Source organism: Blennius ocellaris, assembly GCF_963422515.1.
Source record: "Blennius ocellaris genome assembly, chromosome: 5".
Lineage (NCBI taxonomy): Eukaryota > Metazoa > Chordata > Actinopteri > Blenniiformes > Blenniidae > Blennius > Blennius ocellaris.
In genome coordinates, this window is record NC_137654.1 from 374,264 (window position 1) to 446,352 (window position 72,089).

Below are 72,089 nucleotides of genomic sequence, written 5' to 3' on the forward strand. Positions count from 1 at the left end.
CATTTCGGCCACTCCTAATGAAATGAAAATAGCAGTTACTCCACTAAATATAAATGGTTGAAAGTACTTGCAACTGCTAAGTCCATCATGTTTAAACTTGAATTGAGAAAGTACTAGTTTGTTCTAATGAAATAAAAACTTTATTCCAAAATCACTCTATATCCCGTGAGGAGCATCATTTCGGCCACTACTGATGAAATGAAAATAGCAGTTACTCCACTAAATAAAACTGGTTGAAACTGCTTGAACCTGATAAACACATCATTTAACATTGAATTGAGAAAGTACTAGTTTGTTCTAATGAAATAAAAACTTTATTCCAAAATCACTCTATATCCCGTGAGGAGCATCATTTCGGCCACTACTGATGAAATGAAAATAGCAGTTACTCTACTAAATAAAACTGGTTGAAACTGCTTGAACCTGATAAACACTTCATGTTTAAACTTGAATTGAAAAGTACCAGTTTGCTCTAAGGAAATAAAAACTTTATTCCAAAATTACACTATATCCCGTGTGGAGCATCATTTCGGCCACTCCTGATGAAATGAAAATAGCAGTTACTCCACTAAATAAAACTGGTTGAAACTGCTTGAACCTGATAAACACATAATTTAAACTTGAATTGAGAAAGTACGAGTTTGTCCTAATGTAATAAAAACTTTATTCCAAAATCACTCTATACCCCGTGTGGAGCATCATTTCGGCCAGTCCTGATGAAATGAAAATAGCAGTTACTCCACTAAATAAAACTGGTTGAAACTGCTTGAACCTGATAAACACATCATTTTAACTTGAATTGAGAAAGTACTAGTTTGTTCTAATGAAATAAAAACATTCTTCCAAAATCACTCTATATCCCGTGAGGAGCATCATTTCGGCCACTACTGATGAAATGAAAATAGCAGTTACTCCACTAAATAAAACTGGTTGAAACTGCTTGAACCTGATAAACACATCATTTTAACTTGAATTGAGAAAGTACGAGTTTGTCCTAATGCAATAAAAACTTTATTCCAAAATTACTCTATACCCCGTGTGGAGCATCATTTCGGCCACTCCTAATGAAATGAAAATAGCAGTTACTCCACTAAATAAAACTGGTTGAAACTGCTTGAACCTGATAAACACATCATTTTAACTTGAATTGAGAAAGTACTAGTTTGTTCTAAGGAAATAAAAACTTTATTCCAAAATCACTCTATATCCCGTGAGGAGCATCATTTCGGCCACTACTGATGAAATGAAAATAGCAGTTACTCCACTAAATAAAACTGGTTGAAACTGCTTGAACCTGATAAACACATCATTTAACCTTGAATTGAGAAAGTACTAGTTTGTTCTAATGAAATAAAAACTTTCTTCCAAAATCACTCTATATCTCGTGTGGAGCATCATTTCGGCCACTCCTGATGAAATGAAAATAGCAGTTACTCCACTAAATAAAACTGGTTGAAACTGCTTGAACCTGATAAACACATCATTTTAACTTGAATTGAGAAAGTACTAGTTTGTTCTAAGGAAATAAAAACTTTATTCCAAAATCACTCCATATCCCGTGAGGAGCATCATTTCGGCCTCTACTGATGAAATGAAAATAGCAATTACTCCACTAAATATAATTGGTTGAAAGTACTTGCAACTGCTAAGTCCATCATGTTTAAACTTGAATTGAGAAAGTACTAGTTTGTTCTAATGAAATAAAAACTTTATTCCAAAATCACTCTATATCTCGTGTGGAGCATAATTTCGGCCACTCCTGATGAAATGACAATAGCAGTCAAATCCAGCATAATAAAACAGGTTGAAACTGCTTAAAGCTGATAAACACTTCATGTTTAAACTTGAATAGTGAAAGTACGACTATGTTCTAGTAAAATACAAACTTTATTCTAAAAACCAACTCTCAAGCTCCTCATCCTATCTGTAAGGGTGCGCTCAGCCACCCTACGCAGGAAGCTCACTTCAACCGCTTGTATCCGGGATCTCGTTCTTTCGGTCATGACCCATGGTTCATGGCTGTGGTGGAGGCAATAACTCGGGTCTGGGAGGAGTTTGGAGAGGCCATGGAAGAGGACTTTCGGTCTGCCCCGAGGAAATTCTGGCAAACCGTCTCCATGCTCCGGGAGCATGGAGTCCGGTGCACTTCATCCCTGCAACATCGCGTGACGCGGGGACGGTACCTCTGGACAGGCAGAATGGGGTGGTGGTCCCTCTCTTCAAGGACGGGGATCGGAGGGTGTGTTCCAACTACAGAGGGATCACACTCCTCAGCCTCCCCAGGAAAGTCTATTCCAGTGTACTGGAGTGGAGGGTCCGGCCGTTAGTCAAACCTTGGATCCAAGAGGAATAATGCGGTTTTCGTTCTGGTCGTGGAACACTGGACCAGCTCTATACCCTCCACCAGCTGCTCGAGGGTTCATGGGAGTTTGCCCAACTAGTCCACATGTGTTTTCTGGATCTGGAGAAGGCGTTCGACCGCGTCCCCCGAGACATCCTGTGGGGGGTGCTCCGGGAGCATGTAGTCCGGGGCCCTTTGTTAAGGGCTGTTCGGTCTTTGTATTCCCGGAAAGGAGTTTTGTTTGCATTGGCGGCAATAAGTCGGACCTGTTCGCAGTGGTTTCATCTGATCCGCCAGTGGCAGACAGAAAAAAGCATTAGCCAAATCTATACAAGAGAAAAATCTATGTTCAGGTGAGAGATGTGACAACGCAGTTTTGAGATGTTTTGAGATGTCTGAGATGTCTGGCACAGGTTGCCGGGACCGGCAGCCAGGGGGGACTCGGCTGAGAAGGTGAGAAGCTCTCCCAAAGGGGGGAGTTGAAAACTGCGCGGATGGAGGGCTCGGCCAGATGTTCCCAGCAGACCCTCATAACACGTTTGGGCCTGTCGAGTCTATCCGGCTTCCTCCCGGTCCAGCGCATCCAACTCACCACCAGGTGGTGATCAGTTGACAGCTCTGCCCTTCTCTTTACCCTAGTGTCAAAGACACATGGCCAGAGATCAGATGAAACGACCACAAAGTCTATCATTGACCTAGGGTGTCCTGGTGCCACGTGCACTTATGGACACCCCTGTGCTCGAACATGGTGTTCGTTATGGACAAGCTGTGACTGGCACAGAAGTCCAATAACAGAACACCTCTCGGGTTCAGATCGGGGAGGCCGTTCCTCCCAATCACCCCCTTCCAGGTCTCACTGTCATTGGCCACGTGCGCGTTGAAGTCCCCCAGGAGAACAATGGAGTCCCCAGTTGGGGCACTATCCAGCACCCCTCCCAGGGACTCCAAGAAGGTTAGGTACTCTGAGCTGCTGTTCGGTGCATTGGCCGAGACAACAGTCAGAGACCTGTCCCCTACTCGAAGGCGTAGGCACGCAACCCTCTCGTTCACTGGGGTGAACTCCAACACATGACGGCTGAGCTGCGGGGCAATCAGCAAGCCCACTCCAGCCCGCCGCCTTACACTGCGGGCAACTCCAGAGCAGTGGAGTATCCAGCCCCTGTCGAGGAGCTGGGTTCCAGAGTCCAAGCTGTGAGTGGAGGCGAGCCCGACTATATCTAGACGGTATCTCTCAGCCTCCCTCACAAGCTCGGGCTCCTTCCCCCTCAGCGAGGTCACAATCCATGTCCCAATAGCCAGATTCTGTGGCCGGGGATCGGGTCGTCGAGGCCCCTGCCGTCGACTACCCCCCAATCCACAATGCACCCGACCCCTACGGCAGCCTCTGTAGGTGGTGGACCCACAGGAGGGGCAAGTCCCCTGACAACATAGCATAGTTGGTTGCGAAGGGTCATTCGGGTGCTCAAACTCCCCCACCACGACAAGGTTGCAGTTCAAGGGGGAGTCACCACCGTTTAAAAGTTTTGTATGTTGCTATTTGAGGATATGATTGTTGATTTTGCTAACATATGACCTCTATTATACGAAGAGTGCCTCATACTGTATTGACACTAATTATTGACCTCTGGGGTCAGAGGTCAAAAGGAGAATTGAAGGAATATAGTGGTTAAACATTTGTTTTCTGTGTGACAACTGGACATATTGTATTCAGTTGTGTTTCTACACTACTGGGGTTTCTCCCACTGCCCAAGTTGGGAAAACACAGCTATAAATCCATGTTCAGGGACATTCCAAGTTGGTTGGCGATGTCTCCTCAGTGCTCTACTTGCAAAAACATGGTCAAGGTAAGATTGGATCAACAGATAAGAGGTCAGAGGTCACTTTGTCCCCTCTCAAGCTCTGAGAAGAACCAGTTTGAAGCAGTTTTGGGAACAAAGGAATAGCAAATTCACCATAGCAACGCATATATCACGAGAAACCGACCAATGTGAGGTTGAAGTGGTGTATGCAAATGTATAAATATGAACCACGTGTTGCAGTTGTGCCCTTCTTCATTGTAAACCTGGCCTGCACACTTGGGTCTGCAAGGAAGAACGGTCTGAGCTCGTATTATGTAATCTGATATATGTATTTTTATAATCTCTTGTTTGTGTGATTATTAAATTCACTATTGAAGAAATTAACTCTGTTCCTGCCTCTCCCGGATCAAACGAACAAGCAGGAATTCAGGGGAACACAGGAACGAATTCCAACACTAAGCATCTCTACATAAAGTCAGTAACACGATTTCTCTAGATTAAACCAGTCTGAGATGCTATATCTAAAGACAGTAACGTGATTTTCTAAATCAAACCAGCCTGATCAGCTCTATCTACAGGCAGCAACACGATTTTTCGAGATTAAACCAGCCTGAGCAGCACGTGATTTTCTAGATTAAACCAGCAAGATCAGCTCTATATAAAGACAGTAACACGATTTGTCTAGATTAAACCAGCCTGAGCAGCTCTATCTTAAGAAAATAACATGATTTTTTTCCCAATTAAACCAGCCTGAGCAGCTCTATCTTAAAGGTGTACAGTAGGATTTTCCCGAATTTTAGGAAAGAACCGCCCTCTCCACCTTTTGAAAAATGCACATGCGCAAAGCTCTACCTGCTCCCGAGATGGAACGCCTACTAAAACGTGTGCGAGAGACATGAACGAGCCCAGTTCTCCTCGTGCACGCCCTGTTTACAAGTCACAAGTCGGCATCGCTTACACAAGCTCACTTTACAAGAAGATTTGAACTTTTCCCACTAATCAACCCTGGAAAGTTACAATATAGACATAGATAACTTTTACTGGAAGTGATTTGAAATGGATTTCTCCAAATAGAATGCCAAACTTTACCTGTCGAGTAGAAACTTCGCAACTGAAGCATCAGTGGGAAGCCCAACCTGGGCTTTCAGCGCACGCCATCGTGTGAAAGAATCTCCCAAAAACACTCTGGTCTTGTTTCTCTCTTCCGAAGCCTTTCTCTTCTTCTCATACACTTCGAAGACACTTTTTCTCTTTTGCGACCCTCTGCCATTTTCAAAGTACCCGGTGAGAACTGCGAGCTCGCTGAAGGCGTAGCTCACCATATACACCTGAAAGCGCGCATGCGCAGAAAGTGAAAACTAATAGATCCACGCTACCTGGGGACGAGCACGTACGACGGCCTTACGTAATATATCACCAGAATGATTGACAGTTGGGAGTACCAATAGTCTTGATGATCCACCCGGAAAAAGAAAATCCTCCTGTACACCTTTAAGACAGTAACATGATTTTACTTGATTAAACCAGCCTGAGAAGCTCTATCTTAAAAAAGTACACTCAAAAATGAAATGACAGAATTGTTTTTTCAGTGTGACATGATTTTCCTCGATTAAACCATGGTCCAAGTGGAGGAACGTGGGAGCAGCGCTTCAAAGGGTTGAGTGGAAATCTCCACCAACGGCTGATCCCACGTTTCATCGGGCTCATCCATCCCTCCGGACAGGGCCTCACAGCCAGAGACAGGTGAGCCGTTTAGGGACTATTCAGTAACAAGAACTTAGAGCTGTGATTTCACTTGTATATAAGTTAAAGATGTAAAGCAAAGTTGGACTCTTCAGGTGATGAAACATACATTAAATGTCCACCAATGACTGTTGAGATGGTTGATCATTTAGTTTTAAACGTAGTAAACATAGAAAATACTTTGGCTGGTTATTGTGATTAAATTAAATTACATCTCACAACAAAACATGCTTTTAAAATAACAAAGACATTTGATCCAAATTACATTGAATTTAATACAAGAGACCCATTCTACAAAACAAACCTTTCCTCCTGCAATTAGCCTTTCAATACCACCTCACTCCGTGTGTGTTGTCCTCACAATCAATCAAAGTGATCTGGTGTCTCCTGGTGTTGATCTTAAGAGTCTCTCAACTTGTGGAACCTGTGCATTTAACACTTTTCTTTTGTCTACAGTGTGTTGTGGGAATCTCCCAGAACCTGTATCTCGCCCACCTTGCTGCTCCTCCTGTCACCTGCAGTACAAGGTGATTTCGTCTGTCCACTTCTGGCTCTAAAGACTCTTCTGGCTGTTTGTACCTAGATGAACATCATTACATGCAGCTTGTTTACCAGAGCTTTACTTCAAGTCATTGCACAGCTAGAAAACTTTAGTTTATTAAGTCTCAGTAAGGTCTGAGTGTGTATCACATGTTTACGTGCAACCAGGATTGGGTAGTAATGGAATACATGTAACAGTGTTACATAATTAGGATACAAAAAACATATAACTGTAATCTGCTACAGTACATAAAAAAATGTGTAATCTCGTTACAGGTATATTCGATAAAAACTGGGATTACTGAGCAGGATTACAGTAGAAATCAGATGGAATAAACTAGAAATGCAGCTGTCACATGCGCCATGCACTGGCATTGCGACACTTCCCGACGCTTTCAGGCTGACAATCCATGCTTTGCCATGGATTCTGCAGACAGTTGCTTTCATCACTATGTTTTAAAGTCGGAGAAATCTCTGAACCTCTCTTTACAATGCAAACTATGTCTCCCAGCCGTGAAAGTGCTGTGAACGTCCAGGAACTGGACATCTCACCTAAAGAAACATAGAAACATAAAACCCGCTCACTTTCACTGATACACACATGGACTCTGTTTACTAGTTTTATTAGCTCGTAACATGCTTCCTACCTGTTCTCAATACGTTTAGAGGCTCTTGTGTTTTAGGGATTAATTGGGGCGACACGTGCCATCACTTTTTTCTTTTTACTCAATGAGTGATTCATGCTGCTAGATACAGCCTCTCATCAAACATTCACATTTATTCCGGAAAAAAAACAACATTAAAACTAATGAGGAAACGGGGCGGGCGAGAGAGAGAGAGAGAGAGAGAGTTTTAGAAAAGATGGGCACATTTTCTTGAATAGAAATTGAAAGCTTTATTTGTATTGTGGTTTTGATTCTCTAAAAAAAAAAAATCAATGTTAGACACCTGATTGGTTACTGAGTTTTGATAGTTCAAAACTTGTTAAGTGCAATTTGTGTCTGCTGTGTATAAGATGTGTCAATACACTGAGCAGATGACACTTTCTATTCTTTCTTGTCATTTTTTTATGTTTTATTATGGCCAGGCAAGAGTAGAGGCACGGCTTTTCAGAGGTTGATGGACTCTGTGCTGCGCGACCTCGCTTTCGTTTCTGTTTACCTGGACGACATCTTGGTGGCTAGTTCTTCAGTTGAGGAGCATTTTTCACACCAAAAGCAAGTTTTTCAGCGCTTTGAGAAGGGGTGGGCAATTATTTTTCCGAAAGGGCCAAATGAGAAGCAGAAAATATTGTGGAGGGCCGGGCCAAAAGTTTAAACTCTATTCTGCATATGAATTTTATTTCTACATTGAAAGCAGTAAATGGCATTGTTTACACATGCTGGTAAGTGTCTGTGTTATTATTAGGTAAAGAGAAAGTGAGGGTTATTTTAACAAAAAATGTTTTTATTCAGTGCAGTTATTCAAAACAATTGTAAACATGAAACATTTGTAACTCTTTTTTTAATTACATTAACCAAAAAGACTTTTTTCTATTAAGACATCACAATGTCTTTGTATGCCAAATATCATTAACAAGATATGTCACATTATGATTGTCAAACTGCCAAGCTGTGCAGACAAAAAGTAATAGTGAACACACATTTGTGTATTTTCTTGTTCAGTGAGAGAAATCTAGCCTTTGCTGCCCTTTAACGAGTGCATCAAAGTCAGGTTGAATGTCTGAGGTGGAGATGCGAAGCACAGATGACAGATGATCATCAGTAAGAGAGGATCTGAACCTGGATTTGGTAAACTTCATTACTGAGAATGTTTGTTCACATATGTAGGTAGATCCAAACAGAACCAACATCTTCTGAGCATGTCTCCTCATGTTTGGAAAGTTCTCCTCCTTAAGAGATGAGTAGAACTCCAGCAGTGATGCTGACTTAAAGTGCTCTGCCAGTACTGTGTCAGACTGCAGGTCAATGAGCTCCAGCTGAACATCACTGGGTGCATCATCTACTCTGCAGGCAAAGGGAGAGGAAACCAGGTGCATTTCATCCTCAATGTTTTTACAATCATCAAATCGCCTTAAAAACTCACCATGCAAATCTCCTAACATGGATGAGTACCTGCAGAGATGATTAGCTGATGGTCTGACTTCTTTAAGGGTTTGCATGTGAGTGAGAGTGTTGTTCTGTAGTTGACTTGAAAGAAACAGCAACTTTCTCATAAAAGCCTTCACCAGGTTAATGCATGTCATGAACGAAAAGGCCCTTGCCTTGCAGTTTAGTGCTCAGTTCATTCATCAGTGCCGTCACATCAACAGCAAATGCAAAATCTGCCATCCAGTTCATATCTGAAAGCTCGGGGATGTTTTTGCCTTTCATCTCACAAAACTCTTGAATCTCTGTTTTCAGGTCCCAAAATCTTTTGAGCACTTTGCCCAGACTGAGCCATCTGACAGCTGTGTGGTACATGATGTCACCATGTTCATTCTCATGCTCCTCTAAAAGTGCAACAAACTGCCTGTGATTTAATGCTCGTGCCCTGATAAAGTTAACCGTTTTTGTTACAACATCAATAACATGGTTAAGTTTTAGCACAGACCTGCACAGTACATGCTGATGTATAATACAATGTATCAACACTAAATGATGCTCTGTGCCGAGTTCAGTCACTTTATCTTGGATCTGTTTCAAAAGTCCGACATGTTTTCCTGTCATATTCGGACAACCATCAGTAGTGACGCCTACCAGTTTGTCCCATTTCAGTCCAAGCTTGACCATGCATGCATCGACCTCCTTGAACAGATCGCTTCCCGTTGTCGTTCCTTTTATTGACCTCAATGCTGCCAGCTCCTCCGTAATCTTGAAGTCCTGCCTTGTTCCCCGGAGAAACACCAGTAACTGGGCAGTGTCACGGACATCACAGCTCTCATCCAAAGCCAAAGAGAAAAAGTCAAAACTTTCAACTCCACTTTTGAGCTGACATTCGAGATTCTCCGCGATTCCTTCCACCCTTCTGGTGACGGTTCGCCTGGACAGCGGGACTTTTTCAAATGCTTCTTTATTCTCAGGGCATATTAGCGCGGCAGAGTCCACCAAGCACTCTTTCACAAACTCGCCATCCGAGAACGGCTTGCTGTTTTTAGCGATTTTGTGGGATATGACGAAGCTGGTCTTGGTCGCTGCATCCCGGGCTGTGTGTAGTTTGCTAAAACAGCCTTGTTGTTTTGGTAGCTTTGCTAGCAAGTCTTATGATATTCGCGCTCTCTCAGCCTCCGCCAAGTGTCTGTATTTCTCCGCGTGTTTTGTCTCATAATGCCGACTCACATTATACTCCTTAAACACGGCGACGTGCTCTCCACAAACTAAACAGACGGGTTTACCACCGACTTCAGTAAACAAATATTTAGTGCTCCAAATCTTCTTGAAATTTCGGCCTTCAGCATCCAACTTTCTTTTCTTGACGTGCCCGTACATCATTGAGGGGCGACAATGACCGCTAATCACATGCACTGATTGACTTGTTTTACGGGTCACGTATACGACGTACGTAGGTTACGTACACTGTACATAAATTAACAGGCTTCAAAGCAAAAGCATTTCCGTTTTAGTTTATACAGCCGATGGTTTTAGTCCACGCATTAAAATTCGAAAGAAGCTTTTGTTTTCTTAATTCTAAGCAACCTTTCGCGGGCCGGTCAGAATCAGGTCACGGGCCGTATTTGGCCCGCGGGCCTTAAAATGCCCAGGTCTGGCCTTGAGGAACATGGCCTAATTGTCAACCCTGCTAAGTGCCAGTTTGGTCTGCCTGTGATTGACTTTTTGGGTCATCGTATTTCAACTCAGGGTGCCATTCCATTGCCTTCTAAGGTGCAAGCGGTGACAGATTTCCCTCGTCCAGCCTCGGTTAAGGCCCTGCAGGAGTTTTTGGGCATGATTAATTTCTACAACCTTTCATATTGAGATTACAACTATATACCAAATAAATGTTTTATCAGCTCTATCAATTACAATGGTCAAATTGTCTCAATGGCTACATACAGAAAATCGTGGGTTTAAATCCACCTGGAGGTGTTTGTGGAATTAACTTGTGTGTGCATGTGTTTCCTCAGGGTTCTCTGGTTTTCTTCCACAGTCCAATTAAATGCATGCTAATGGTAATACTAAACTGACTCTCTGTGTATGTCCCGTGGTAGACTGATGACGTGTTCTGTTTCTTTTGAAACGTATTTTCAGCGACGTCCAGACAAGACGTCAATATAATGTTCAAGAAAGACGTCTCAAAAAACTTTCATTCAGGCTCTTCTGAGGAAGTCTTCTGGATGTCTAGAGACATCGTCTTTAGTTGTGTTCTGGACCTACATGTTGACACAAAGAACAGTGGCTGTGTAAAACACTTGGTTACTGTGGAACTGTGCTGTGTATTCATCAACAACATCTCACATGTTGGAAGATAAACAAGAGCACGGAGCAACATTTTATCAAAAATAATTTATTTATGAAAAAGTATTAATTAGAATAAATTGGTTATTTATCAAATAATAATGACATTGGGCCACCACCAGCTAAACTGGAAATAGTTAATGCCAAAAAAAAGTGTTATTTAAATTGATTAATGTTTCTCTTTAGATATAACAATCTTGGATAACAGGGAAGGTGTGAGATTCGAGCGCAGGCTGTTTCAAACCAGTGAATTCAGGCCCAGGACCGCTTGACCCCGTCAGCTAGAAAGGGTATGTACTGGGTTTCAGAAGATGGCAGTGCCTCGAGGTCAGTGGGGACTGGGTGGATGTCTGTGACTCCCCCCCCCCCTTTTGTGCGAGTCCCTTGCGAAGATCGTGTGATAATCGCGGGAGACCTCCTCATACAAATGCATCTCCTTGTTTCTGTTGTGGTAAAGCGCGAGCCTCAGCAGAGCGTTGCTCGGTCTTTGACTCGAAGCCTGAATAAGGTTCTTCTGGTACAGACATGGTCTGTTTACCTGAAATGTCTGTATTCTCTGGTTGAGTCATTGGAGCGTGCACAACCATGTCACCTTCGGTGCTCGGTTTTGTACCCTGAAGAACCTGTTCAAGGTTAACATGGTGAGCGCTGGTGATGGTTTTGGTTGTGGAAATGAGGAGAGTTGTGTCATGCGTGTCGTCGCTGGTGAGGGACGAAGGCAGATTGTCAATGAGATGACAATTAGTTCAAGATTGTGGAATGAACTGTCAGTTAACATCTCTAAAGGTGGAAAGGCGGTCACTTTAATCTGACCAGGTGTCAGAATTTGGACCCGTGGGTTGGCTGAACGATTGCTGTTAGAAGCTGGGTGGCCTAGTTCTTAGCCAATGGGAGTCAGGCTGACGACTTGGGACCAAAGGCGCCGTTTGGTGGCAGCGAGTCGGTTTAGGATGTCCTGACCAATAAGCAGTTCTTCTGTGTCCAGATCAGTGATGTGGATGGGATGCGTCGCTGACATGTCCTAGAAAGCTGTTGACCCAGACACATTGAGTGATGTGGTGAAGTGCTGAGTGAAGCCTCGGATGTTTATGCTACACTCTTCCACCTGAAGTGGCTTTCCTTAAGTGGCATGCGCAAGCTTGGTTCTAGCAACCCGTGCGAAGGTGTCTGAACACATGAGGGGGATTTCTGACCCAGTACCAAGCAGTGAGAGAGTGTCAACAACCCCTACCACCACTGAAGTGTATCTGTGGTTGGCATAGCCAAGATTACCCAAGAATGTCAAATGGGCCTCTTTCACCTCCTGGATCTCCTCCTACTGCCAAAATGAACTTTGTGTGCGGAGGGGAGGGGCCAAGTCATGCGGTCAGGGGGAGCCAGGTCCCTTCTTACCAGGCGGGTTCAGGTGCTGCTTCACCTCTCTGGTGCAGGTTTTAATCCACTGTGGGACATCTGCATCCCCACACCATCTGCGCATGTTTGCGGAGGTCTTTCATGGTGGGGTTTTTGGTCCTGCAGAAAAGGGCGACATCGATCCGCACACTGTTGTGGAGGTTGTTAACGAAGAGGGACTTAAAAGTCTGGTCTTTGTCCAATCCTGGTGCATTGTGGCCTTGGAAGTAGGCAGCCCTTAGGCACTTATAAATACTATCTGGGAGTCTACGCCCCCTTTTGAGTGATTGTAAATGCACCAAAGTTTGCAGAGGCAGGATTTGGTGCATTTGATCCTGCAGATGATCCTGCTTCCCTAAGTGCATGACAGAGGGCTGAGTAATGGTCTCTGATGGCAGATGGGAGGGACTCTATGTATACATGGACACTCCTGGATGTCATCTTCCAGAGAAGCGTAAGCTTCTCTCGGAACGAAGGATGAGGCAGGTTGAAGAGGCAGCGTTCAATCTCCACCAGGTTGTCCGCTACACGAATCTCCGGGTTGTTTGGTTCGAACTGCTCTATGTCCTCTGCAAGGGACTCAAGCTGGCTGGTCCAAAGACCAGGAACCCTTGGGATATCGGAATGGTCAGAGTCATCTGAGCTAGAACATCCTGGTTCTCTCCAGTGGAGAGAGTGAGGGAGCTGATAGCACTGTGAGGTGCTGGAAAATGACAATGTTCCTTCTCCTGAAAAGGAGTGAAAGAGCTGCGAGACCACGTGGTGGTGCGGCTGAGAGCACTGATGGATGTGTGTCATAGCAACTCGCTGTTGAGGTTTCTTCTCTCCTCTGTAGACAGGCATAGAAGACCGGCGACAACAGTCTTCAACTGGGTCATGTAGCTCCCGAGGTATCTTTGCTCTGAGCACGCAGTGTCTCTGACGACTCATGAGAGGAGTCACGCAAAAGCTGTGTTTCGAAAAGTGCGAAAATGTTGTTAATGCACAGGTGATGGTTACACCTGTGGCTTTCACTTCTGTAGTCTATACAAATTGTAACCTCGCAACTGCAACACAGTGTTTTTAGCACCTTGGGTGAGCAATAGTTGTGTTAGTGTACATTTTTCTGGGTAGATACTTGAATAGTGAAAGTACGAGTTTGTCCTAATGAAATTAAAACTTTATTCTAAAAACATACTCAGTAGAAGATTACAGATAGACTGAAGCATCTTTTCGGCCACAACTGATGAAAAGACCATAACAGTCAAATCCAGCATAATAAAAGAGGTTGAAACTGCTTGAACCTGATAAACACATCATTTAAACTTGAATTGAGAAAGTACGAGTTTGTCCTAATGTAATAAAAACTTTATTCCAAAATTACTCTATACCCCGTGTGGAGCATCATTTCGGCCACTCCTAATGAAATGAAAATAGCAGTTACTCCACTAAATAAAACTGGTTGAAACTGCTTGAACCTGATAAACACATCATTTAAACTTGAATTGAGAAAGTACGAGTTTGTCCTAATGTAATAAAAACTTTATTCCAAAATTACTCTATACCCCGTGTGGAGCATCATTTCGGCCACTCCTGATGAAATGAAAATAGCAGTTACTCCACTAAATAAAACTGGTTGAAACTGCTTGAACCTGATAAACACATCATTTTAACTTGAATTGAGAAAGTACTAGTTTGTTCTAAGGAAATAAAAACTTTATTCCAAAATTACTCTATATCCCGTGTGGAGCATCATTTCGGCCACTCCTAATGAAATGAAAATAGCAGTTACTCCACTAAATATAATTGGTTGAAAGTACTTGCAACTGCTAAGTCCACCATGTTTAAACTTGAATTGAGAAAGTACTAGTTTGTTCTAATGAAATAAAAACTTTATTCCAAAATCACTCTTTATCCCGTGAGGAGCATCATTTCGGCCACTACTGATGAAATGAAAATAGCAGTTACTCCACTAAATAAAACTGGTTGAAACTGCTTGAACCTGATAAACACATCATTTAACCTTGAATTGAGAAAGTACTAGTTTGTTCTAATGAAATAAAAACTTTCTTCCAAAATCACTCTATATCTCGTGTGGAGCATCATTTCGGCCACTCCTAATGAAATGAAAATAGCAGTTACTCCACTAAATATAATTGGTTGAAAGTGCTTGCAACTGCTAAGTCCATCATGTTTAACCTTGAATTGAGAAAGTACGAGTTTGTTCTAATGAAATAAAAACTTTATTCCAAAATCACTCTTTATCCCGTGAGGAGCATCATTTCGGCCACTCCTAATGAAATGAAAATAGCAGTTACTCCACTAAATAAAACTGGTTGAAACTGCTTGAACCTGATAAACACATCATTTTAACTTGAATTGAGAAAGTACGAGTTTGTCCTAATGAAATAAAAACTTTATTCCAAAATCACTCTATATCCCGTGTGGAGCATCATTTCGGCCACTCCTAATGAAATGAAAATAGCAGTTACTCCACTAAATAAAACTGGTTGAAACTGCTTGAACCTGATAAACACATCATTTAAACTTGAATTGAGAAAGTATTAGTTTGTTCTAATGAAATAAAAACTTTCTTCCAAAATCACTCTATATCCCGTGAGGAGCATCATTTCGGCCACTACTGATGAAATGAAAATAGCAGTTACTCCACTAAATATAATTGGTTGAAAGTACTTGCAACTGCTAAGTCCATCATGTTTAAACTTGAATTGAGAAAGTACTAGTTTGTTCTAATGAAATAAAAACTTTATTCCAAAATCACTCTATATCCCGTGAGGAGCATCATTTCGGCCACTACTGATGAAATGAAAATAGCAGTTACTCTACTAAATAAAACTGGTTGAAACTGCTTGAACCTGATAAACACTTCATGTTTAAACTTGAATTGAAAAGTACCAGTTTGCTCTAAGGAAATAAAAACTTTATTCCAAAATTACACTATATCCCGTGTGGAGCATCATTTCGGCCACTCCTGATGAAATGAAAATAGCAGTTACTCCACTAAATAAAACTGGTTGAAACTGCTTGAACCTGATAAACACATCATTTTAACTTGAATTGAGAAAGTACTAGTTTGTTCTAATGAAATAAAAACATTCTTCCAAAATCACTCTATATCCCGTGAGGAGCATCATTTCGGCCACTACTGATGAAATGAAAAGAGCAATTACTCCACTAAATATAATTGGTTGAAAGTACTTGCAACTGCTAAGTCCATCATGTTTAAACTTGAATTGAGAAAGTACTAGTTTGTTCTAATGAAATAAAAACTTTCTTCCAAAATCACTCTATATCTCGTGTGGAGCATCATTTCGGCCACTACTGATGAAATGAAAATAGCAGTTACTCCACTAAATAAAACTGGTTGAAACTGCTTGAACCTGATAAACACATCATTTTAACTTGAATTGATAAAGTACTAGTTTGTTCAAAGGAAATAAAAACTTTATTCCAAAATCACTCTATATCCCGTGAGGAGCATCATTTCGGCCACTACTGATGAAATGAAAATAGCAGTTACTCCACTAAATAAAACTGGTTGAAACTGCTTGAACCTGATAAACACATCATTTTAACTTGAATTGAGAAAGTACTAGTTTGTTCTAATGAAATAAAAACATTCTTCCAAAATCACTCTATATCCCGTGAGGAGCATCATTTCGGCCACTACTGATGAAATGAAAAGAGCAATTACTCCACTAAATATAATTGGTTGAAAGTACTTGCAACTGCTAAGTCCATCATGTTTAAACTTGAATTGAATGAAAGTACTTGTTTGTTCTAATGAAATAAAAACTTTCTTCCAAAATCACTCTATATCTCGTGTGGAGCATCATTTCGGCCACTACTGATGAAATGAAAATAGCAGTTACTCCACTAAATAAAACTGGTTGAAACTGCTTGAACCTGATAAACACATCATTTTAACTTGAATTGATAAAGTACTAGTTTGTTCAAAGGAAATAAAAACTTTATTCCAAAATCACTCTATATCCCGTGAGGAGCATCATTTCGGCCACTACTGATGAAATGAAAATAGCAGTTACTCCACTAAATAAAACTGGTTGAAACTGCTTGAACCTGATAAACACATCATTTAAACTTGAATTGAGAAAGTACTAAGTTTGTTCTACTGGAATAAAAACTTTCTTCCAAAATTACTCTATATCCCGTGTGGAGTATCATTTCAGCCACTCCTAATGAAATGAAAATAGCAGTTACTCCACTAAATATAATTGGTTGAAAGTGCTTGCAACTGCTAAGTCCATCATGTTTAACCTTGAATTGAGAAAGTACGAGATTGTCCTAATGAAATAAAAACTTTATTCCAAAATTACTCTATACCCCGTGTGGAGCATCATTTCGGCCACTCCTACTGAAATGAAAATAGCAGTTACTCCACTAAATAAAACTGGTTGAAACTGCTTGAACCTGATAAACACATAATTTAAACTTGAATTGAGAAAGTACTAGTTTGTTCTAAGGAAAAAAAAACTTTATTCCAAAATCACTCTATATCCCGTGAGGAGCATCATTTCGGCCACTACTGATGAAATGAAAATAGCAGTTACTCCACTAAATAAAACTGGTTGAAACTGCTTGAACCTGATAAACACATCATTTTAACTTGAATTGATAAAGTACTAGTTTGTTCAAAGGAAATAAAAACTTTATTCCAAAATCACTCTATATCCCGTGAGGAGCATCATTTCGGCCACTACTGATGAAATGAAAATAGCAGTTACTCCACTAAATAAAACTGGTTGAAACTGCTTGAACCTGATAAACACATCATTTAAACTTGAATTGAGAAAGTACTAAGTTTGTTCTACTGGAATAAAAACTTTCTTCCAAAATTACTCTATATCCCGTGTGGAGTATCATTTCAGCCACTCCTAATGAAATGAAAATAGCAGTTACTCCACTAAATATAATTGGTTGAAAGTGCTTGCAACTGCTAAGTCCATCATGTTTAACCTTGAATTGAGAAAGTACGAGATTGTCCTAATGAAATAAAAACTTTATTCCAAAATTACTCTATACCCCGTGTGGAGCATCATTTCGGCCACTCCTACTGAAATGAAAATAGCAGTTACTCCACTAAATAAAACTGGTTGAAACTGCTTGAACCTGATAAACACATAATTTAAACTTGAATTGAGAAAGTACTAGTTTGTTCTAAGGAAAAAAAAACTTTATTCCAAAATCACTCTATATCCCGTGAGGAGCATCATTTCGGCCACTACTGATGAAATGAAAATAGCAGTTACTCCACTAAATAAAACTGGTTGAAACTGCTTGAACCTGATAAACACATCATTTAACCTTGAATTGAGAAAGTACTAGTTTGTTCTAATTAAATAAAAACTTTATTCCAAAATTACTCTATACCCCGTGTGGAGCATCATTTCGGCCACTCCTAATGAAATGAAAATAGCAGTTACTCCACTAAATAAAACTGGTTGAAACTGCTTGAACCTGATAAACACATCATTTTAACTTGAATTGAGAAAGTACTAGTTTGTTCAAAGGAAATAAAAACTTTATTCCAAAATCACTCTATATCCCGTGAGGAGCATCATTTCGGCCACTACTGATGAAATGAAAATAGCAATTACTCCACTAAATATAATTGGTTGAAAGTAATTGCAACGCTAAGTCCATCATGTTTAAACTTGAATTGAGAAAGTACTAGTTTGTTCTAATGAAATAAAAACTTTATTCCAAAATCACTCTATATCTCGTGTGGAGCATAATTTCGGCCACTCCTGATGAAATGACAATAGCAGTCAAATCCAGCATAATAAAACAGGTTGAAACTGCTTAAAGCTGATAAACACTTCATGTTTAAACTTGAATAGTGAAAGTACGACTATGTTCTAGTAAAATACAAACTTTATTCTAAAAACCAACTCTCAAGCTCCTCATCCTATCTGTAAGGGTGCACTCAGCCACCCTACGCAGGAAGCTCACTTCAACCGCTTGTATCCGGGATCTCGTTCTTTTGGTCATGACCCATAGTTCATGGCTGTGGTGGAGGCAATAACTCGGGTCTGGGAGGAGTTTGGAGAGGCCATGGAAGAGGACTTTCGGTCTGCCCCGAGGAAATTCTGGAAAACCGTCTCCATGCTCCGGGAGCATGGAGTCCGGTGCACTTCATCCCTGCAACATCGCGTGACGCGGGGACGGTACCTCTGGACAGGCAGAATGGGGTGGTGGTCCCTCTCTTCAAGGACGGGGATCGGAGGGTGTGTTCCAACTACAGAGGGATCACACTCCTCAGCCTCCCCAGGAAAGTCTATTCCAGTGTACTGGAGTGGAGGGTCCGGCCGTTAGTCAAACCTTGGATCCAAGAGGAATAATGCGGTTTTCGTTCTGGTCGTGGAACACTGGACCAGCTCTATACCCTCCACCAGCTGCTCGAGGGTTCATGGGAGTTTGCCCAACTAGTCCACATGTGTTTTCTGGATCTGGAGAAGGCGTTCGACCGCGTCCCCCGAGACATCCTGTGGGGGGTGCTCCGGGAGCATGTAGTCCGGGGCCCTTTGTTAAGGGCTGTTCGGTCTTTGTATTCCCGGAAAGGAGTTTGGTTTGCATTGGCGGCAATAAGTCGGACCTGTTCGCAGTGGTTTTATCTGATCCGCCAGTGGCAGACAGAAAAAAGCATTAGCCAACTATACAAGAGAAAAATCTATGTTCAGGTGAGAGATGTGACAACGCAGTTTTGAGATGTCTGGAATCTCGTTTCTCTGCACAGGTTGCCGGGACCGGCAGCCAGGGGGGACTCGGCTGAGAAGGTGAGAAGCTCTCCCAGAGGTGGGAGTTGAAAACTGCGCGGATGGAGGGCTCGGCCAGATGTTCCCAGCAGACCCTCATAACACGTTTGGGCCTGTCGAGTCTATCCGGCTTCCTCCCGGTCCAGCGCATCCAACTCACCACCAGGTGGTGATCAGTTGACAGCTCTGCCCTTCTCTTTACCCTAGTGTCAAAGACACATGGCCAGAGATCAGATGAAACGACCACAAAGTCTATCATTGACCTAGGGTGTCCTGGTGCCACGTGCACTTATGGACACCCCTGTGCTCGAACATTGTGTTCGTTATGGACAAGCTGTGACTGGCACAGAAGTCCAATAACAGAACACCTCTCGGGTTCAGATCGGGGAGGCCGTTCCTCCCAATCACCCCCTTCCAGGTCTCACTGTCATTGGCCACGTGCGCGTTGAAGTCCCCCAGGAGAACAATGGAGTCCCCAGTTGGGGCACTATCCAGCACCCCTCCCACGGACTCCAAGAAGGTTAGGTACTCTGAGCTGCTGTTCGGTGCATTGGCCGAGACAACAGTCAGAGACCTGTCCCCTACTCGAAGGCGTAGGCACGCAACCCTCTCGTTCACTGGGGTGAACTCCAACACATGACGGCTGAGCTGCGGGGCAATCAGCAAGCCCACTCCAGCCCGCCGCCTTACACTGCGGGCAACTCCAGAGCAGTGGAGTATCCAGCCCCTGTCGAGGAGCTGGGTTCCAGAGTCCAAGCTGTGAGTGGAGGCGAGCCCGACTATATCTAGACGGTATCTCTCAGCCTCCCTCACAAGCTCGGGCTCCTTCCCCCTCAGCGAGGTCACAATCCATGTCCCAATAGCCAGATTCTGTGGCCGGGGATCGGGTCGTCGAGGCCCCTGCCGTCGACTACCCCCCAATCCACAATGCACCCGACCCCTACGGCAGCCTCTGTAGGTGGTGGACCCACAGGAGGGGCAAGTCCCCTGACAACATAGCATAGTTGGTTGCAAAGGGTCATTCGGGTGCTCAAACTCCCCCACCACGACAAGGTTGCAGTTCAAGGGGGAGTCACCACCGTTTAAAAGTTTTGTATGTTTGCTATTTGAGTATATGATTGTTGATTTTGCTTACATATGACCTCTATTATACGAAGAGTGCCTCATACTGTATTGACACTAATTATTGACCTCTGGGGTCAGAGGTCAAAAGGAGAATTGAAGGAATATAGTGGTTAAACATTTGTTTTCTGTGTGACAACTGGACATATTGTATTCAGTTGTGTTTCTACACTACTGGGGTTTCTCCCACTGCCCAAGTTGGGAAAACACAGCTATAAATCCATGTTCAGGGACATTCCAAGTTGGTTGGCGATGTCTCCTCAGTGCTCTACTTGCAAAAACATGGTCAAGGTAAGATTGGATCAACAGATAAGAGGTCAGAGGTCACTTTGTCCCACAGAACGTCAAGCTCTGAGAAGAACCAGTTTGAAGCAGTTTCGGGAACAAAGGAATAGCAAATTCACCATAGCAACGCATATATCACGAGAAACCGACCAATGTGAGGTTGAGGTGGTGTATGCAAATGTATAAATATGAACCACGTGTTGCAGTTGTGCCCTTCTTCATTGTAAACCTGGCCTGCACACTTGGGTCTGCAAGGAAGAACGGTCTGAGCTCGTATTATGTAATCTGATATATGTATTTTTATAATCTCTTGTTTGTGTGATTATTAAATTCACTATTGAAGAAATTAACTCTGTTCCTGCCTCTCCCGGATCAAACGAACAAGCAGGAATTCAGGGGAACACAGGAACGAATTCCAACACTAAGCATCTCTACATAAAGTCAGTAACACGATTTCTCTAGATTAAACCAGTCTGAGATGCTATATCTAAAGACAGTAACGTGATTTTCTAAATCAAACCAGCCTGATCAGCTCTATCTACAGGCAGTAACACGATTTTTCGAGATTAAACCAGCCTGAGCAGCACGTGATTTTCTAGATTAAACCAGCAAGATCAGCTCTATATAAAGACAGTAACACGATTTGTCTAGATTAAACCAGCCTGAGCAGCTCTATCTTAAGAAAATAACATGATTTTTTTCCCAATTAAACCAGCCTGAGCAGCTCTATCTTAAAGGTGTACAGTAGGATTTTCCCGAATTTTAGGAAAGAACCGCCCTCTCCACCTTTTGAAAAATGCACATGCGCAAAGCTCTACCTGCTCCCGAGATGGAACGCCTACTAAAACGTGTGCGAGAGACATGAACGAGCCCAGTTCTCCTCGTGCACGCCCTGTTTACAAGTCACAAGTCGGCATCGCTTACACAAGTTCACTTTACAAGAAGATTTGAACTTTTCCCACTAATCAACCCTGGAAAGTTACAATATAGACGTAGATAACTTTTACTGGAAGTGATTTGAAATGGATTTCTCCAAATAGAATGCCAAACTTTACCTGTCGAGTAGAAACTTCGCGACTGAAGCATCAGTGGGAAGCCCAACCTGGGCTTTCAGCGCACGCCATCGTGTGAAAGAATCTCCCAAAAACACTCTGGTCTTGTTTCTCTCTTCCGAAGCCTTTCTCTTCTTCTCATACACTTCGAAGACACTTTTTCTCTTTTGCGACCCTCTGCCATTTTCAAAGTACCCGGTGAGAACTGCGAGCTCGCTGAAGGTGTAGCTCACCATATACACCTGAAAGCGCGCATGCGCAGAAAGTGAAAACTAATAGATCCACGCTACCTGGGGACGAGCACGTACGACGGCCTTACGTAATATATCACCAGAATGATTGACAGTTGGGAGTACCAATAGTCTTGATGATCCACCCGGAAAAAGAAAATCCTCCTGTACACCTTTAAGACAGTAACATGATTTTACTTGATTAAACCAGCCTGAGAAGCTCTATCTTAAAAAAGTACACTCAAAAATGAAATGACAGAATTGTTTTTTCAGTGTGACATGATTTTCCTCGATTAAACCATGGTCCAAGTGGAGGAACGTGGGAGCAGCGCTTCAAAGGGTTGAGTGGAAATCTCCACCAACGGCTGATCCCACGTTTCATCGGGTTCATCCATCCCTCCGGACAGGGCCTCACAGCCAGAGACAGGTGAGCCGTTTAGGGACTATTCAGTAACAAGAACTTAGAGCTGTGATTTCACTTGTATATAAGTTAAAGATGTAAAGCAAAGTTGGACTCTTCAGGTGATGAAACATACATTAAATGTCCACCAATGACTGTTGAGATGGTTGATCATTTAGTTTTAAACGTAGTAAACATAGAAAATACTTTGGCTGGTTATTGTGATTAAATTAAATTACATCTCACAACAAAACATGCTTATAAAATAACAAAGACATTTGATCCAAATTACATTGAATTTAATACAAGAGACCCATTCTACAAAACAAACCTTTCCTCCTGCAATTAGCCTTTCAATACCACCTCACTCCGTGTGTGTTGTCCTCACAATCAATCAAAGTGATCTGGTGTCTCCTGGTGTTGATCTTAAGAGTCTCTCAACTTGTGGAACCTGTGCATTTAACACTTTTCTTTTGTCTACAGTGTGTTGTGGGAATCTCCCAGAACCTGTATCTCGCCCACCTTGCTGCTCCTCCTGTCACCTGCAGTACAAGGTGATTTCGTCTGTCCACTTCTGGCTCTAAAGACTCTTCTGGCTGTTTGTACCTACATGAACATCATTACATGCAGCTTGTTTACCAGAGCTTTACTTCAAGTCATTGCACAGCTAGAAAACTTTAGTTTATTAAGTCTCAGTAAGGTCTGAGTGTGTATTACATGTTTAGGTGCAACCAGGGTTGGGTAGTAATGGAATACATGTAACAGTGTTACATAATTAGGATACAAAAAACATATAACTGTAATCTGCTACAGTACATAAAAAAATGTGTAATCTCGTTTCAGGTACATTCGATAAAAACTGGGATTACTGAGCAGGATTACAGTAGAAATCAGATGGAATAAACTAGAAATGCAGCTGTCACATGTGCCATGCACTGGCATTGCGACACTTCCCGACGCTTTCAGGCTGACAATCCATGCTTTGCCATGGATTCTGCAGACAGTTGCTTTCATCACTATGTTTTAAAGTCGGAGAAATCTCTGAACCTCTCTTTACAATGCAAACTATGTCTCCCAGCCGTGAAAGTGCTGTGAACGTCCAGGAACTGGACATCTCACCTGAAGAAACATAGAAACATAAAACCCGCTCACTTTCACTGATACACACATGGACTCTGTTTACTAGTTTTATTAGCTCGTAACATGCTTCCTACCTGTTCTCAATACGTTTAGAGGCTCTTGTGTTTTAGGGATTAATTGGGGCGACACGTGCCATCACTTTTTTCTTTTTACTCAATGAGTGATTCATGCTGCTAGATACAGCCTCTCATCAAACATTCACATTTATTCCGGAAAAAAAACAACATTAAAACTAGTGAGGAAACGGGGCGGGCGAGAGAGAGAGAGAGAGAGAGAGAGAGAGAGAGAGAGAGAGAGAGAGAGAGAGAGAGAGAGAGTTTTAGAAAAGATGGGCACATTTTCTTGAATAGAAATTGAAAGCTTTATTTGTATTGTGGTTTTGATTCTCTAAAAAAAAAAAAATCAATGTTAGACACCTGATTGGTTACTGAGTTTTGATAGTTCAAAACTTGTTAAGTGCAATTTGTGTCTGCTGTGTATAAGATGTGTCAATACACTGAGCAGATGACACTTTCTATTCTTTCTTGTCATTTTTTTATGTTTTATTATGGCCAGGCAAGAGTAGAGGCACGGCTTTTCAGAGGTTGATGGACTCTGTGCTGCGCGACCTCGCTTTCGTTTCTGTTTACCTGGACGACATCTTGGTGGCTAGTTCTTCAGTTGAGGAGCATTTTTCACACCAAAAGCAAGTTTTTCAGCGCTTTGAGAAGGGGTGGGCAATTATTTTTCCGAAAGGGCCAAATGAGAAGCAGAAAATATTGTGGAGGGCCGGGCCAAAAGTTTAAACTCTATTCTGCATATGAATTTTATTTCTACATTGAAAGCAGTAAATGGCATTGTTTACACATGCTGGTAAGTGTCTGTGTTATTATTAGGTAAAGAGAAAGTGAGGGTTATTTTAACAAAAAATGTTTTTATTCAGTGCAGTTATTCAAAACAATTGTAAACATGAAACATTTGTAACTCTTTTTTTAATTACATTAACCAAAAACACTTTTTTCTATTAAGACATCACAATGTCTTTGTATGCCAAATATCATTAACAAGATATGTCACATTATGATTGTCAAACTGCCAAGCTGTGCAGACAAAAAGTAATAGTGAACACACATTTGTGTATTTTCTTGTTCAGTGAGAGAAATCTAGCCTTTGCTGCCCTTTAACGAGTGCATCAAAGTCAGGTTGAATGTCTGAGGTGGAGATGCGAAGCACAGCTGACAGATGATCATCAGTAAGAGAGGATCTGAACCTGGATTTGGTAAACTTCATTACTGAGAATGTTTGTTCACATATGTAGGTAGATCCAAACAGAACCAACATCTTCTGAGCATGTCTCCTCATGTTTGGAAAGTTCTCCTCCTTAAGAGATGAGTAGAACTCCAGCAGTGATCCTGACTTAAAGTGCTCTGCCAGTACTGTGTCAGACTGCAGGTCAATGAGCTCCAGCTGAACATCACTGGGTGCATCATCTACTCTGCAGGCAAAGGGAGAGGAAACCAGGTGCATTTCATCCTCAATGTTTTTACAATCATCAAATCGCCTTAAAAACTCACCATGCAAATCTCCTAACATGGATGAGTACCTGCAGAGATGATTAGCTGATGGTCTGACTTCTTTAAGGGTTTGCATGTGAGTGAGAGTGTTGTTCTGTAGTTGACTTGAAAGAAACAGCAACTTTCTCATAAAAGCCTTCACCAGGTTAATGCATGTCATGAACGAAAAGGCCCTTGCCTTGCAGTTTAGTGCTCAGTTCATTCATCAGTGCCGTCACATCAACAGCAAATGCAAAATCTGCCATCCAGTTCATATCTGAAAGCTCGGGGATGTTTTTGCCTTTCATCTCACAAAACTCTTGAATCTCTGTTTTCAGGTCCCAAAATCTTTTGAGCACTTTGCCCAGACTGAGCCATCTGACAGCTGTGTGGTACATGATGTCACCATGTTCATTCTCATGCTCCTCTAAAAGTGCAACAAACTGCCTGTGATTTAATGCTCGTGCCCTGATAAAGTTAACCGTTTTTGTTACAACATCAATAACATAGTTAAGTTTTAGCACAGACCTGCACAGTACATGCATTGTATAATACAATGTATCAACACTAAATGATGCTCTGTGCCGAGTTCAGTCACTTTATCTTGGATCTGTTTCAAAAGTCCGACATGTTTTCCTGTCATATTCGGACAACCATCAGTAGTGATGCCTACCAGTTTGTCCCATTTCAGTCCAAGCTTGACCATGCATGCATCGACCTCCTTGAACAGATCGCTTCCCGTTGTCGTTCCTTTTATTGACCTCAATGCTGCCAGCTCCTCCGTAATCTTGAAGTCCTGCCTTGTTCCCCGGAGAAACACCAGTAACTGGGCAGTGTCACGGACATCACAGCTCTCATCCAAAGCCAAAGAGAAAAAGTCAAAACTTTCAACTCCACTTTTGAGCTGACATTCGAGATTCTCCGCGATTCCTTCCACCCTTCTGGTGACGGTTCGCCTGGACAGCGGGACTTTTTCAAATGCTTCTTTATTCTCAGGGCATATTAGCGTGGCAGAGTCCACCAAGCACTCTTTCACAAACTTGCCATCCGAGAACGGCTTGCTGTTTTTAGCGATTTTGTGGGATATGACGAAGCTGGTCTTGGTCGCTGCATCCCGGGCTGTGTGTAGTTTGCTAAAACAGCCTTGTTGTTTTGGTAGCTTTGCTAGCAAGTCTTATGATATTCGCGCTCTCTCAGCCTCCGCCAAGTGTCTGTATTTCTCCGCGTGTTTTGTCTCATAATGCCTACTCACATTATACTCCTTAAACACGGCGACGTGCTCACCACAAACTAAACAGACGGGTTTACCACCGACTTCAGTAAACAAATATTTAGTGCTCCAAATCTTCTTGAAATTTCGGCCTTCAGCATCCAACTTTCTTTTCTTGACGTGCCCGTACATCATTGAGGGGCGACAATGACCGCTAATCACATGCACTGATTGACTTGTTTTACGGGTCACGTATACGACGTACGTAGGTTACGTACACTGTACATAAATAAACAGGCTTCAAAGTAAAAGCATTTCCGTTTTAGTTTATACAGCCGATGGTTTTAGTCCACGCATTAAAATTTGAAAGAAGCTTTTGTTTTCTTAATTCTAAGCAACCTTTCGCGGGCCGGTCAGAATCAGGTCACGGGCCGTATTTGGCCCGCGGGCCTTAAAATTCCCAGGTCTGGCCTTGAGGAACATGGCCTAATTGTCAACCCTGCTAAGTGCCAGTTTGGTCTGCCTGTGATTGACTTTTTGGGTCATCGTATTTCAACTCAGGGTGCCATTCCATTGCCTTCTAAGGTGCAAGCGGTGACAGATTTCCCTCGTCCAGCCTCGGTTAAGGCCCTGCAGGAGTTTTTGGGCATGATTAATTTCTACAACCTTTCATATTGAGATTACAACTATATACCAAATAAATGTTTTATCAGCTCTATCAATTACAATGGTCAAATTGTCTCAATGGCTACATACAGAAAATCGTGGGTTTAAATCCACCTGGAGGTGTTTGTGGAATTAACTTGTGTGTGCATGTGTTTCCTCAGGGTTCTCTGGTTTTCTTCCACAGTCCAATTAAATGCATGCTAATGGTAATACTAATCTGACTCTCTGTGTATGTCCCGTGGTAGACTGATGACGTGTTCTGTTTCTTTTGAAACGTATTTTCAGCGACGTCCAGACAAGACGTCAATATAATGTTCAAGAAAGACGTCTCAAAAAACTTTCATTCAGGCTCTTCTGAGGAAGTCTTCTGGATGTCTAGAGACATCGTCTTTAGTTGTGTTCTGGACCTACATGTTGACACAAAGAACAGTGGCTGTGTAAAACACATTGGTTACTGTGGAACTGTGCTGTGTATTCATCAACAACATCTCACATGTTGGAAGATAAACAAGAGCATGGAGCAACATTTTATCAAAAATAATTTATTTATGAAAAATTATTAATTAGAATAAATTGGTTATTTATCAAATAATAATGACATTGGGCCACCACCAGCCAAACTGGAAATAGTTAATGCCAAAAAAAAGTGTTATTTAAATTGATTAATGTTTCTCTTTAGATATAACAATCTTGGATAACAGGGAAGGTGTGAGATTCGAGCGCAGGCTGTTTCAAACCAGTGAATTCAGGCCCAGGACCGCTTGACCCCGTCAGCTAGAAAGGGTATGTACTGGGTTTCAGAAGATGGCAGTGCCTCGAGGTCAGTGGGGACTGGGTGGATGTCTGTGACTCCCCCCCCCCCTTTTGTGCGAGTCTCTTGCGAAGATCGTGTGATAATCGCGGGAGACCTCCTCATACAAATGCATCTCCTTGTTTCTGTTGTGGTAAAGCGCGAGCCTCAGCAGAGCGCTGCTCGGTCTTTGACTCGAAGCCTGAATAAGGTTCTTCTGGTACAGACATGGTCTGTTTACCTGAAATGTCTGTATTCTCTGGTTGAGTCATTGGAGCGTGCACAACCATGTCACCTTCGGTGCTCGGTTTTGTACCCTGAAGAACCTGTTCAAGGTTAACATGGTGAGCGCTGGAGATGGTTTTGGTTGTGGAAATGAGGAGAGTTGTGTCATGCGTGTCGTCGCTGGTGAGGGACGAAGGCAGATTGTCAATGAGATGACAATTAGTTCAAGATTGTGGAATGAACTGTCAGTTACCATCTCTAAAGGTGGAAAGGCAGTCACTTTAATCTGACCAGGTGTCAGAATTTGGACCTGTGGGTTGGCTGAACGATTGCTGTTAGAAGCTGGGTGGCCTAGTTCTTAGCCAATGGGAGTCGGGGTGACGACTTGGGACCAAAGGCGCCGTTTGGTGGCAGCGAGTCGGTTTAGGATGTCCTGACCAATAAGCAGTTCTTCTGTGTCCAGATCAGTGATGTGGATGGGATGCGTCGCTGACATGTCCTAGAAAGCTGTTGATCCAGACACATTGAGTGATGTGGTGAAGTGCTGAGTGAAGCCTCGGATGTTTATGCTACACTCTTCCACCTGAAGTGGCTTTCCTTAAGTGGCATGCGCAAGCGTGGTTGTAGCAACCCGTGCGAAGGTGTCTGAACACATGAGGGGGATTTCTGACCCAGTACCAAGCAGTGAGAGAGTGTCAACAACCCCTACCACCACTGAAGTGTATCTGTGGTTGGCATAGCCAAGATTACCCAAGAATGTCAAATGGGCCTCTTTCACCTCCTGGATCTCCTCCTCCTGCCAAAATGAACTTTGTGTGCGGAGGGGAGGGGCCAAGTCATGCGGTCAGGGGGAGCCAGGTCCCTTCTTACCAGGCGGGTTCAGGTGCTGCTTCACCTCTCTGATGCAGGTTTTAATCCACTGTGGGACATCTGCATCCCAGTTGTTTTGAGTCTGACCTCAGCCTCGGTTTTTAGACTTACCTCTCCTCACCTGAGACCTCAAGACACCTGCACCACCATCATAGTTTTCAACTGAACGATGGTGCAGCTCCCACACCATCTGCGCATGTTTGCGGAGGTCTTTCATGGTGGGGTTTTTGGTCCTGCAGAAAAGGGCGACATCGATCCGCACACTGTTGTGGAGGTTGTTAACGAAGAGGGACTTAAAAGTCTGGTCTTTGTCCAATCCTGGTGCATTGTGGCCTTGGAAGTAGGCAGCCCTTAGACACCTATAAATACTATCTGGGAGTCTCCGCCCCCTTTTGACTGATTGTAAATGCACCAAAGTTTGCCGAGGCAGGATCATTGTGCAGATGATCCTGCTTCCCTAAGTGCATGACAGAGGGCTGAGTAATGGTCTCTGATGGCAGATGGGAGGGACTCTATGTATACATGGACACTCCTGGATGTCATCTTCCAGAGAAGCGTAAGCTTCTCTCGGGACGAAGGATGAGGCAGGTTGAAGAGGCAGCGTTCAACCTCCACCAGGTTGTCCGCTACACGAATCTCCGGGTTGTTTGGTTCGAACTGCTCTATGTCCTCTGCAAGGGACTCAAGCTGGCTGGTCCAAAGACCAGGTACCCTTGGGATATCGGAATGGTCAGAGTCATCTGAGCTAGAACATCCTGGTTCTCTCCAGTGGAGAGAGTGAGGGAGCTGATAGCACTGTGAGGTGCTGGAAAATGACAATGTTCCTTCTCCTGAAAAGGAGTGAAAGAGCTGCGAGACCACGTGGTGGTGCGGCTGAGAGCACTGATGGATGTGTGTCATAGCAACTCGCTGTTGAGGTTTCTTCTCTCCTGTGTAGACAGGCATAGAAGACCGGCGACAACAGTCTTCAACTGGGTCATGTAGCTCCCGAGGTATCTTTGCTCTGAGCACGCAGTGTCTCTGACGACTCATGGTAGGAGTCACGAAAAAACTGTGTTTCGAAAAGTGCGAAAATGTTGTTAATGCACAGGTGATGGTTACACCTGTGGCTTTCACTTCTGTAGTCTATACAAATTGTAACCTCGCAACTGCAACACAGTGTTTTTATCACCTTGGGTGAGCAATAGTTGTGTTAGTGTACATTTTTCTGGGTAGATACTTGAATAGTGAAAGTACGAGTTTGTCCTAATGAAATTAAAACTTTATTCTAAAAACATACTCAGTATCTCGTCTGAAGCATCTTTTCGGCCACAACTGATGAAAAGACCATAACAGTCAAATCCAGCATAATAAAAGAGGTTGAAACTGCTTTAACCTGATAAACACATCATTTAAACTTGAATTGAGAAAGTACTAGTTTGTTCTAATGAAATAAAAACTTTATTCCAAAATCACTCTATATCCCGTGAGGAGCATCATTTCGGCCACTACTGATGAAATGAAAATAGCAGTTACTCCACTAAATAAAACTGGTTGAAACTGCTTGAACCTGATAAACACATCATTTAACCTTGAATTGAGAAAGTACTAGTTTGTTCTAATGAAATAAAAACTTTCTTCCAAAATCACTCTATATCTCGTGTGGAGCATCATTTCGGCCACTCCTGATGAAATGAAAATAGCAGTTACTCCACTAAATAAAACTGGTTGAAACTGCTTGAACCTGATAAACACATCATTTTAACTTGAATTGAGAAAGTACTAGTTTGTTCTAATGAAATAAAAACTTTCTTCCAAAATCACTCTATATCTCGTGTGGAGCATCATTTCGGCCACTCCTGATGAAATGAAAATAGCAGTTACACCACTAAATAAAACTGGTTGAAACTGCTTGAACCTGATAAACACATCATTTAACCTTGAATTGAGAAAGTACTAGTTTGTTCTAATGAAATAAAAACTTTATTCCAAAATCACTCTATATCTCGTGTGGAGCATCATTTCGGCCACTACTCATGAAATGAAAATAGCAGTTACTTCACTAAATATAATTGGTTGAAAGTACTTGCAACTGCTAAGTCCATCATGTTTAAACTTGAATTGAGAAAGTACTAGTTTGTTCTAATGAAATAAAAACTTTATTCCAAAATCACTCTATATCTCGTGTGGAGCATCATTTCGGGCCACTACTCATGAAATGAAAATAGCAGTTACTCCACTAAATAAAACTGGTTGAAACTGCTTGAACCTGATAAACACATCATTTAAACTTGAATTGAGAAAGTACTAGTTTGTTCTAATGAAATAAAAACTTTATTCCAAAATCACTCTATATCCCGTGAGGAGCATCATTTCGGCCACTACTGATGAAATGAAAATAGCAGTTACTCCACTAAATAAAACTGGTTGAAACTGCTTGAACCTGATAAACACATCATTTTAACTTGAATTGAGAAAGTACTAGTTTGTTCTAATGAAATAAAAACTTTCTTCCAAAATCACTCTATATCTCGTGTGGAGCATCATTTCGGCCACTCCTGATGAAATGAAAATAGCAGTTACACCACTAAATAAAACTGGTTGAAACTGCTTGAACCTGATAAACACATCATTTAACCTTGAATTGAGAAAGTACTAGTTTGTTCTAATGAAATAAAAACTTTATTCCAAAATCACTCTATATCTCGTGTGGAGCATCATTTCGGCCACTACTCATGAAATGAAAATAGCAGTTACTCCACTAAATAAAACTGGTTGAAACTGCTTGAACCTGATAAACACATCATTTAAACTTGAATTGAGAAAGTACTAGTTTGTTCTAATGAAATAAAAACTTTCTTCCAAAATTACTCTATATCCCGTGTGGAGCATCATTTCGGCCACTCCTAATGAAATGAAAATAGCAGTTACTCCACTAAATATAATTGGTTGAAAGTGCTTGCAACTGCTAAGTCCATCATGTTTAAATTTGAATTGAGAAAGTACTAGTTTGTTCTAATGAAATAAAAACTTTCTTCCAAAATTACTCTATATCCCGTGTGGAGCATCATTTCGGCCACTCCTAATGAAATGAAAATAGCAGTTACTCCACTAAATATAATTGGTTGAAAGTGCTTGCAACTGCTAAGTCCATCATGTTTAAATTTGAATTGAGAAAGTACTAGTTTGTTCTAATGAAATAAAAACTTTATTCCAAAATCACTCTATATCCCGTGAGGAGCATCATTTCGGCCACTACTCATGAAATGAAAATAGCAGTTACTCCACTAAATAAAACTGGTTGAAACTGCTTGAACCTGATAAACACATCATTTTAACTTGAATTGAGAAAGTACTAGTTTGTTCTAATGAAATAAAAACTTTCTTCCAAAATCACTCTATATCTCGTGTGGAGCATCATTTCGGCCACTCCTGATGAAATGAAAATAGCAGTTACTCCACTAAATAAAACTGGTTGAAACTGCTTGAACCTGATAAACACATCATTTTAACTTGAATTGAGAAAGTACTAGTTTGTTCTAAGGAAATAAAAACTTTATTCCAAAATCACTCTATATCCCGTGAGGAGCATCATTTCGGCCTCTACTGATGAAGTGAAAATAGCAGTTACTCCACTAAATAAAACTGGTTGAAACTGCTTGAACCTGATAAACACATCATTTAAACTTGAATTGAGAAAGTACTAGTTTGTTCTACTGAAATAAAAACTTTCTTCCAAAATTACTCTATATCCCGTGTGGAGCATCATTTCGGCCACTCCTAATGAAATGAAAATAGCAGTTACTCCACTAAATATAAATGGTTGAAAGTACTTGCAACTGCTAAGTCCATCATGTTTAAACTTGAATTGAGAAAGTACTAGTTTGTTCTAATGAAATAAAAACTTTATTCCAAAATCACTCTATATCCCGTGAGGAGCATCATTTCGGCCACTACTGATGAAATGAAAATAGCAGTTACTCCACTAAATAAAACTGGTTGAAACTGCTTGAACCTGATAAACACATCATTTAACATTGAATTGAGAAAGTACTAGTTTGTTCTAATGAAATAAAAACTTTCTTCCAAAATCACTCTATATCCCGTGAGGAGCATCATTTCGGCCTCTACTGATGAAATGAAAATAGCAATTACTCCACTAAATATAATTGGTTGAAAGTACTTGCAACTGCTAAGTCCATCATGTTTAAACTTGAATTGAGAAAGTACTAGTTTGTTCTAATGAAATAAAAACTTTCTTCCAAAATCACTCTATATCTCGTGTGGAGCATCATTTCGGCCACTCCTGATGAAATGACAATAGCAGTCAAATCCAGCATAATAAAACAGGTTGAAACTGCTTAAAGCTGATAAACACTTCATGTTTAAACTTGAATAGTGAAAGTACGACTATGTTCTAGTAAAATACAAACTTTATTCTAAAAACCAACTCTCAAGCTCCTCATCCTATCTGTAAGGGTGCGCTCAGCCACCCTACGCAGGAAGCTCACTTCAACCGCTTGTATCCGGGATCTCGTTCTTTCGGTCATGACCCATGGTTCATGGCTGTGGTGGAGGCAATAACTCGGGTCTGGGAGGAGTTTGGAGAGGCCATGGAAGAGGACTTTCGGTCTGCCCCGAGGAAATTCTGGCAAACCGTCTCCATGCTCCGGGAGCATGGAGTCCGGTGCACTTCATCCCTGCAACATCGCGTGACGCGGGGACGGTACCTCTGGACAGGCAGAATGGGGTGGTGGTCCCTCTCTTCAAGGACGGGGATCGGAGGGTGTGTTCCAACTACAGAGGGATTACACTCCTCAGCCTCCCCAGGAAAGTCTATTCCAGTGTACTGGAGTGGAGGGTCCGGCCGTTAGTCAAACCTTGGATCCAAGAGGAATAATGCGGTTTTCGTTCTGGTCGTGGAACACTGGACCAGCTCTATACCCTCCACCAGCTGCTCGAGGGTTCATGGGAGTTTGCCCAACTAGTCCACATGTGTTTTCTGGATCTGGAGAAGGCGTTCGACCGCGTCCCCCGAGACATCCTGTGGGGGGTGCTCCGGGAGCATGTAGTCCGGGGCCCTTTGTTAAGGGCTGTTCGGTCTTTGTATTCCCGGAAAATAGTTTGGTTTGCATTGGCGGCAATAAGTCGGACCTGTTCACAGTGGTTTCATCTGATCCGCCAGTGGCAGACAGAAAAAAGCATTAGCCAAATCTATACAAGAGAAAAATCTATGTTCAGGTGAGAGATGTGACAACGCAGTTTTGAGATGTCTGGAATCTCGTTTCTCTGCACAGGTTGCCGGGACCGGCAGCTAGGGGGGACTCGGCTGAGAAGGTGAGAAGCTCTCCCAGAGGTGGGAGTTGAAAACTGCGCGGATGGAGGGCTCGGCCAGATGTTCCCAGCAGACCCTCATAACACGTTTGGGCCTGTCGAGTCTATCCGGCTTCCTCCCGGTCCAGCGCATCCAACTCACCACCAGGTGGTGATCAGTTGACAGCTCTGCCCTTCTCTTTACCCTAGTGTCAAAGACACATGGCCAGAGATCAGATGAAACGACCACAAAGTCTATCATTGACCTAGGGTGTCCTGGTGCCACGTGCACTTATGGACACCCCTGTGCTCGAACATGGTGTTCGTTATGGACAAGCTGTGACTGGCACAGAAGTCCAATAACAGAACACCTCTCGGGTTCAGATCGGGGAGGCCGTTCCTCCCAATCACCCCCTTCCAGGTCTCACTGTCATTGGCCACGTGCGCGTTGAAGTCCCCCAGGAGAACAATGGAGTCCCCAGTTGGGGCACTATCCAGCACCCAGGGACTCCAAGAAGGTTAGGTACTCTGAGCTGCTGTTCGGTGCATTGGCCGAGACAACAGTCAGAGACCTGTCCCCTACTCGAAGGCGTAGGCACGCAACCCTCTCGTTCACTGGGGTGAACTCCAACACATGATGGCTGAGCTGCGGGGCAATCAGCAAGCCCACTCCAGCCCGCCGCCTTACACTGCGGGCAACTCCAGAGCAGTGGAGTATCCAGCCCCTGTCGAGGAGCTGGGTTCCAGAGTCCAAGCTGTGAGTGGAGGCGAGCCCGACTATATCTAGACGGTATCTCTCAGCCTCCCTCACAAGCTCGGGCTCCTTCCCCCTCAGCGAGGTCACAATCCATGTCCCAATAGCCAGATTCTGTGGCCGGGGATCGGGTCGTCGAGGCCTCTGCCGTCGACTACCCCCCAATCCACAATGCACCCGACCCCTACGGCAGCCTCTGTAGGTGGTGGACCCACAGGAGGGGCAAGTCCCCTGACAACATAGCATAGTTGGTTGCGAAGGGTCATTCGGGTGCTCAAACTCCCCCACCACGACAAGGTTGCAGTTCAAGGGGGAGTCACCACCGTTTAAAAGTTTTGTATGTTGCTATTTGAGGATATGATTGTTGATTTTGCTAACATATGACCTCTATTATACGAAGAGTGCCTCATACTGTATTGACACTAATTATTGACCTCTGGGGTCAGAGGTCAAAAGGAGAATTGAAGGAATATAGTGGTTAAACATTTGTTTTCTGTGTGACAACTGGACATATTGTATTCAGTTGTGTTTCTACACTACTGGGGTTTCTCCCACTGCCCAAGTTGGGAAAACACAGCTATAAATCCATGTTCAGGGACATTCCAAGTTGGTTGGCGATGTCTCCTCAGTGCTCTACTTGCAAAAACATGGTCAAGGTAAGATTGGATCAACAGATAAGAGGTCAGAGGTCACTTTGTCCCCTCTCAAGCTCTGAGAAGAACCAGTTTGAAGCAGTTTCGGGAACAAAGGAATAGCAAATTCACCATAGCAACGCATATATCACGAGAAACCGACCAATGTGAGGTTGAGGTGGTGTATGCAAATGTATAAATATGAACCACGTGTTGCAGTTGTGCCCTTCTTCATTGTAAACCTGGCCTGCACACTTGGGTCTGCAAGGAAGAACGGTCTGAGCTCGTATTATGTAATCTGATATATGTATTTTTATAATCTCTTGTTTGTGTGATTATTAAATTCACTATTGAAGAAATTAACTCTGTTCCTGCCTCTCCCGGATCAAACGAACAAGCAGGAATTCAGGGGAACACAGGAACGAATTCCAACACTACGCATCTCTACATAAAGTCAGTAACACGATTTCTCTAAATCAAACCAGCCTGATCAGCTCTATCTACAGGCAGCAACACGATTTTTCGAGATTAAACCAGCCTGAGCAGCACGTGATTTTCTAGATTAAACCAGCAAGATCAGCTCTATATAAAGACAGTAACACGATTTGTCTAGATTAAACCAGCCTGAGCAGCTCTATCTTAAGAAAATAACATGATTTTTTTCCCAATTAAACCAGCCTGAGCAGCTCTATCTTAAAGGTGTACAGTAGGATTTTCCCGAATTTTAGGAAAGAACCGCCCTCTCCACCTTTTGAAAAATGCACATGCGCAAAGCTCTACCTGCTCCCGAGATGGAACGCCTACTAAAACGTGTGCGAGAGACATGAACGAGCCCAGTTCTCCTCGTGCACGCCCTGTTTACAAGTCACAAGTCGGCATCGCTTACACAAGCTCACATTACAAGAAGATTTGAACTTTTCCCACTAATCAACCCTGGAAAGTTACAATATAGACGTAGATAACTTTTACTGGAAGTGATTTGAAATGGATTTCTCCAAATAGAATGCCAAACTTTACCTGTCGAGTAGAAACTTCGCGACTGAAGCATCAGTGGGAAGCCCAACCTGGGCTTTCAGCGCACGCCATCGTGTGAAAGAATCTCCCAAAAACACTCTGGTCTTGTTTCTCTCTTCCGAAGCCTTTCTCTTCTTCTCATACACTTCGAAGACACTTTTTCTCTTTTGCGACCCTCTGCCATTTTCAAAGTACCCGGTGAGAACTGCGAGCTCGCTGAAGGCGTAGCTCACCATATACACCTGAAAGCGCGCATGCGCAGAAAGGGAAAACTAATAGATCCACGCTACCTGGGGACGAGCACGTACGACGGCCTTACGTAATATATCACCAGAATGATTGACAGTTGGGAGGACCAATAGTCTTGATGATCCACCCGGAAAAAGAAAATCCTCCTGTACACCTTTAAGACAGTAACATGATTTTACTTGATTAAACCAGCCTGAGAAGCTCTATCTTAAAAAAGTACACTCAAAAATGAAATGACAGAATTGTTTTTTCAGTGTGACATGATTTTCCTCGATTAAACCATGGTCCAAGTGGAGGAACGTGGGAGCAGCGCTTCAAAGGGTTGAGTGGAAATCTCCACCAACGGCTGATCCCACGTTTCATCGGGTTCATCCATCCCTCCGGACAGGGCCTCACAGCCAGAGACAGGTGAGCCGTTTAGGGACTATTCAGTAACAAGAACTTAGAGCTGTGATTTCACTTGTATATAAGTTAAAGATGTAAAGCAAAGTTGGACTCTTCAGGTGATGAAACATACATTAAATGTCCACCAATGACTGTTGAGATGGTTGATCATTTAGTTTTAAACGTAGTAAACATAGAAAATACTTTGGCTGGTTATTGTGATTAAATTAAATTACATCTCACAACAAAACATGCTTTTAAAATAACAAAGACATTTGATCCAAATTACATTGAATTTAATACAAGAGACCCATTCTACAAAACAAACCTTTCCTCCTGCAATTAGCCTTTCAATACCACCTCACTCCGTGTGTGTTGTCCTCACAATCAATCAAAGTGATCTGGTGTCTCCTGGTGTTGATCTTAAGAGTCTCTCAACTTGTGGAACCTGTGCATTTAACACTTTTCTTTTGTCTACAGTGTTGTGGGAATCTCCCAGAACCTGTATCTCGCCCACCTTGCTGCTCCTCCTGTCACCTGCAGTACAAGGTGATTTCGTCTGTCCACTTCTGGCTCTAAAGACTCTTCTGGCTGTTTGTACCTACATGAACATCATTACATGCAGCTTGTTTACCAGAGCTTTACTTCAAGTCATTGCACAGCTAGAAAACTTTAGTTTATTAAGTCTCAGTAAGGTCTGAGTGTGTATCACATGTTTAGGTGCAACCAGGGTTGGGTAGTAATGGAATACATGTAACAGTGTTACATAATTAGGATACAAAAAACATATAACTGTAATCTGCTACAGTACATAAAAAAATGTGTAATCTCGTTACAGGTATATTCGATAAAAACTGGGATTACTGAGCAGGATTACAGTAGAAATCAGATGGAATAAACTAGAAATGCAGCTGTCACATGCGCCATGCACTGGCATTGCGACACTTCCCGACGCTTTCAGGCTGACAATCCATGCTTTGCCATGGATTCTGCAGACAGTTGCTTTCATCACTATGTTTTAAAGTCGGAGAAATCTCTGAACCTCTCTTTACAATGCAAACTATGTCTCCCAGCCGTGAAAGTGCTGTGAACGTCCAGGAACTGGACATCTCACCTGAAGAAACATAGAAACATAAAACCCGCTCACTTTCACTGATACACACATGGACTCTGTTTACTAGTTTTATTAGCTCGTAACATGCTTCCTACCTGTTCTCAATACGTTTAGAGGCTCTTGTGTTTTAGGGATTAATTGGGGCGACACGTGCCATCACTTTTTTCTTTTTACTCAATGAGTGATTCATGCTGCTAGATACAGCCTCTCATCAAACATTCACATTTATTCCGGGAAAAAAACAACATTAAAACTAATGAGGAAACGGGGCGGGCGAGAGAGAGAGAGAGAGAGAGAGAGAGAGAGAGAGAGAGAGAGAGAGAGAGAGAGAGAGAGAGAGAGAGAGAGAGAGAGTTTTAGAAAAGATGGGCACATTTTCTTGAATAGAAATTGAAAGCTTTATTTGTATTGTGGTTTTGATTCTCTAAAAAAAAAAAAATCAATGTTAGACACCTGATTGGTTACTGAGCTTTGATAGTTCAAAACTTGTTAAGTGCAATTTGTGTCTGCTGTGTATAAGATGTGTCAATACACTGAGCAGATGACACTTTCTATTCTTTCTTGTCATTTTTTTATGTTTTATTATGGCCAGGCAAGAGTAGAGGCACGGCTTTTCAGAGGTTGATGGACTCTGTGCTGCGCGACCTCGCTTTCGTTTCTGTTTACCTGGGCGACATCTTGGTGGCTAGTTCTTCAGTTGAGGAGCATTTTTCACACCAAAAGCAAGTTTTTCAGCGCTTTGAGAAGGGGTGGGCAATTATTTTTCCGAAAGGGCCAAATGAGAAGCAGAAAATATTGTGGAGGGCCGGGCCAAAAGTTTAAACTCTATTCTGCATATGAATTTTATTTCTACATTGAAAGCAGTAAATGGCATTGTTTACACATGCTGGTAAGTGTCTGTGTTATTATTAGGTAAAGAGAAAGTGAGGGTTATTTTAACAAAAAATGTTTTTATTCAGTGCAGTTATTCAAAACAATTGTAAACATGAAACATTTGTAACTCTTTTTTTAATTACATTAACCAAAAAGGCTTTTTTCTATTAAGACATCACAATGTCTTTGTATGCCAAATATCATTAACAAGATATGTCACATTATGATTGTCAAACTGCCAAGCTGTGCAGACAAAAAGTAATAGTGAACACACATTTGTGTATTTTCTTGTTCAGTGAGAGAAATCTAGCCTTTACTGCCCTTTAACGAGTGCATCAAAGTCAGGTTGAATGTCTGAGGTGGAGATGCGAAGCACAGATGACAGATGATCATCAGTAAGAGAGGATCTGAACCTGGATTTGGTAAACTTCATTACTGAGAATGTTTGTTCACATATGTAGGTAGATCCAAACAGAACCAACATCTTCTGAGCATGTCTCCTCATGTTTGGAAAGTTCTCCTCCTTAAGAGATGAGTAGAACTCCAGCAGTGATCCTGACTTAAAGTGCTCTGCCAGTACTGTGTCAGACTGCAGGTCAATGAGCTCCATCTGAACATCACTGGGTGCATCATCTACTCTGCAGGCAAAGGGAGAGGAAACCAGGTGCATTTCATCCTCAATGTTTTTACAATCATCAAATCGCCTTAAAAACTCACCATGCAAATCTCCTAACATGGATGAGTACCTGCAGAGATGATTAGCTGATGGTCTGACTTCTTTAAGGGTTTGCATGTGAGTGAGAGTGTTGTTCTGTAGTTGACTTGAAAGAAACAGCAACTTTCTCATAAAAGCCTTCACCAGGTTAATGCATGTCATGAACGAAAAGGCCCTTGCCTTGCAGTTTAGTGCTCAGTTCATTCATCAGTGCCGTCACATCAACAGCAAATGCAAAATCTGCCATCCAGTTCATATCTGAAAGCTCGGGGATGTTTTTGCCTTTCATCTCACAAAACTCTTGAATCTCTGTTTTCAGGTCCCAAAATCTTTTGAGCACTTTGCCCAGACTGAGCCATCTGACAGCTGTGTGGTACATGATGTCACCATGTTCATTCTCATGCTCCTCTAAAAGTGCAACAAACTGCCTGTGATTTAATGCTCGTGCCCTGATAAAGTTAACCGTTTTTGTTACAACATCAATAACATGGTTAAGTTTTAGCACAGACCTGCACAGTACATGCTGATGTATAATACAATGTATCAACACTAAATGATGCTCTGTGCCGAGTTCAGTCACTTTATCTTGGATCTGTTTCAAAAGTCCGACATGTTTTCCTGTCATATTCGGACAACCATCAGTAGTGACGCCTACCAGTTTGTCCCATTTCAGTCCAAGCTTGACCATGCATGCATCGACCTCCTTGAACAGATCGCTTCCCGTTGTCGTTCCTTTTATTGACCTCAATGCTGCCAGCTCCTCCGTAATCTTGAAGTCCTGCCTTGTTCCCCGGAGAAACACCAGTAACTGGGCAGTGTCACGGACATCACAGCTCTCATCCAAAGCCAAAGAGAAAAAGTCAAAACTTTCAACTCCACTTTTGAGCTGACATTCGAGATTCTCCGCGATTCCTTCCACCCTTCTGGTGACGGTTCGCCTGGACAGCGGGACTTTTTCAAATGCTTCTTTATTCTCAGGGCATATTAGCGCGGCAGAGTCCACCAAGCACTCTTTCACAAACTCGCCATCCGAGAACGGCTTGCTGTTTTTAGCGATTTTGTGGGATATGACGAAGCTGGTCTTGGTCGCTGCATCCCGGGCTGTGTGTAGTTTGCTAAAACAGCCTTGTTGTTTTGGTAGCTTTGCTAGCAAGTCTTATGATATTCGCGCTCTCTCAGCCTCCGTCAAGTGTCTGTATTTCTCCGCGTGTTTTGTCTCATAATGCCGACTCACATTATACTCCTTAAACACGGCGACGTGCTCTCCACAAACTAAACAGACGGGTTTACCACCTACTTCAGTAAACAAATATTTAGTGCTCCAAATCTTCTTGAAATTTCGGCCTTCAGCATCCAACTTTCTTTTCTTGACGTGCCCGTACATCATTGAGGGGCGACAATGACCGCTAATCACATGCACTGCTTGACTTGTTTTACGGGTCACGTATACGACGTACGTAGGTTACGTACACTGTACATAAATTAACAGGCTTCAAAGTAAAAGCATTTCCGTTTTAGTTTATACAGCCGATGGTTTTAGTCCACGCATTAAAATTCGAAAGAAGCTTTTGTTTTCTTAATTCTAAGCAACCTTTCGCGGGCCGGTCAGAATCAGGTCACGGGCCGTATTTGGCCCGCGGGCCTTAAAATGCCCAGGTCTGGCCTTGAGGAACATGGCCTAATTGTCAACCCTGCTAAGTGCCAGTTTGGTCTGCCTGTGATTGACTTTGTGGGTCATCGTATTTCAACTCAGGGTGCCATTCCATTGCCTTCTAAGGTGCAAGCGGTGACAGATTTCCCTCGTCCAGCCTCGGTTAAGGCCCTGCAGGAGTTTTTGGGCATGATTAATTTCTACAACCTTTCATATTGAGATTACAACTATATACCAAATAAATGTTTTATCAGCTCTATCAATTACAATGGTCAAATTGTCTCAATGGCTACATACAGAAAATCGTGGGTTTAAATCCACCTGGAGGTGTTTGTGGAATTAACTTGTGTGTGCATGTGTTTCCTCAGGGTTCTCTGGTTTTCTTCCACAGTCCAATTAAATGCATGCTAATGGTAATACTAAACTGACTCTCTGTGTATGTCCCGTGGTAGACTGATGACGTGTTCTGTTTCTTTTGAAACGTATTTTCAGCGACGTCCAGACAAGACGTCAATATAATGTTCAAGAAAGACGTCTCAAAAAACTTTCATTCAGGCTCTTCTGAGGAAGTCTTCTGGATGTCTAGAGACATCGTCTTTAGTTGTGTTCTGGACCTACATGTTGACACAAAGAACAGTGGCTGTGTAAAACACATTGGTTACTGTGGAACTGTGCTGTGTATTCATCAACAACATCTCACATGTTGGAAGATAAACAAGAGCACGGAGCAACATTTTATCAAAAATAATTTATTTATGAAACAGTATTAATTAGAATAAATTGGTTATTTATCAAATAATAATGACATTGGGCCACCACCAGCTAAACTGGAAATAGTTAATGCCAAAAAAAAGTGTTATTTAAATTGATTAATGTTTCTCTTTAGATATAACAATCTTGGATAACAGGGAAGGTGTGAGATTCGAGCGCAGGCTGTTTCAAACCAGTGAATTCAGGCCCAGGACCGCTTGACCCCGTCAGCTAGAAAGGGTATGTACTGGGTTTCAGAAGATGGCAGTGCCTCGAGGTCAGTGGGGACTGGGTGGATGTCTGTGACCCCCCCCCCCCCCCCTTTTGTGCGAGTCCCTTGCGAAGATCGTGTGATAATCGCGGGAGACCTCCTCATACAAATGCATCTCCTTGTTTCTGTTGTGGTAAAGCGCGAGCCTCAGCAGAGCGTTGCTCGGTCTTTGACTCGAAGCCTGAATAAAGTTCTTCTTGTACAGACATGGTCTGTTTACCTGAAATGTCTGTATTCTCTGGTTGAGTCATTGGAGCGTGCACAACCATGTCACCTTCGGTGCTCGGTTTTGTACCCTGAAGAACCTGTTCAAGGTTAACATGGTGAGCGCTGGAGATGGTTTTGGTTGTGGAAATGAGGAGAGTTGTGTCATGCGTGTCGTCGCTGGTGAGGGACGAAGGCAGATTGTCAATGAGATGACAATTAGTTCAAGATTGTGGAATGAACTGTCAGTTAACATCTCTAAAGGTGGAAAGGCAGTCACTTTAATCTGACCAGGTGTCAGAATTTGGACCCGTGGGTTGGCTGAACGATTGCTGTTAGAAGCTGGGTGGCCTAGTTCTTAGCCAATGTGAGTCGGGCTGACGACTTGGGACCAAAGGCGCCGTTTGGTGGCAGCGAGTCGGTTTAGGATGTCCTGACCAATAAGCAGTTCTTCTGTGTCCAGATCAGTGATGTGGATGGGATGCGTCGCTGACATGTCCTAGAAAGCTGTTGATCCAGACACATTGAGTGATGTGGTGAAGTGCTGAGTGAAGCCTCGGATGTTTATGCTACACTCTTCCACCTGAAGTGGCTTTCCTTAAGTGGCATGCGCAAGCGTGGTTGTAGCAACCCGTGCGAAGGTGTCTGAACACATGAGGGGGATTTCTGACCCAGTACCAAGCAGTGAGAGAGTGTCAACAACCCCTACCACCACTGAAGTGTATCTGTGGTTGGCATAGCCAAGATTACCCAAGAATGTCAAATGGGCCTCTTTCACCTCCTGGATCTCCTCCTCCTGCCAAAATGAACTTTGTGTGCGGAGGGGAGGGGCCAAGTCATGTGGTCAGGGGGAGCCAGGTCCCTTCTTACCAGGCGGGTTCAGGTGCTGCTTCACCTCTCTGATGCAGGTTTTAATCCACTGTGGGACATCTGCATCCCAGTTGTTTTGAGTCTGACCTCAGCCTCGGTTTTTAGACTTACCTCTCCTCACCTGAGACCTCAAGACACCTGCACCACCATCATAGTTTTCACCTGAACGGTGGTGCAGCTCCCACACCATCTGCGCATGTTTGCGGAGGTCTTTCATGGTGGGGTTTTTGGTCCTGCAGAAAAGGGCGACATCGATCCGCACACTGTTGTGGAGGTTGTTAACGAAGAGGGACTTAAAAGTCTGGTCTTTGTCCAATCCTGGTGCATTGTGGCCTTGGAAGTAGGCAGCCCTTAGACACCTATAAATACTATCTGGGAGTCTCCGCCCCCTTTTGACTGATTGTAAATGCACCAAAGTTTGCCGAGGCAGGATCATTGTGCAGATGATCCTGCTTCCCTAAGTGCATGACAGAGGGCTGAGTAATGGTCTCTGATGGCAGATGGGAGGGACTCTATGTATACATGGACACTCCTGGATGTCATCTTCCAGAGAAGCGTAAGCTTCTCTCGGGACGAAGGATGAGGCAGGTTGAAGAGGCAGCGTTCAACCTCCACCAGGTTGTCCGCTACACGAATCTCCGGGTTGTTTGGTTCGAACTGCTGTATGTCCTCTGCAAGGGACTCAAGCTGGCTGGTCCAAAGACCAGGTACCCTTGGGATATCGGAATGGTCAGAGTCATCTGAGCTAGAACATCCTGGTTCTCTCCAGTGGAGAGAGTGAGGGAGCTGATAGCACTGTGAGGTTCTGGAAAATGACAATGTTCCTTCTCCTGAAAAGGAGTGAAAGAGCTGCGAGACCACGTGGTGGTGCGGCTGAGAGCACTGATGGATATGTGTCATAGCAACTCGCTGTTGAGGTTTCTTCTCTCCTGTGTAGACAGGCATAGAAGACCGGCGACAACAGTCTTCAACTGGGTCATGTATCTCCCGAGGTATCTTTGCTCTGAGCACGCAGTGTCTCTGACGACTCATGGTAGGAGTCACGAAAAAACTGTGTTTCGAAAAGTGCGAAAATGTTGTTAATGCACAGGTGATGGTTACACCTGTGGCTTTCACTTCTGTAGTCTATACAAATTGTAACCTCGCAACTGCAACACAGTGTTTTTATCACCTTGGGTGAGCAATAGTTGTGTTAGTGTACATTTTTCTGGGTAGATACTTGAATAGTGAAAGTACGAGTTTGTCCTAATGAAATTAAAACTTTATTCTAAAAACATACTCAGTATCTCGTCTGAAGCATCTTTTCGGCCACAACTGATGAAAAGACCATAACAGTCAAATCCAGCATAATAAAAGAGGTTGAAACTGCTTTAACCTGATAAACACATCATTTAAACTTGAATTGAGAAAGTACTAGTTTGTTCTAATGAAATAAAAACTTTATTCCAAAATCACTCTATATCCCGTGAGGAGCATCATTTCGGCCACTACTGATGAAATGAAAATAGCAGTTACTCCACTAAATAAAACTGGTTGAAACTGCTTGAACCTGATAAACACATCATTTAACCTTGAATTGAGAAAGTACTAGTTTGTTCTAATGAAATAAAAACTTTCTTCCAAAATCACTCTATATCTCGTGTGGAGCATCATTTCGGCCACTCCTGATGAAATGAAAATAGCAGTTACTCCACTAAATATAATTGGTTGAAAGTGCATGCAACTGCTAAGTCCATCATGTTTAACCTTGAATTGAGAAAGTACGAGTTTGTTCTAATGAAATAAAAACTTTATTCCAAAATCACTCTATATCCCGTGTGGAGCATCATTTCGGCCACTACTGATGAAATGAAAATAGCAGTTACTCCACTAAATAAAACTGGTTGAAACTGCTTGAACCTGATAAACACATCATTTAACCTTGAATTGAGAAAGTACTAGTTTGTTCTAATGAAATAAAAACTTTATTCCAAAATCACTCTATATCCCGTGAGGAGCATCATTTCGGCCACTACTGATGAAATGAAAATAGCAGTTACTCCACTAAATAAAACTGGTTGAAACTGCTTGAACCTGATAAACACATCATTTTAACTTGAATTGAGAAAGTACTAGTTTGTTCTAATGAAATAAAAACTTTCTTCCAAAATCACTCTATATCTCGTGTGGAGCATCATTTCGGCCACTCCTGATGAAATGAAAATAGCAGTTACTCCACTAAATAAAACTGGTTGAAACTGCTTGAACCTGATAAACACATCATTTAACCTTGAATTGAGAAAGTACTAGTTTGTTCTAATGAAATAAAAACTTTCTTCCAAAATCACTCTATATCTCGTGTGGAGCATCATTTCGGCCACTCCTAATGAAATGAAAATAGCAGTTACTCCACTAAATATAATTGGTTGAAAGTGCTTGCAACTGCTAAGTCCATCATGTTTAAACTTGAATTGAGAAAGTACTAGTTTGTTCTAATGAAATAAAAACTTTATTCCAAAATCACTCTATATCTCGTGTGGAGCATAATTTCGGCCACTCCTGATGAAATGACAATAGCAGTCAAATCCAGCATAATAAAACAGGTTGAAACTGCTTAAAGCTGATAAACACTTCATGTTTAAACTTGAATAGTGAAAGTACGACTATGTTCTAGTAAAATACAAACTTTATTCTAAAAACCAACTCTCAAGCTCCTCATCCTATCTGTAAGGGTGCGCTCAGCCACCCTACGCAGGAAGCTCACTTCAACCGCTTGTATCCGGGATCTCGTTCTTTCGGTCATGACCCATGGTTCATGGCTGTGGTGGAGGCAATAACTCGGGTCTGGGAGGAGTTTGGAGAGGCCATGGAAGAGGACTTTCGGTCTTTCACCTTCGGACTTTCTGGCAAACCGTCTCCATGCTCCGGGAGCATGGAGTCCGGTGCACTTCATCCCTGCAACATCGCGTGACGCGGGGACGGTACCTCTGGACAGGCAGAATGGGGTGGTGGTCCCTCTCTTCAAGGACGGGGATCGGAGGGTGTGTTCCAACTACAGAGGGATCACACTCCTCAGCCTCCCCAGGAAAGTCTATTCCAGTGTACTGGAGTGGAGGGTCCGGCCGTTAGTCAAACCTTGGATCCAAGAGGAATAATGCGGTTTTCGTTCTGGTCGTGGAACACTGGACCAGCTCTATACCCTCCACCAGCTGCTCGAGGGTTCATGGGAGTTTGCCCAACTAGTCCACATGTGTTTTCTGGATCTGGAGAAGGCGTTCGACCGCGTCCCCCGAGACATCCTGTGGGGGGTGCTCCGGGAGCATGTAGTCCGGGGCCCTTTGTTAAGGGCTGTTCGGTCTTTGTATTCCCGGAAAGGAGTTTGGTTTGCATTGGCGGCAATAAGTCGGACCTGTTCGCAGTGGTTTCATCTGATCCGCCAGTGGCAGACAGAAAAAAGCATTAGCCAAATCTATACAAGAGAAAAATCTATGTTCAGGTGAGAGATGTGACAACGCAGTTTTGAGATGTTTTGAGATGTCTGAGATGTCTGGCACAGGTTGCCGGGACCGGCAGCCAGGGGGGACTCGGCTGAGAAGGTGAGAAGCTCTCCCAGAGGTGGGAGTTGAAAACTGCGCGGATGGAGGGCTCGGCCAGATGTTCCCAGCAGACCCTCATAACACGTTTGGGCCTGTCGAGTCTATCCGGCTTCCTCCCGGTCCAGCGCATCCAACTCACCACCAGGTGGTGATCAGTTGACAGCTCTGCCCTTCTCTTTACCCTAGTGTCAAAGACACATGGCCAGAGATCAGATGAAATGACCACAAAGTCTATCATTGACCTAGGGTGTCCTGGTGCCACGTGCACTTATGGACACCCCTGTGCTCGAACATGGTGTTCGTTATGGACAAGCTGTGACTGGCACAGAAGTCCAATAACAGAACACCTCTCGGGTTCAGATCGGGGAGGCCGTTCCTCCCAATCACCCCCTTCCAGGTCTCACTGTCATTGGCCACGTGCGCGTTGAAGTCCCCCAGGAGAACAATGGAGTCCCCAGTTGGGGCACTATCCAGCACCCCTCCCACGGACTCCAAGAAGGTTAGGTACTCTGAGCTGCTGTTCGGTGCATTGGCCGAGACAACAGTCAGAGACCTGTCCCCTACTCGAAGGCGTAGGCACGCAACCCTCTCGTTCACTGGGGTGAACTCCAACACATGACGGCTGAGCTGCGGGGCAATCAGCAAGCCCACTCCAGCCCGCCGCCTTACACTGCGGGCAACTCCAGAGCAGTGGAGTATCCAGCCCCTGTGGAGGAGCTGGGTTCCAGAGTCCAAGCTGTGAGTAGAGGCGAGCCCGACTATATCTAGACGGTATCTCTCAGCCTCCCTCACAAGCTCGGGCTCCTTCCCCCTCAGCGAGGTCACAATCCATGTCCCAATAGCCAGATTCTGTGGCCGGGGATCGGGTCGTCGAGGCCCCTGCCGTCGACTACCCCCCAATCCACAATGCACCCGACCCCTACGGCAGCCTCTGTAGGTGGTGGACCCACAGGAGGGGCAAGTCCCCTGACAACATAGCATAGTTGGTTGCGAAGGGTCATTCGGGTGCTCAAACTCCCCCACCACGACAAGGTTGCAGTTCAAGGGGGAGTCACCACCGTTTAAAAGTTTTGTATGTTGCTATTTGAGGATATGATTGTTGATTTTGCTAACATATGACCTCTATTATACGAAGAGTGCCTCATACTGTATTGACACTAATTATTGACCTCTGGGGTCAGAGGTCAAAAGGAGAATTGAAGGAATATAGTGGTTAAACATTTGTTTTCTGTGTGACAACTGGACATATTGTATTCAGTTGTGTTTCTACACTACTGGGGTTTCTCCCACTGCCCAAGTTGGGAAAACACAGCTATAAATCCATGTTCAGGGACATGCCAAGTTGGTTGGCGATGTCTCCTCAGTGCTCTACTTGCAAAAACATGGTCAAGGTAAGATTGGATCAACAGATAAGAGGTCAGAGGTCACTTTGTCCCCTCTCAAGCTCTGAGAAGAACCAGTTTGAAGCAGTTTTGGGAACAAAGGAATAGCAAATTCACCAAAGCAACGCATATATCACGAGAAACCGACCAATGTGAGGTTGAAGTGGTGTATGCAAATGTATAAATATGAACCACGTGTTGCAGTTGTGCCCTTCTTCATTGTAAACCTGGCCTGCACACTTGGGTCTGCAAGGAAGAACGGTCTGAGCTCGTATTATGTAATCTGATATATGTATTTTTATAATCTCTTGTTTGTGTGATTATTAAATTCACTATTGAAGAAATTAACTCTGTTCCTGCCTCTCCCGGATCAAACGAACGAGCAGGAATTCAGGGGAACACAGGAACGAATTCCAACACTAAGCATCTCTACATAAAGTCAGTAACACGATTTCTCTAGATTAAACCAGTCTGAGATGCTATATCTAAAGACAGTAACGTGATTTTCTAAATCAAACCAGCCTGATCAGCTCTATCTACAGGCAGCAACACGATTTTTCGAGATTAAACCAGCCTGAGCAGCACGTGATTTTCTAGATTAAACCAGCAAGATCAGCTCTATATAAAGACAGTAACACGATTTGTCTAGATTAAACCAGCCTGAGCAGCTCTATCTTAAAAAAGTACACTCAAAAATGAAATGACAGAATTGTTTTTTCAGTGTGACATGATTTTCCTCGATTAAACCATGGTCCAAGTGAAGGAACGTGGGAGCAGCGCTTCAAAGGGTTGAGTGGAAATCTCCACCAACGGCTGATCCCACGTTTCATCGGGCTCATCCATCCCTCCGGACAGGGCCTCACAGCCAGAGACAGGTGAGCCGTTTAGGGACTATTCAGTAACAAGAACTTAGAGCTGTGATTTCACTTGTATATAAGTTAAAGATGTAAAGCAAAGTTGGACTCTTCAGGTGATGAAACATACATTAAATGTCCACCAATGACTGTTGAGATGGTTGATCATTTAGTTTTAAACGTAGTAAACATAGAAAATACTTTGGCTGGTTATTGTGATTAAATTAAATTACATCTCACAACAAAACATGCTTTTAAAATAACAAAGACATTTGATCCAAATTACATTGAATTTAATACAAGAGACCCATTCTACAAAACAAACCTTTCCTCCTGCAATTAGCCTTTCAATACCACCTCACTCCGTGTGTGTTGTCCTCACAATCAATCAAAGTGATCTGGTGTCTCCTGGTGTTGATCTTAAGAGTCTCTCAACTTGTGGAACCTGTGCATTTAACACTTTTCTTTTGTCTACAGTGTGTTGTGGGAATCTCCCAGAACCTGTATCTCGCCCACCTTGCTGCTCCTCCTGTCACCTGCAGTACAAGGTGATTTCGTCTGTCCACTTCTGGCTCTAAAGACTCTTCTGGCTGTTTGTACCTACATGATCATTACATGCAGCTTGTTTACCAGAGCTTTACTTCAAGTCATTGCACAGCTAGAAAACTTTAGTTTATTAAGTCTCAGTAAGGTCTGAGTGTGTATCACATGTTTAGGTGCAACCAGGGTTGGGTAGTAATGGAATACATGTAACAGTGTTACATAATTAGGATACAAAAAACATATAACTGTAATCTGCTACAGTACATAAAAAAATGTGTAATCTCGTTACAGGTATATTCGATAAAAACTGGGATTACTGAGCAGGATTACAGTAGAAATCAGATGGAATAAACTAGAAATGCAGCTGTCACATGCGCCATGCACTGGCATTGCGACACTTCCCGACGCTTTCAGGCTGACAATCCATGCTTTGCCATGGATTCTGCAGACAGTTGCTTTCATCACTATGTTTTAAAGTCGGAGAAATCTCTGAACCTCTCTTTACAATGCAAACTATGTCTCCCAGCCGTGAAAGTGCTGTGAACGTCCAGGAACTGGACATCTCACCTGAAGAAACATAGAAACATAAAACCCGCTCACTTTCACTGATACACACATGGACTCTGTTTACTAGTTTTATTAGCTCGTAACATGCTTCCTACCTGTTCTCAATACGTTTAGAGGCTCTTGTGTTTTAGGGATTAATTGGGGCGACACGTGCCATCACTTTTTTCTTTTTACTCAATGAGTGATTCATGCTGCCAGATACAGCCTCTCATCAAACATTCACATTTATTCCGGAAAAAAACCAACATTAAAACTAATGAGGAAATGGGGCGGGCGAGAGAGAGAGAGAGAGAGAGAGAGAGAGAGAGAGAGAGAGAGAGAGAGAGAGAGAGAGAGAGAGAGAGAGAGAGAGAGAGAGTTTTAGAAAAGATGGGCACATTTTCTTGAATAGAAATTGAAAGCTTTATTTGTATTGTGGTTTTGATTCTCTAAAAAAAAAAAAATCAATGTTAGACACCTGATTGGTTACTGAGTTTTGATAGTTCAAAACTTGTTAAGTGCAATTTGTGTCTGCTGTGTATAAGATGTGTCAATACACTGAGCAGATGACACTTTCTATTCTTTCTTGTCATTTTTTTATGTTTTATTATGGCCAGGCAAGAGTAGAGGCACGGCTTTTCAGAGGTTGATGGACTCTGTGCTGCGCGACCTCGCTTTCGTTTCTGTTTACCTGGACGACATCTTGGTGGCTAGTTCTTCAGTTGAGGAGCATTTTTCACACCAAAAGCAAGTTTTTCAGCGCTTTGAGAAGGGGTGGGCAATTATTTTTCCGAAAGGGCCAAATGAGAAGCAGAAAATATTGTGGAGGGCCGGGCCAAAAGTTTAAACTCTATTCTGCATATGAATTTTATTTCTACATTGAAAGCAGTAAATGGCATTGTTTACACATGCTGGTAAGTGTCTGTGTTATTATTAGGTAAAGAGAAAGTGAGGGTTATTTTAACAAAAAATGTTTTTATTCAGTGCAGTTATTCAAAACAATTGTAAACATGAAACATTTGTAACTCTTTTTTTAATTACATTAACCAAAAACACTTTTTTCTATTAAGACATCACAATGTCTTTGTATGCCAAATATCATTAACAAGATATGTCACATTATGATTGTCAAACTGCCAAGCTGTGCAGACAAAAAGTAATAGTGAACACACATTTGTGTATTTTCTTGTTCAGTGAGAGAAATCTAGCCTTTGCTGCCCTTTAACGAGTGCATCAAAGTCAGGTTGAATGTCTGAGGTGGAGATGCGAAGCACAGCTGACAGATGATCATCAGTAAGAGAGGATCTGAACCTGGATTTGGTAAACTTCATTACTGAGAATGTTTGTTCACATATGTAGGTAGATCCAAACAGAACCAACATCTTCTGAGCATGTCTCCTCATGTTTGGAAAGTTCTCCTCCTTAAGAGATGAGTAGAACTCCAGCAGTGATGCTGACTTAAAGTGCTCTGCCAGTACTGTGTCAGACTGCAGGTCAATGAGCTCCAGCTGAACATCACTGGGTGCATCATCTACTCTGCAGGCAAAGGGAGAGGAAACCAGGTGCATTTCATCCTCAATGTTTTTACAATCATCAAATCACCTTAAAAACTCACCATGCAAATCTCCTAACATGGATGAGTACCTGCAGAGATGATTAGCTGATGGTCTGACTTCTTTAAGGGTTGAGCATGTGGGTGAGAGTGTTGTTCTGTAGTTGACTTGAAAGAAACAGCAACTTTCTCATAAAAGCCTTCACCAGGTTAATGCATGTCATGAACGAAAAGGCCCTTGCCTTGCAGTTTAGTGCTCAGTTCATTCATCAGTGCCGTCACATCAACAGCAAATGCAAAATCTGCCATCCAGTTCATATCTGAAAGCTCGGGGATGTTTTTGCCTTTCATCTCACAAAACTCTTGAATCTCTGTTTTCAGGTCCCAAAATCTTTTGAGCACTTTGCCCAGACTGAGCCGTCTGACAGCTGTGTGGTCCATGATGTCACCATGTTCATTCTCATGCTCCTCTAAAAGTGCAACAAACTGCCTGTGATTTAATGCTCGTGCCCTGATAAAGTTAACCGTTTTTGTTACAACATCAATAACATGGTTAAGTTTTAGCACAGACCTGCACAGTACATGCTGATGTATAATACAATGTATCAACACTAAATAATGCTCTGTGCCGAGTTCAGTCACTTTATCTTGGATCTGTTTCAAAAGTCCGACATGTTTTCCTGTCATATTCGGACAACCATCAGTAGTGATGCCTACCAGTTTGTCCCATTTCAGTCCAAGCTTGACCATGCATGCATCGACCTCCTTGAACAGATCGCTTCCCGTTGTCGTTCCTTTTATTGACCTCAATGCTGCCAGCTCCTCCGTAATCTTGAAGTCCTGCCTTGTTCCCCGGAGAAACACCAGTAACTGGGCAGTGTCACGGACATCACAGCTCTCATCCAAAGCCAAAGAGAAAAAGTCAAAACTTTCAACTCCACTTTTGAGCTGACATTCGAGATTCTCCGCGATTCCTTCCACCCTTCTGGTGACGGTTCGCCTGGACAGCGGGACTTTTTCAAATGCTTCTTTATTCTCAGGGCATATTAGCGCGGCAGAGTCCACCAAGCACTCTTTCACAAACTCGCCATCCGAGAACGGCTTGCTGTTTTTAGCGATTTTGTGGGATATGACGAAGCTGGTCTTGGTCGCTGCATCCCGGGCTGTGTGTAGTTTGCTAAAACAGCCTTGTTGTTTTGGTAGCTTTGCTAGCAAGTCTTATGATATTCGCGCTCTCTCAGCCTCCGCCAAGTGTCTGTATTTCTCCGCGTGTTTTGTCTCATAATGCCGACTCACATTATACTCCTTAAACACGGCGACGTGCTCTCCACAAACTAAACAGACGGGTTTACCACCGACTTCAGTAAACAAATATTTAGTGCTCCAAATCTTCTTGAAATTTCGGCCTTCAGCATCCAACTTTCTTTTCTTGACGTGCCCGTACATCATTGAGGGGCGACAATGACCGCTAATCACATGCACTGATTGACTTGTTTTACGGGTCACGTATACGACGTACGTAGGTTACGTACACTGTACATAAATTAACAGGCTTCAAAGCAAAAGCATTTCCGTTTTAGTTTATACAGCCGATGGTTTTAGTCCACGCATTAAAATTCGAAAGAAGCTTTTGTTTTCTTAATTCTAAGCAACCTTTCGCGGGCCGGTCAGAATCAGGTCACGGGCCGTATTTGGCCCGCGGGCCTTAAAATGCCCAGGTCTGGCCTTGAGGAACATGGCCTAATTGTCAACCCTGCTAAGTGCCAGTTTGGTCTGCCTGTGATTGACTTTTTGGGTCATCGTATTTCAACTCAGGGTGCCATTCCATTGCCTTCTAAGGTGCAAGCGGTGACAGATTTCCCTCGTCCAGCCTCGGTTAAGGCCCTGCAGGAGTTTTTGGGCATGATTAATTTCTACAACCTTTCATATTGAGATTACAACTATATACCAAATAAATGTTTTATCAGCTCTATCAATTACAATGGTCAAATTGTCTCAATGGCTACATACAGAAAATCGTGGGTTTAAATCCACCTGGAGGTGTTTGTGGAATTAACTTGTGTGTGCATGTGTTTCCTCAGGGTTCTCTGGTTTTCTTCCACAGTCCAATTAAATGCATGCTAATGGTAATACTAAACTGACTCTCTGTGTATGTCCCGTGGTAGACTGATGACGTGTTCTGTTTCTTTTGAAACGTATTTTCAGCGACGTCCAGACAAGACGTCAATATAATGTTCAAGAAAGACGTCTCAAAAAACTTTCATTCAGGCTCTTCTGAGGAAGTCTTCTGGATGTCTAGAGACATCGTCTTTAGTTGTGTTCTGGACCTACATGTTGACACAAAGAACAGTGGCTGTGTAAAACACATTGGTTACTGTGGAACTGTGCTGTGTATTCATCAACAACATCTCACATGTTGGAAGATAAACAAGAGCACGGAGCAACATTTGATCAAAAATAATTTATTTATGAAAAATTATTAATTAGAATAAATTGGTTATTTATCAAATAATAATGACATTGGGCCACCACCAGCTAAACTGGAAATAGTTAATGCCAAAAAAAAGTGTTATTTAAATTGATTAATGTTTCTCTTTAGATATAACAATCTTGGATAACAGGGAAGGTGTGAGATTCGAGCGCAGGCTGTTTCAAACCAGTGAATTCAGGCCCAGGACCGCTTGACCCCGTCAGCTAGAAAGGGTATGTACTGGGTTTCAGAAGATGGCAGTGCCTCGAGGTCAGTGGGGACTGGGTGGATGTCTGTGACTCCCCCCCCCCCTTTTGTGCGAGTCCCTTGCGAAGATCGTGTGATAATCGCGGGAGACCTCCTCATACAAATGCATCTCCTTGTTTCTGTTGTGGTAAAGCGCGAGCCTCAGCAGAGCGTTGCTCGGTCTTTGACTCGAAGCCTGAATAAGGTTCTTCTGGTACAGACATGGTCTGTTTACCTGAAATGTCTGTATTCTCTGGTTGAGTCATTGGAGCGTGCACAACCATGTCACCTTCGGTGCTCGGTTTTGTACCCTGAAGAACCTGTTCAAGGTTAACATGGTGAGCGCTGGTGATGGTTTTGGTTGTGGAAATGAGGACAGTTGTGTCATGCGTGTCGTCGCTGGTGAGGGACGAAGGCAGATTGTCAATGAGATGACAATTAGTTCAAGATTGTGGAATGAACTGTCAGTTAACATCTCTAAAGGTGGAAAGGCGGTCACTTTAATCTGACCAGGTGTCAGAATTTGGACCCGTGGGTTGGCTGAACGATTGCTGTTAGAAGCTGGGTGGCCTAGTTCTTAGCCAATGGGAGTCGGGCTGACGACTTGGGACCAAAGGCGCCGTTTGGTGGCAGCGAGTCGGTTTAGGATGTCCTGACCAATAAGCAGTTCTTCTGTGTCCAGATCAGTGATGTGGATGGGATGCGTCGCTGACATGTCCTAGAAAGCTGTTGACCCAGACACATTGAGTGATGTGGTGAAGTGCTGAGTGAAGCCTCGGATGTTTATGCTACACTCTTCCACCTGAAGTGGCTTTCCTTAAGTGGCATGCGCAAGCGTGGTTCTAGCAACCCGTGCGAAGGTGTCTGAACACATGAGGGGGATTTCTGACCCAGTACCAAGCAGTGAGAGAGTGTCAACAACCCCTACCACCACTGAAGTGTATCTGTGGTTGGCATAGCCAAGATTACCCAAGAATGTCAAATGGGCCTCTTTCACCTCCTGGATCTCCTCCTACTGCCAAAATGAACTTTGTGTGCGGAGGGGAGGGGCCAAGTCATGTGGTCAGGGGGAGCCAGGTCCCTTCTTACCAGGCGGGTTCAGGTGCTGCTTCACCTCTCTGGTGCAGGTTTTAATCCACTGTGGGACATCTGCATCCCAGTTGTTTTGAGTCTGACCTCAGCCTCGGTTTTTAGACTTACCTCTCCTCACCTGAGACCTCAGGACACCTGCATCACCATCATAGTTTTCACCTGAATGGTGGTGCAGCTCCCACACCATCTGCGCATGTTTGCGGAGGTCTTTCATGGTGGGGTTTTTGGTCCTGCAGAAAAGGGCGACATCGATCCGCACACTGTTGTGGAGGTTGTTAACGAAGAGGGACTTAAAAGTCTGGTCTTTGTCCAATCCTGGTGCATTGTGGCCTTGGAAGTAGGCAGCCCTTAGGCACTTATAAATACTATCTGGGAGTCTACGCCCCCTTTTGAGTGATTGTAAATGCACCAAAGTTTGCAGAGGCAGGATTTGGTGCATTTGATCCTGCAGATGATCCTGCTTCCCTAAGTGCATGACAGAGGGCTGAGTAATGGTCTCTGATGGCAGATGGGAGGGACTCTATGTATACATGGACACTCCTGGATGTCATCTTCCAGAGAAGCGTAAGCTTCTCTCGGGACGAAGGATGAGGCAGGTTGAAGAGGCAGCGTTCAACCTCCACCAGGTTGTCCGCTACACGAATCTCCGGGTTGTTTGGTTCGAACTGCTCTATGTCCTCTGCAAGGGACTCAAGCTGGCTGGTCCAAAGACCAGGTACCCTTGGGATATCGGAATAGTCAGAGTCATCTGAGCTAGAACATCCTGGTTCTCTCCGGTGGAGAGAGTGAGGGAGCTGATAGCACTGTGAGGTGCTGGAAAATGACAATGTTCCTTCTCCTGAAAAGGAGTGAAAGAGCTGCGAGACCACGTGGTGGTGCGGCTGAGAGCACTGATGGATGTGTGTCATAGCAACTCGCTGTTGAGGTTTCTTCTCTCCTGTGTAGACAGGCATAGAAGACCGGCGGCAACAGTCTTCAACTGAGTCATGTAGCTCCCGAGGTATCTTTGCTCTGAGTACGCAGTGTCTCTGACGACTCATGAGAGGAGTCACGCAAAAGCTGTGTTTCGAAAAGTGCGAAAATGTTGTTAATGCACAGGTGATGGTTACACCTGTGGCTTTCACTTCTGTAGTCTATACAAATTGTAACCTCGCAACTGCAACACAGTGTTTTTAGCACCTTGGGTGAGCAATAGTTGTGTTAGTGTACATTTTTCTGGGTAGATACTTGAATAGTGAAAGTACGAGTTTGTCCTAATGAAATTAAAACTTTATTCTAAAAACATACTCAGTAGAAGATTGCAGATAGACTGAAGCATCTTTTCGGCCACAACTGATGAAAAGACCATAACAGTCAAATCCAGCATAATAAAAGAGGTTGAAACTGCTTTAACCTAATAAACACTTCATGTTTAAACTTGAATTGAGAAAGTACTAGTTTGTTCTAATGAAATAAAAACTTTCTTCCAAAATCACTCTATATCCCGTGAGGAGCATCATTTCGGCCACTACTGATGAAATGAAAATAGCAGTTACTCCACTAAATAAAACTGGTTGAAACTGCTTGAACCTGAAAAACACATCATTTAACCTTGAATTGAGAAAGTACTAGTTTGTTCTAATGAAATAAAAACATTCATCCAAAATCACTCTATATCCCGTGAGGAGCATCATTTCGGCCACTCCTGATGAAATGAAAATAGCAGTTACTCCACTAAATAAAACTGGTTGAAACTGCTTGAACCTGATAAACACATCATTTAAACTTGAATTGAGAAAGTACTAGTTTGTTCTAAGGAAAAAAAAAACTTTATTCCAAAATCACTCTATATCCCGTGAGGAGCATCATTTCGGCCACTACTGATGAAATGAAAATAGCGGTTACTCCACTAAATAAAACTGGTTGAAACTACTTGAACCTGATAAACACATCATTTAACCTTGAATTGAGAAAGTACTAGTTTGTTCTAATGAAATAAAAACTTTATTCCAAAATCACTCTATATCTCGTGTGGAGCATCATTTCGGCCACTACTGATGAAATGAAAATAGCAGTTACTCCACTAAATATAATTGGTTGAAAGTACTTGCAACTGCTAAGTCCATCATGTTTAAACGTGAATTGAGAAAGTACTAGTTTGTTCTAATTAAATAAAAACTTTATTCCAAAATCACTCTATATCCCGTGAGGAGCATCATTTCGGCCACTACTGATGAAATGAAAATAGCAGTTGCTCCACTAAATAAAACTGGTTGAAACTGCTTGAACCTGATAAACACATCATTTAACCTTGAATTGAGAAAGTACTAGTTTGTTCTAATGAAATAAAAACTTTATTCCAAAATCACTCTATATCTCGTGTGGAGCATCATTTCGGCCACTACTCATGAAATGAAAATAGCAGTTACTCCACTAAATAAAACTGGTTGAAACTGCTTGAACCTGATAAACACATCATTTAAACTTGAATTGAGAAAGTACTAGTTGGTTCTACTGAAATAAAAACTTTCTTCCAAAATTACTCTATATCCCGTGTGGAGCATCATTTCGGCCACTACTGATGAAATGAAAATAGCAGTTACTCCACTAAATAAAACTGGTTGAAACTGCTTGAACCTGATAAACACATCATTTAACCTTGAATTGAGAAAGTACTAGTTTGTTCTAATGAAATAAAAACTTTATTCCAAAATCACTCTATATCTCGTGTGGAGCATCATTTCGGCCACTACTGATGAAATGAAAATAGCAGTTACTCCACTAAATATAATTGGTTGAAAGTACTTGCAACTGCTAAGTCCATCATGTTTAAACGTGAATTGAGAAAGTACTAGTTTGTTCTAATTAAATAAAAACTTTATTCCAAAATCACTCTATATCCCGTGAGGAGCATCATTTCGGCCACTACTGATGAAATGAAAATAGCAGTTGCTCCACTAAATAAAACTGGTTGAAACTGCTTGAACCTGATAAACACATCATTTAACCTTGAATTGAGAAAGTACTAGTTTGTTCTAATGAAATAAAAACTTTATTCCAAAATCACTCTATATCTCGTGTGGAGCATCATTTCGGCCACTACTCATGAAATGAAAATAGCAGTTACTCCACTAAATAAAACTGGTTGAAACTGCTTGAACCTGATAAACACATCATTTAAACTTGAATTGAGAAAGTACTAGTTGGTTCTACTGAAATAAAAACTTTCTTCCAAAATTACTCTATATCCCGTGTGGAGCATCATTTCGGCCACTACTGATGAAATGAAAATAGCAGTTACTCCACTAAATAAAACTGGTTGAAACTGCTTGAACCTGATAAACACATCATTTAACCTTGAATTGAGAAAGTACTAGTTTGTTCTAATGAAATAAAAACTTTATTCCAAAATCACTCTATATCTCGTGTGGAGCATCATTTCGGCCACTACTCATGAAATGAAAATAGCAGTTACTCCACTAAATATATTTGGTTTAAAGTGCTTGCAACTGCTAAGTCCATCATGTTTAACCTTGAATTGAGAAAGTACGAGTTTGTCCTAATGAAATAAAAACTTTATTCCAAAATCACTCTATACCCCGTGTGGAGCATCATTTCGGCCACTCCTAATGAAATGAAAATAGCAGTTACTCCACTAAATAAAACTGGTTGAAACTGCTTGAACCTGATAAACACATCATTTAAACTTGAATTGAGAAAGTACTAGTTTGTTCTAATGAAATAAAAACTTTCTTCCAAAATCACTCTATATCTCGTGTGGAGCATCATTTTGGCCACTCCTGATGAAATGAAAATAGCAGTTACTCCACTAAATAAAACTGGTTGAAACTGCTTGAACCTGATAAACACATCATTTTAACTTGAATTGATAAAGTACTAGTTTGTTCAAAGGAAATAAAAACTTTATTCCAAAATCACTCTATATCCCGTGAGGAGCATCATTTCGGCCACTACTGATGAAATGAAAATAGCAGTTACTCCACTAAATAAAACTGGTTGAAACTGCTTGAACCTGATAAACACATCATTTAACCTTGAATTGAGAAAGTACTAGTTTGTTCTAATGAAATAAAAACTTTCTTCCAAAATCACTCTATATCTCGTGTGGAGCATCATTTCGGCCACTCCTGATGAAATGAAAATAGCAGTTACTCCACTAAATAAAACTGGTTGAAACTGCTTGAACCTGATAAACACATCATTTAAACTTGAATTGAGAAAGTACTAGTTTGTTCTAAGGAAAAAAAAAACTTTATTCCAAAATCACTCTATATCCCGTGAGGAGCATCATTTCGGCCACTACTGATGAAATGAAAATAGCAGTTACTCCACTAAATAAAACTGGTTGAAACTACTTGAACCTGATAAACACATCATTTAACCTTGAATTGAGAAAGTACTAGTTTGTTCTAATGAAATAAAAACTTTATTCCAAAATCACTCTATATCTCGTGTGGAGCATAATTTCGGCCACTCCTGATGAAATGACAATAGCAGTCAAATCCAGCATAATAAAACAGGTTGAAACTGCTTAAAGCTGATAAACACTTCATGTTTAAACTTGAATAGTGAAAGTACGACTATGTTCTAGTAAAATACAAACTTTATTCTAAAAACCAACTCTCAAGCTCCTCATCCTATCTGTAAGGGTGCGCTCAGCCACCCTACGCAGGAAGCTCACTTCAACCGCTTGTATCCGGGATCTCGTTCTTTCGGTCATGACCCATGGTTCATGGCTGTGGTGGAGGCAATAACTCGGGTCTGGGAGGAGTTTGGAGAGGCCATGGAAGAGGACTTTCGGTCTTTCACCTTCGGACTTTCTGGCAAACCGTCTCCATGCTCCGGGAGCATGGAGTCCGGTGCACTTCATCCCTGCAACATCGCGTGACGCGGGGACGGTACCTCTGGACAGGCAGAATGGGGTGGTGGTCCCTCTCTTCAAGGACGGGGATCGGAGGGTGTGTTCCAACTACAGAGGGATCACACTCCTCAGCCTCCCCAGGAAAGTCTATTCCAGTGTACTGGAGTGGAGGGTCCGGCCGTTAGTCAAACCTTGGATCCAAGAGGAATAATGCGGTTTTCGTTCTGGTCGTGGAACACTGGACCAGCTCTATACCCTCCACCAGCTGCTCGAGGGTTCATGGGAGTTTGCCCAACTAGTCCACATGTGTTTTCTGGATCTGGAGAAGGCGTTCGACCGCGTCCCCCGAGACATCCTGTGGGGGGTGCTCCGGGAGCATGTAGTCCGGGGCCCTTTGTTAAGGGCTGTTCGGTCTTTGTATTCCCGGAAAGGAGTTTGGTTTGCATTGGCGGCAATAAGTCGGACCTGTTCGCAGTGGTTTCATCTGATCCGCCAGTGGCAGACAGAAAAAAGCATTAGCCAAATCTATACAAGAGAAAAATCTATGTTCAGGTGAGAGATGTGACAACGCAGTTTTGAGATGTTTTGAGATGTCTGAGATGTCTGGCACAGGTTGCCGGGACCGGCAGCCAGGGGGGACTCGGCTGAGAAGGTGAGAAGCTCTCCCAGAGGTGGGAGTTGAAAACTGCGCGGATGGAGGGCTCGGCCAGATGTTCCCAGCAGACCCTCATAACACGTTTGGGCCTGTCGAGTCTATCCGGCTTCCTCCCGGTCCAGCGCATCCAACTCACCACCAGGTGGTGATCAGTTGACAGCTCTGCCCTTCTCTTTACCCTAGTGTCAAAGACACATGGCCAGAGATCAGATGAAATGACCACAAAGTCTATCATTGACCTAGGGTGTCCTGGTGCCACGTGCACTTATGGACACCCCTGTGCTCGAACATGGTGTTCGTTATGGACAAGCTGTGACTGGCACAGAAGTCCAATAACAGAACACCTCTCGGGTTCAGATCGGGGAGGCCGTTCCTCCCAATCACCCCCTTCCAGGTCTCACTGTCATTGGCCACGTGCGCGTTGAAGTCCCCCAGGAGAACAATGGAGTCCCCAGTTGGGGCACTATCCAGCACCCCTCCCACGGACTCCAAGAAGGTTAGGTACTCTGAGCTGCTGTTCGGTGCATTGGCCGAGACAACAGTCAGAGACCTGTCCCCTACTCGAAGGCGTAGGCACGCAACCCTCTCGTTCACTGGGGTGAACTCCAACACATGACGGCTGAGCTGCGGGGCAATCAGCAAGCCCACTCCAGCCCGCCGCCTTACACTGCGGGCAACTCCAGAGCAGTGGAGTATCCAGCCCCTGTGGAGGAGCTGGGTTCCAGAGTCCAAGCTGTGAGTAGAGGCGAGCCCGACTATATCTAGACGGTATCTCTCAGCCTCCCTCACAAGCTCGGGCTCCTTCCCCCTCAGCGAGGTCACAATCCATGTCCCAATAGCCAGATTCTGTGGCCGGGGATCGGGTCGTCGAGGCCCCTGCCGTCGACTACCCCCCAATCCACAATGCACCCGACCCCTACGGCAGCCTCTGTAGGTGGTGGACCCACAGGAGGGGCAAGTCCCCTGACAACATAGCATAGTTGGTTGCGAAGGGTCATTCGGGTGCTCAAACTCCCCCACCACGACAAGGTTGCAGTTCAAGGGGGAGTCACCACCGTTTAAAAGTTTTGTATGTTGCTATTTGAGGATATGATTGTTGATTTTGCTAACATATGACCTCTATTATACGAAGAGTGCCTCATACTGTATTGACACTAATTATTGACCTCTGGGGTCAGAGGTCAAAAGGAGAATTGAAGGAATATAGTGGTTAAACATTTGTTTTCTGTGTGACAACTGGACATATTGTATTCAGTTGTGTTTCTACACTACTGGGGTTTCTCCCACTGCCCAAGTTGGGAAAACACAGCTATAAATCCATGTTCAGGGACATGCCAAGTTGGTTGGCGATGTCTCCTCAGTGCTCTACTTGCAAAAACATGGTCAAGGTAAGATTGGATCAACAGATAAGAGGTCAGAGGTCACTTTGTCCCCTCTCAAGCTCTGAGAAGAACCAGTTTGAAGCAGTTTTGGGAACAAAGGAATAGCAAATTCACCAAAGCAACGCATATATCACGAGAAACCGACCAATGTGAGGTTGAAGTGGTGTATGCAAATGTATAAATATGAACCACGTGTTGCAGTTGTGCCCTTCTTCATTGTAAACCTGGCCTGCACACTTGGGTCTGCAAGGAAGAACGGTCTGAGCTCGTATTATGTAATCTGATATATGTATTTTTATAATCTCTTGTTTGTGTGATTATTAAATTCACTATTGAAGAAATTAACTCTGTTCCTGCCTCTCCCGGATCAAACGAACGAGCAGGAATTCAGGGGAACACAGGAACGAATTCCAACACTAAGCATCTCTACATAAAGTCAGTAACACGATTTCTCTAGATTAAACCAGTCTGAGATGCTATATCTAAAGACAGTAACGTGATTTTCTAAATCAAACCAGCCTGATCAGCTCTATCTACAGGCAGCAACACGATTTTTCGAGATTAAACCAGCCTGAGCAGCACGTGATTTTCTAGATTAAACCAGCAAGATCAGCTCTATATAAAGACAGTAACACGATTTGTCTAGATTAAACCAGCCTGAGCAGCTCTATCTTAAAAAAGTACACTCAAAAATGAAATGACAGAATTGTTTTTTCAGTGTGACATGATTTTCCTCGATTAAACCATGGTCCAAGTGAAGGAACGTGGGAGCAGCGCTTCAAAGGGTTGAGTGGAAATCTCCACCAACGGCTGATCCCACGTTTCATCGGGCTCATCCATCCCTCCGGACAGGGCCTCACAGCCAGAGACAGGTGAGCCGTTTAGGGACTATTCAGTAACAAGAACTTAGAGCTGTGATTTCACTTGTATATAAGTTAAAGATGTAAAGCAAAGTTGGACTCTTCAGGTGATGAAACATACATTAAATGTCCACCAATGACTGTTGAGATGGTTGATCATTTAGTTTTAAACGTAGTAAACATAGAAAATACTTTGGCTGGTTATTGTGATTAAATTAAATTACATCTCACAACAAAACATGCTTTTAAAATAACAAAGACATTTGATCCAAATTACATTGAATTTAATACAAGAGACCCATTCTACAAAACAAACCTTTCCTCCTGCAATTAGCCTTTCAATACCACCTCACTCCGTGTGTGTTGTCCTCACAATCAATCAAAGTGATCTGGTGTCTCCTGGTGTTGATCTTAAGAGTCTCTCAACTTGTGGAACCTGTGCATTTAACACTTTTCTTTTGTCTACAGTGTGTTGTGGGAATCTCCCAGAACCTGTATCTCGCCCACCTTGCTGCTCCTCCTGTCACCTGCAGTACAAGGTGATTTCGTCTGTCCACTTCTGGCTCTAAAGACTCTTCTGGCTGTTTGTACCTACATGATCATTACATGCAGCTTGTTTACCAGAGCTTTACTTCAAGTCATTGCACAGCTAGAAAACTTTAGTTTATTAAGTCTCAGTAAGGTCTGAGTGTGTATCACATGTTTAGGTGCAACCAGGGTTGGGTAGTAATGGAATACATGTAACAGTGTTACATAATTAGGATACAAAAAACATATAACTGTAATCTGCTACAGTACATAAAAAAATGTGTAATCTCGTTACAGGTATATTCGATAAAAACTGGGATTACTGAGCAGGATTACAGTAGAAATCAGATGGAATAAACTAGAAATGCAGCTGTCACATGCGCCATGCACTGGCATTGCGACACTTCCCGACGCTTTCAGGCTGACAATCCATGCTTTGCCATGGATTCTGCAGACAGTTGCTTTCATCACTATGTTTTAAAGTCGGAGAAATCTCTGAACCTCTCTTTACAATGCAAACTATGTCTCCCAGCCGTGAAAGTGCTGTGAACGTCCAGGAACTGGACATCTCACCTGAAGAAACATAGAAACATAAAACCCGCTCACTTTCACTGATACACACATGGACTCTGTTTACTAGTTTTATTAGCTCGTAACATGCTTCCTACCTGTTCTCAATACGTTTAGAGGCTCTTGTGTTTTAGGGATTAATTGGGGCGACACGTGCCATCACTTTTTTCTTTTTACTCAATGAGTGATTCATGCTGCCAGATACAGCCTCTCATCAAACATTCACATTTATTCCGGAAAAAAACCAACATTAAAACTAATGAGGAAATGGGGCGGGCGAGAGAGAGAGAGAGAGAGAGAGAGAGAGAGAGAGAGAGAGAGAGAGAGAGAGAGAGAGAGAGAGAGAGAGTTTTAGAAAAGATGGGCACATTTTCTTGAATAGAAATTGAAAGCTTTATTTGTATTGTGGTTTTGATTCTCTAAAAAAAAAAAAATCAATGTTAGACACCTGATTGGTTACTGAGTTTTGATAGTTCAAAACTTGTTAAGTGCAATTTGTGTCTGCTGTGTATAAGATGTGTCAATACACTGAGCAGATGACACTTTCTATTCTTTCTTGTCATTTTTTTATGTTTTATTATGGCCAGGCAAGAGTAGAGGCACGGCTTTTCAGAGGTTGATGGACTCTGTGCTGCGCGACCTCGCTTTCGTTTCTGTTTACCTGGACGACATCTTGGTGGCTAGTTCTTCAGTTGAGGAGCATTTTTCACACCAAAAGCAAGTTTTTCAGCGCTTTGAGAAGGGGTGGGCAATTATTTTTCCGAAAGGGCCAAATGAGAAGCAGAAAATATTGTGGAGGGCCGGGCCAAAAGTTTAAACTCTATTCTGCATATGAATTTTATTTCTACATTGAAAGCAGTAAATGGCATTGTTTACACATGCTGGTAAGTGTCTGTGTTATTATTAGGTAAAGAGAAAGTGAGGGTTATTTTAACAAAAAATGTTTTTATTCAGTGCAGTTATTCAAAACAATTGTAAACATGAAACATTTGTAACTCTTTTTTTAATTACATTAACCAAAAAGACTTTTTTCTATTAAGACATCACAATGTCTTTGTATGCCAAATATCATTAACAAGATATGTCACATTATGATTGTCAAACTGCCAAGCTGTGCAGACAAAAAGTAATAGTGAACACACATTTGTGTATTTTCTTGTTCAGTGAGAGAAATCTAGCCTTTGCTGCCCTTTAACGAGTGCATCAAAGTCAGGTTGAATGTCTGAGGTGGAGATGCGAAGCACAGCTGACAGATGATCATCAGTAAGAGAGGATCTGAACCTGGATTTGGTAAACTTCATTACTGAGAATGTTTGTTCACATATGTAGGTAGATCCAAACAGAACCAACATCTTCTGAGCATGTCTCCTCATGTTTGGAAAGTTCTCCTCCTTAAGAGATGAGTAGAACTCCAGCAGTGATCCTGACTTAAAGTGCTCTGCCAGTACTGTGTCAGACTGCAGGTCAATGAGCTCCAGCTGAACATCACTGGGTGCATCATCTACTCTGCAGGCAAAGGGAGAGGAAACCAGGTGCATTTCATCCTCAATGTTTTTACAATCATCAAATCGCCTTAAAAACTCACCATGCAAATCTCCTAACATGGATGAGTACCTGCAGAGATGATTAGCTGATGGTCTGACTTCTTTAAGGGTTTGCATGTGAGTGAGAGTGTTGTTCTGTAGTTGACTTGAAAGAAACAGCAACTTTCTCATAAAAGCCTTCACAAGGTTATGCATGCCATGAACGAAAAGGCCCTTGCCTTGCAGTTTAGTGCTCAGTTCATTCATCAGTGCCGTCACATCAACAGCAAATGTAAAATCTGCCATCCAGTTCATATCTGAAAGCTCGGGGATGTTTTTGCCTTTCATCTCACAAAACTCTTGAATCTCTGTTTTCAGGTCCCAAAATCTTTTGAGCACTTTGCCCAGACTGAGCCGTCTGACAGCTGTGTGGTCCATGATGTCACCATGTTCATTCTCATGCTCCTCTAAAAGTGCAACAAACTGCCTGTGATTTAATGCTCGTGCCCTGATAAAGTTAACCGTTTTTGTTACAACATCAATAACATGGTTAAGTTTTAGCACAGACCTGCACAGTACATGCTGATGTATAATACAATGTATCAACACTAAATGATGCTCTGTGCCGAGTTCAGTCACTTTATCTTGGATCTGTTTCAAAAGTCCGACATGTTTTCCTGTCATATTCGGACAACCATCAGTAGTGACGCCTACCAGTTTGTCCCATTTCAGTCCAAGCTTGACCATGCATGCATCGACCTCCTTGAACAGATCGCTTCCCGTTGTCGTTCCTTTTATTGACCTCAATGCTGCCAGCTCCTCCGTAATCTTGAAGTCCTGCCTTGTTCCCCGGAGAAACACCAGTAACTGGGCAGTGTCACGGACATCACAGCTCTCATCCAAAGCCAAAGAGAAAAAGTCAAAACTTTCAACTCCACTTTTGAGCTGACATTCGAGATTCTCCGCGATTCCTTCCACCCTTCTGGTGACGGTTCGCCTGGACAGCGGGACTTTTTCAAATGCTTCTTTATTCTCAGGGCATATTAGCGCGGCAGAGTCCACCAAGCACTCTTTCACAAACTCGCCATCCGAGAACGGCTTGCTGTTTTTAGCGATTTTGTGGGATATGACGAAGCTGGTCTTGGTCGCTGCATCCCGGGCTGTGTGTAGTTTGCTAAAACAGCCTTGTTGTTTTGGTAGCTTTGCTAGCAAGTCTTATGATATTCGCGCTCTCTCAGCCTCCGCCAAGTGTCTGTATTTCTCCGCGTGTTTTGTCTCATAATGCCGACTCACATTATACTCCTTAAACACGGCGACGTGCTCTCCACAAACTAAACAGACGGGTTTACCACCGACTTCAGTAAACAAATATTTAGTGCTCCAAATCTTCTTGAAATTTCGGCCTTCAGCATCCAACTTTCTTTTCTTGACGTGCCCGTACATCATTGAGGGGCGACAATGACCGCTAATCACATGCACTGATTGACTTGTTTTACGGGTCACGTATACGACGTACGTAGGTTACGTACACTGTACATAAATTAACAGGCTTCAAAGCAAAAGCATTTCCGTTTTAGTTTATACAGCCGATGGTTTTAGTCCACGCATTAAAATTCGAAAGAAGCTTTTGTTTTCTTAATTCTAAGCAACCTTTCGCGGGCCGGTCAGAATCAGGTCACGGGCCGTATTTGGCCCGCGGGCCTTAAAATGCCCAGGTCTGGCCTTGAGGAACATGGCCTAATTGTCAACCCTGCTAAGTGCCAGTTTGGTCTGCCTGTGATTGACTTTTTGGGTCATCGTATTTCAACTCAGGGTGCCATTCCATTGCCTTCTAAGGTGCAAGCGGTGACAGATTTCCCTCGTCCAGCCTCGGTTAAGGCCCTGCAGGAGTTTTTGGGCATGATTAATTTCTACAACCTTTCATATTGAGATTACAACTATATACCAAATAAATGTTTTATCAGCTCTATCAATTACAATGGTCAAATTGTCTCAATGGCTACATACAGAAAATCGTGGGTTTAAATCCACCTGGAGGTGTTTGTGGAATTAACTTGTGTGTGCATGTGTTTCCTCAGGGTTCTCTGGTTTTCTTCCACAGTCCAATTAAATGCATGCTAATGGTAATACTAAACTGACTCTCTGTGTATGTCCCGTGGTAGACTGATGACGTGTTCTGTTTCTTTTGAAACGTATTTTCAGCGACGTCCAGACAAGACGTCAATATAATGTTCAAGAAAGACGTCTCAAAAAACTTTCATTCAGGCTCTTCTGAGGAAGTCTTCTGGATGTCTAGAGACATCGTCTTTAGTTGTGTTCTGGACCTACATGTTGACACAAAGAACAGTGGCTGTGTAAAACACATTGGTTACTGTGGAACTGTGCTGTGTATTCATCAACAACATCTCACATGTTGGAAGATAAACAAGAGCACGGAGCAACATTTTATCAAAAATAATTTATTTATGAAAAAGTATTAATTAGAATAAATTGGTTATTTATCAAATAATAATGACATTGGGCCACCACCAGCTAAACTGGAAATAGTTAATGCCAAAAAAAAGTGTTATTTAAATTGATTAATGTTTCTCTTTAGATATAACAATCTTGGATAACAGGGAAGGTGTGAGATTCGAGCGCAGGCTGTTTCAAACCAGTGAATTCAGGCCCAGGACCGCTTGACCCCGTCAGCTAGAAAGGGTATGTACTGGGTTTCAGAAGATGGCAGTGCCTCGAGGTCAGTGGGGACTGGGTGGATGTCTGTGACTCCCCCCCCCCTTTTGTGCGAGTCCCTTGCGAAGATCGTGTGATAATCGCGGGAGACCTCCTCATACAAATGCATCTCCTTGTTTCTGTTGTGGTAAAGCGCGAGCCTCAGCAGAGCGTTGCTCGGTCTTTGACTCGAAGCCTGAATAAGGTTCTTCTGGTACAGACATGGTCTGTTTACCTGAAATGTCTGTATTCTCTGGTTGAGTCATTGGAGCGTGCACAACCATGTCACCTTCGGTGCTCGGTTTTGTACCCTGAAGAACCTGTTCAAGGTCAACATGGTGAGCGCTGGTGATGGTTTTGGTTGTGGAAATGAGGACAGTTGTGTCATGCGTGTCGTCGCTGGTGAGGGACGAAGGCAGATTGTCAATGAGATGACAATTAGTTCAAGATTGTGGAATGAACTGTCAGTTAACATCTCTAAAGGTGGAAAGGCGGTCACTTTAATCTGACCAGGTGTCAGAATTTGGACCCGTGGGTTGGCTGAACGATTGCTGTTAGAAGCTGGGTGGCCTAGTTCTTAGCCAATGGGAGTCGGGCTGACGACTTGGGACCAAAGGCGCCGTTTGGTGGCAGCGAGTCGGTTTAGGATGTCCTGACCAATAAGCAGTTCTTCTGTGTCCAGATCAGTGATGTGGATGGGATGCGTCGCTGACATGTCCTAGAAAGCTGTTGACCCAGACACATTGAGTGATGTGGTGAAGTGCTGAGTGAAGCCTCGGATGTTTATGCTACACTCTTCCACCTGAAGTGGCTTTCCTTAAGTGGCATGCGCAAGCGTGGTTCTAGCAACCCGTGCGAAGGTGTCTGAACACATGAGGGGGATTTCTGACCCAGTACCAAGCAGTGAGAGAGTGTCAACAACCCCTACCACCACTGAAGTGTATCTGTGGTTGGCATAGCCAAGATTACCCAAGAATGTCAAATGGGCCTCTTTCACCTCCTGGATCTCCTCCTACTGCCAAAATGAACTTTGTGTGCGGAGGGGAGGGGCCAAGTCATGTGGTCAGGGGGAGCCAGGTCCCTTCTTACCAGGCGGGTTCAGGTGCTGCTTCACCTCTCTGGTGCAGGTTTTAATCCACTGTGGGACATCTGCATCCCAGTTGTTTTGAGTCTGACCTCAGCCTCGGTTTTTAGACTTACCTCTCCTCACCTGAGACCTCAGGACACCTGCATCACCATCATAGTTTTCACCTGAATGGTGGTGCAGCTCCCACACCATCTGCGCATGTTTGCGGAGGTCTTTCATGGTGGGGTTTTTGGTCCTGCAGAAAAGGGCGACATCGATCCGCACACTGTTGTGGAGGTTGTTAACGAAGAGGGACTTAAAAGTCTGGTCTTTGTCCAATCCTGGTGCATTGTGGCCTTGGAAGTAGGCAGCCCTTAGGCACCTATAAATACTATCTGGGAGTCTCCGCCCCCTTTTGAGTGATTGTAAATGCACCAAAGTTTGCAGAGGCAGGATTTGGTGCATTTGATCCTGCAGATGATCCTGCTTCCCTAAGTGCATGACAGAGGGCTGAGTAATGGTCTCTGATGGCAGATGGGAGGGACTCTATGTATACATGGACACTCCTGGATGTCATCTTCCAGAGAAGCGTAAGCTTCTCTCGGGACGAAGGATGAGGCAGGTTGAAGAGGCAGCGTTCAACCTCCACCAGGTTGTCCGCTACACGAATCTCCGGGTTGTTTGGTTCGAACTGCTCTATGTCCTCTGCAAGGGACTCAAGCTGGCTGGTCCAAAGACCAGGTACCCTTGGGATATCGGAATGGTCAGAGTCATCTGAGCTAGAACATCCTGGTTCTCTCCGGTGGAGAGAGTGAGGGAGCTGATAGCACTGTGAGGTGCTGGAAAATGACAATGTTCCTTCTCCTGAAAAGGAGTGAAAGAGCTGCGAGACCACGTGGTGGTGCGGCTGAGAGCACTGATGGATGTGTGTCATAGCAACTCGCTGTTGAGGTTTCTTCTCTCCTGTGTAGACAGGCATAGAAGACCGGCGGCAACAGTCTTCAACTGGGTCATGTAGCTCCCGAGGTATCTTTGCTCTGAGCACGCAGTGTCTCTGACGACTCATGAGAGGAGTCACGCAAAAGCTGTGTTTCGAAAAGTGCGAAAATGTTGTTAATGCACAGGTGATGGTTACACCTGTGGCTTTCACTTCTGTAGTCTATACAAATTGTAACCTCGCAACTGCAACACAGTGTTTTTAGCACCTTGGGTGAGCAATAGTTGTGTTAGTGTACATTTTTCTGGGTAGATACTTGAATAGTGAAAGTACGAGTTTGTCCTAATGAAATTGAAACTTTATTCTAAAAACATACTCAGTAGAAGATTACAGATAGACTGAAGCATCTTTTCGGCCACAACTGATGAAAAGACCATAACAGTCAAATCCAGCATAATAAAAGAGGTTGAAACTGCTTTAACCTAATAAACACTTCATGTTTAAACTTGAATTGAAAAGTACCAGTTTGCTCTAAGGAAATAAAAACTTTATTCCAAAATTACACTATATCCCGTGTGGAGCATCATTTCGGCCACTACTGATGAAATGAAAATAGCAGTTACTCCACTAAATAAAACTGGTTGAAACTGCTTGAACCTGATAAACACATCATTTAAACTTGAATTGAGAAAGTACGAGTTTGTCCTAATGTAATAAAAACTTTATTCCAAAATTACTCTATACCCCGTGTGGAGCATCATTTCGGCCACTCCTAATGAAATGAAAATAGCAGTTACTCCACTAAATAAAACTGGTTGAAACTGCTTGAACCTGATAAACACATCATTTAAACTTGAATTGAGAAAGTACGAGTTTGTCCTAATGTAATAAAAACTTTATTCCAAAATTACTCTATACCCCGTGTGGAGCATCATTTCGGCCACTCCTGATGAAATGAAAATAGCAGTTACTCCACTAAATAAAACTGGTTGAAACTGCTTGAACCTGATAAACACATCATTTAAACTTGAATAGAGAAAGTACTAGTTTGTTCTAATGAAATAAAAACTTTCTTCCAAAATTACTCTATATCCCGTGTGGAGCATCATTTCGGCCACTCCTAATGAAATGAAAATAGCAGTTACTCCACTAAATATAATTGGTTGAAAGTACTTGCAACTGCTAAGTCCATCATGTTTAAACTTGAATTGAGAAAGTACTAGTTTGTTCTAATGAAATAAAAACTTTATTCCAAAATCACTCTATATCCCGTGAGGAGCATCATTTCGGCCACTACTGATGAAATGAAAATAGCAGTGACTCCACTAAATAAAACTGGTTGAAACTGCTTGAACCTGATAAACACTTCATGTTTAAACTTGAATTGAAAAGTACCAGTTTGCTCTAAGGAAATAA